This window comes from Enhydra lutris, unplaced genomic scaffold (genome assembly GCF_002288905.1).
Source record: "Enhydra lutris kenyoni isolate GAN:26980312 unplaced genomic scaffold, ASM228890v2 scaffoldscaffold16, whole genome shotgun sequence".
In the NCBI taxonomy this organism is placed as follows: Eukaryota; Metazoa; Chordata; class Mammalia; order Carnivora; family Mustelidae; genus Enhydra; species Enhydra lutris.
The window spans coordinates 14,634,337-14,706,425 of NW_019154100.1; positions in this window are offsets into that span (position 1 = coordinate 14,634,337).

The following is a 72,089-nucleotide window of genomic DNA, read 5'->3' on the forward strand; positions in this document are numbered from 1 at the left end:
TAAACAAAAAAGTTGACAGGCATTATCTATCACTGGTAAGATTCAGGGCAATTTTTATTTTTATTCTTTGTGAAAATAAGCAGTCCTTCCTGCACTCACAAGATAAAGATGGAGAGAAAACTTCAGTCATATAGAAACTTTAGATATCTTATATCGACATTTAAAAGAAAAGTGTTACTTCCTCATGTTATGATACCTCATATTTACAGAGTAACAGTTTAGAAGGGCCTCCCATAGTCATCATTTCATTTATTCTTCACAATATATTTGCTAGGAAAATGTAATATTCCTTGGTTTATGGCTGAGCAAAAAGAGTCTGGGTGATACAGTGAAAAATTATTAGTTAATTTCCTTTTTTAAAAATAAGATTTTATTTATTTATTTGAGAGAAAGAGAATGAGACAAAGCATGAGCAAGGGAAAGAGCAGAGGGAGAGGAACAAACAACTTCCCGCTGAGTCGGGAGCCCACTTCTGTGGGGCTCAATCCCAGAACCCTGGGATCTTGACCTGAGTCGAAGGCAGACGCTTTACCGACTGAACCACCCAAGTGCCCCGAATTAATTTCTTTGATAACACATCCACTGTAATAGTGAGAAAAAGCAATTCCATAGTAGGCACTGATTTTTTAAATTGTTAAAATGTCCCCACCAGATGTAAATGAAAAGTAGACCTCACTAGTGCCAAAAGGAATGTAGAAATAAATAACTCATGTGAATTAATTTATATACATAAGGTGTTTGTATATCCTAATCAACACTTGCACTGTAATATTTTTTTCTACAAGCAAAGAACAAAATTCTATCTTTTGTCCAGTGTTGTGGAAGATAGTTTTGACAAGCACAGGATTTAACAATAGTAAATGTAACTCTTTCACCCTTCTCTATCTCCTTAATCATTCCCAGCATGCCTTACCCAAGTTATTCATTTCTCTTTTATATTTAATCTTATTCTCATTCAAGGACTCCACTCATAATTAGACTTCTGTTGTTGTTAGAAGGAAAGAGGCTGACTCCCCTTTGGGTTTGTTCTTTTTGCTAAGAAACCTCTGGGTTTTTCTCTCTTTGACTTTCTATTAAAACATCTTTCTGCACCCTCCTATCCACTGTAACTTCTGGGGATAAGGATGATATAAAACATCTTCTTTAACAGGGAGGAGGTATCTGTCATTCCATTCACTCATCTATTTAATACAACAAAGGTTTACTGAACAATATTGGGTACCAGGCATTGTATTCCCACTAGGGATTGATCTTTAGAAAAGAGATAGAAATATCTACCCTATGGAGCTTCATTAGGGGGGTGGACAATAAGTAAGGAAATTCAGTAAAATGCATAAGAAATTAGATCAGTAAAAAGGAGAAAAATAAAGCAGGGGAGAGTTAAATAAGGTGAGCTTACATTTTACATAGGTTTGTCTTCTCACTTAAAACATGAAATTTCAGCCAAGACCCAAAGAAAATATGGGTATAAGCCACAGGGTAACTGGAAGAAATGATTTGAAAACTTTATTTATTCCTTAAATATTTATTGCATGCTTACTATTATATAAGAGGAATACTTATGGGAAACCAGCTAGATCAGATCTTGTCTCCCTTGAACTTGAAATTTAGGTTTTAATACAGTAGAAATAAGTCTTGTCTTTCGAATCCAATGGCTAATTTGGGCAACCACAATTAATAGTCCTGTTGAGCTTTAGAACTGCCTAAGTAGTATATTTAAAAAGAAAACTAAAATTAGAATTAAATGAATAAGGATTTAACTGGTTTAACTAGAGATTATGTTTCAAAACCAAAGTCACAATATTTTAGTGAGATAGTGAGGTGGGGCGGTGGGGGGCTGGGTGGTTTGTAGAGAAAAAAAACACACACCCAGCAGATGCTGACTGGGGAGTCCATGGCCTTGATTACTGATAACAGCTCTATCTATAGCCAGGTGTGCTATGAAAATGCTGACTGGTCATTTTAGGAGGTGGTGCTAGTTGGCTCTGGTGATCAATTATAAAGAAAAATCTAGAGTGTATGATTTTTAAAGCAAAGGCTATAAAATAGAAAATACATCATCCTTTGCATTTAAAAAAGACTTTTTAGACATTTAAGTACAACTGACATAACATTAGTTTCAGTGTACAATATAATGATTTTGAAATAATCACCACACTATGTCTAGTTAACATCCATCACCACACATAGTTATAAATTTCTTTCTTTTTTTTTTTTTTAAGATTTTATTTATTTGTTTATTTGACAGAGAGAGAGAGATCACAAGTAGGCAGAGAGGCAGAGCAGAGCAGAGAGGGGAAGCAGGCTCTCTGCAGAGCCGAGAGCCGGATGCGGGACTTGATCTCAGGACCCTGAGATCATGACCTGAACCGAAGGCAGAGGCTTAACCCACTGAACCTCCCAGGCAGCCCATAAATTTTTCTTCTTGTGATGAAACTTTTAAGGTCTACTTTCTTGACAACTTCCAAATATGCAATACAGAGTTATTAATTGTAGTCACCATGCTGTACATATATCCCCATGACTTATTTATTTTATGACTGGAAGTTTGTACATTTTGGCCCCCTTTACCCATTTCAGTCCTCTTCCCTCAATAAAAAATTCTTTAATTCTGCATCATTATTAGGAAAACTTGTCGCCATGACACAAGTTCAGTCAGGGTCTCTTAAAATGTACAAATCAGTACCACAACACCTAGAACCATTACCATACTTTACTTTTGTCGATATTTCCCCCTGCCTTAGAAGTATCGTGGGTCCTTCCTATACGGGAAACACTCACTTTTCCTGTTCCCAACCTCCATGAATTTGTTCCATGTGGCTGGGGCGAAGCTGGCCCGGCAGTCACTGAAGACTGAGCAGGAAGCACCTGGCTGCTGTGTATCTCAGCGAAAGTAAGAATCAGGGAGCTTAATGTTAACTCTTGTAATTCTTGTCTGGTTTACAGGAAATCTCTTAAAACCTTTCCTTTGCTCCTCATGAAATGAAATTTTACCTTTCCAAGACTAGTTTTATACACTCTGCGGATGGGAAGTAAAATGTATCATCCTCTTTCCAACTAATGTAAGGGAAATAACCAGCATCAAGGTTAAGTAACTCTAAGGTCACACAGTCAAATGCAAAACTTGTATTTCTACATTTTTGTTTGGGACAAAATTTATTCCAAGCAGGGACTAGAGGAGTAAACAAGACAAAACCCCGCCTGGGTCAGTTGCAGGTCAGGCAGCGATAGCTCTGTGCTCGCAGATGCTTCCATGGCCCCGGGTCTTAGCTGCACTCTGTCTCAGGCCTCTTCCAGCCTTGCCCACTCCACCTGGGTTTCCTCTGCTGGTTCCTCATGTCGCCAATCTTTAATCATGTACTGTTCTCAATCCTCAGATCTTTCTGTTTTCTCCTGTCATAAATTCCCTGACTTGATGCTCTTCCCAGAGTCTTTAAATCCCATTCGTATATTGTCAACGCCAAATCCTGACCCCTCTCCCAAACCTGAGTTACACGTGTCACTCAACACTTCTGTGTCAATGTCCCACAGACAGGGTAATCTTACCAGGATCTAAAGCAGATTCCCGATTTTAACTCCACACTTGATGTTGCCAGTCTTCCCATCCCCATTTCAGGAAATCAAAACTCTGTTTGTATCTGCCCAGGGGGAAAAGCATTGTAATAATCCTTGACTTCATTCTGTATCTCTCACCCACTTCTTTTCAGCAAATACTACTCACTCTAATGTCACAATGTATCTACATTCTAGTGGCTTCTCTTTAACTTCTTTAACTTCATCATCAAGCCACCTTCCTCTCTCCTAGAGGATTATTTCAATAAGGCAAAGTTTTACTTTAATCCAGGTCTCCTGACTTTCAATCCAGGCCTAATTTTAAGCAACAAGAAAAGATAAGTGGAAGGAATATCCGGAATCAATATATTAGATTCTTTTAGGAAGGTGGCACTCACAGGGAAAGTCTTAAAACACATTCTCACCATGTAATACATATTCTTGTCTTTTTAAAAGAAGACTTCAAGATCCCGAAGGAGTTGCAACATAATAAGAGACTTTTTTTTTTTTTTTTAAGTGAAAAATCCCTATTTTAAATCCATGAATGCTTATATAAGTGATGTCAGAAGTCAGGACACAGAATGGATTTTTCAGGACTTTGTGTTCCCATGAATTCATTTAAAATAAACTCTGTTGGGGAGCAAAATAGAGGAAAACAAAGACTAAAGTAGGAATAGAGGAAATCCTCAGCTCTGCCACGCATCCATAAGTCAGAGAAGATTCCAGGCTGCTGAAGCATTTGGAGAATTCAGCTGCCTGGGATTATGGGCATTAAAATCCCCTTCTCTCAATCACCTCCACCCCCACATAAGCACAGAAAATTTAACAGTAAAGATGTTTTTAGCAGCTGTGCAAATGTCTAAGCTTTAGAAGAGAAAGTGGAGGAATAGGAGTCTTTACATTTGTTCTGTTTCTTTGTTTTGTTTTGTTTTTGTTTTTATTTCTTAGTTGCCCTCCAAATTTAATTCTTTTAATGGAAATAAAAAAAAACTCATCTAAATATTCAGATGCATGAGCTCTATAGATATAAGCCACTTTAGGAATTAAAGGTGTTTATATAACTATGACTGTATTCCTATGACAAATATTTCTCCATTTGGAATTTTAAATCCTTTAACAACTTAACTCCATGACTCCCAACTTGTCATTATGCTGGAGTGGATCAACAGGGTGTTTGTGAGGATGTCTAATTCCACTAGGCTTTCACATACCAGCTAAGATGGAGAAATAGTAGGATGGTAAAAATAGAGCCCAGCAGTGGAGTGGAGTGCAGGGGGTGTGACTAGAGATACTCTGTTGATCGCTTTTTGGCTCAGATCAAGTGTGGAGATACTCTGTTGAGCAAATGAAATACTGAAAGACTCCACAACCATTAGTACACTTTGTACTTGGTCAGGTCTCTTTTCCTTTTTGCAAGTCTTTTATTTTTCACAAGTCCCATAAATGCAGTCATTTTTAAAGATGGTAGTTGTAGATGGGGGGAAAAATCTACATCCTGTCTCTGATTCCCTTGTTTTTGCAATTCTAATTAGAGACTGTGTTCCTCTGAAGATACTAAAGTCTTATTGGGATATCCAAAGGGATGATGCAAGAAAATTAGTGTTTGTGGAATTTCTACTAGGTGCCATTCCTGATATTCAACTGTTTCTATCATCCTAACCTAATTTAATTGTCATATAATTGTGTCAGGTAAATCTTAAAACTCTCACTTCAAAATTGAGAAAACTGAGGCTCTACAAATTTAGTCTTAGAGCTTGTAAGTGGTAGGTAGCATGCTTTTCCTCAGTAACATTGCTCGGCAAGGAAGATCGGAGATGTCTGGGGAAGCAGGAAAGTTACAAGATCCCACTTTCCATCTATCTCACTCTTAAAAGAAAATTGCAAGGATTTTTCCTTTGGTAGTTTTCAAAGTCTAGTTTGCAGAATTAAAAAAATAAGTCTAAGATTGGAGAGGATGAAGAATGTCCTGTTATAAATCTACCTATTACATTTACACACACACACACACACACACACACACACACACACACACACATTTGCTAAGATCCATTATATTTTTCTCTTCATATAAGCTGTGTCACTCCTCTCTTTTCTGGTTCAAGACTGCAGTAGAACAATGAATTACTGGATTTAGGTCCATTAACCTTGTAAGACTCTAAGTCAGTTTGTGCTTTACCTCCTTCTCTTTTTCCCCAGGCTCTTCAATCTCTTAAGTGGGGGAATGGCGTATTATCTTTCTCCTGTCTCCCAGTTTTGGATTGATCATTTCTTGTTACAGTTATCCATTCCTGATGAACTGCCAGTTTATTTAGAAGTTGTTAGTGGACCCAGATATAATTTGCGGTCTCTGTATTGATTTAGTCAGTGATAATCTCTGCTAGAGTATTCGTGGGCTGAAAGTATCTAGAAGGTTGATGACAGGAGGTGGGGGGGGTGATATTGTCCTGGTGCCAACAATTCGGGTTTACACCTCTGTAGCTACAATGCTACCCTCTACTGGCACAGGGAGGTATGCCCCAAGGTATAGCAAAAAAATCTTGGCAATTCTAGTGAGGAAATGTCTGAAAACAAAACGAGAAAAAACACTCCTTTGATGTCTGTGCCATTATTTCATAAGAAAAAGAATATATCTGTGTATGTCTCCAGAATAAATATAATATGTATCTGTCATTAGTCTGCTACATAATTTCCCAGCATCACTTGGGATTATGTTGGCCAGTGTAGAGAATCATCATTAAAAACAAAACAAACAAAATTTGGATTATTAAGTTTCCTAAATCTTGGCTAGATATCATGTTTTTGTAATTGAAGAACTTATTCTTTTCAGTGCCTTTATATTTAATTGAATATGGAAATGTGAAAAGTATGAACTGTTAGCTGTTTTAAATAGCAACCTATATTTGAAACATTTCTCAATGTGAGTGACAGGCAATTAAATCTACTTTGCATAAACTTGAATGTGAAGTGGAAGCCAACTGATTCTTTGAAGATGGAGAAGAAAGAGAAAGGAGTTATTTAATCTTTGTGCTGTGTGCTATGGTTCTTCAGAGCAGTGAAGACAATGGATGGGAAATCAGAACATAAATGTTCATTTTTGCAATGCTATTACTGTTACGAAAGCGTTAATCTAAAAAAAGAAAGACTGTTAGAAAAGGACACAAGCTACCTTCTTCCTAGTGGTGTGGCTTACATTTGCCATTACAGATCAACAACAGTGAGCCTCCTAAGTATTCAAATAGGTTGTTCTGGTGTGACATGAAGTATATTTATATAAATGCTATATCTCCATGGAATGTAATATCTTAGTACTCTGAACCTTATATTTGTTATAGCTTGACAGAGAGAAATAACCCGTGGAATCAGTTTTTCCTTTCTATAGATATTAAGATGTCATAGGCTTAACACAGATTTGTTTTATTAGTTTCACATCTCTAGGCCCCTTCCTTAATAATGATGATGTGATTGACCAAAAGTTCATTCAAAAGTCTGTTTCTCGTATCTTCTGTTCCAGTGTAAAACTTTCACCTTTGAGTCCATGACCCTTTCAACTCATTTTCTGCCAAATACGTTCCCTTGATAAGGCAGAAAAAGTTGGGTGTGAAGAAGTGTTAAGGTTACTGTGATGTACTAAAAAGACTTTAAGTTTAAAAATCTTTGTAGTTTTGAAATTCTTGTAGTTCATTGACTTTAAGGAACTTGTAATATTAGACCAAATTATATACTTTTTCTCCTGGGAAGTATGTCTTTTAAAATTGTATATTTTTAACATGAGTTTCTGATATAGTTCTATATTAACATACCAGGTTTTATCTAGAACTTATAGGCACAGGTGGTATAGATTTCTGCCTTAAAAAAGTTGGGAGTAAAGTTGAGATTGGAGTTGAGTTAAACAAGTAAAATAACTATGATACAATCTGATTAGTAAGTACTATTTTAGAAGTAAATATCAGGTGCCATGTTAGTTTTAAGTAGGACTTTTAGTGATGGTTCTCAGGTTTCCCACCCATATAAATTCCTGGGGAATAAACTAAGGGAATAAAAAGGAAATATAATTTAGAGACAGAGTTAAAGATTTTGGTTTTAGATGTGTTGAATTTTCCGAGTCTATAAGATATCCAAGTAGAAATGTTGGGTGGCTAGTTAGATATGTGACTATAAAGCAAAAAAGAAATAAACTATGACTCTACAAGGTATATGTGGTAGTCGAAGTCATAGCCAAGAATGAGATTTTATAGGAGAAAGTATGTGGATCAAGAAGATGAAAATAAATGCAAAACAAACAAAAAGATCCCATAAAAGGAGCAGCCAACAGGCAATTAAAAAAAAAAAAAAAACCAAGAGGGTTAATATTATTGAAGTCAAGAAAAGAGGGAGTTTCAAGAGTGAAGGAGACAGGAGTTAAAATGTATATCATCAAGTAACTTATACCTGGAAAATAGCAGTCTTTGTGAATTTATAAAAAGCAGTCTTTGGGCTTTAAATTCTGCTCTTTGGGAGCAGAAGTGATATTAGAGGGAGCTGAAGAGTGTTGAGCAGTGAAGAAGTTGGCAAGTTTCTCTAAATGTATAACTTCGATGGTGTGTTTGTGTGTGTGTGTGTGTGTGTGTGTGTGTGTGTGTGTGTCTGTATGTGTGTTAGTAAATGTGTGTCAGGCCAGCCTTGACATATTTGGCATTTTGGTCAATTCAGTTGTGCTTTTAAAGAGAGCAGCTATATGCTAGAAGCCTGCTTTTGGAGAGTTGATAACCTCAGTAGGAATGAATGTCTTCTGATTGGAATTTATTCAAGCCTCCCCGCCCCCCAATTTCAGGTGATTCAATTAACACAGTCAAATCTTACAATATATATAAAATATACTTCAGTGAATTTTTGCATCAGTCCCTAGAAGGTGTTGGACAGGTATCTGTTGATATTATTTGCATTCTTCTGTTACAGAAAACAGAATAAAAGTTAGTGCTGCGGAGTACTGAGTAAAGCAATTTAGAGTGGCATTGATATCTCTGAGAATATACATTTTATTGAAGAGCAGCTACCTCCACAACTACTTCATTATGTCTAGAAATTTATGTTAATCTGTAAAAGAAATTGAACTTGTTCAGGCTACTCTATGATTTTTATTAGAATTTATCTAATAAAGGCAGCCTGCAGAGTGACACTCCATGCGAGGTCAGCCAAAACAATACTTGGTGCAAAGAACATTTTTAGTATTAGGACTTCCAATCTCTGTGTTGTTGTTGTTGTTGTTGTTCCTGTTTGTATTTTGGCCATCAGTTATCTACAACTTGCATCGTGTAGCCGTTTCTAGCCGCTCTTCACAGTTTATCCTAAAGAGTTCTCCTGGAATGACTGAGAAGGGGTGATGATAGATTTAGAGGTTGTTTTATATTATACTAGGCACTTTTTCCACATCTGCTGTCCAGGTACCTCACACATTTCAGACTTTTCATTGTAGTTATAGGTTGCCTAGTTCCCTTATGATTGGTGTCAAGGTCTTGGAAAAGAATTGTGGGTGAGGGTGGTGACAGGTGGAACAGGGGGCAGGAAACCAGCCACGTACATTCGTTTCTGTGGGTCATCCTAACAGAGACCATGGACTAAGCAGAAGCATTTAGCTGCTTAATATCTAGTAAGCAGTATTGATAGGTCTATGAGATTTTTTACTTGATGTATTCATTGGAATAGGTTACTCGTGTATGTTACAAAATATTGTGGAGATGGTCCACTTTCACTAGAGTGAAAAAAAACAATTCATGGAGATGACATTTTATTATAAGAAAAACACTGAGTTTTAAACAAATTTATATGCAAATATGTACTTGCAATATATTTATTTTCATCAATAATTTTTATTTCTAATATATAAGTAATGAAGTTGCTACATCTCTTTTGTCCTCAGCAGAAATCAGTATTAGATCAAGAAGACTCAAGCATTGTATCAATCTGATATATCTTAAAGTGACCTCTCTTTAATTAAGTACTGGGTTTTTTTGTACAACTTTATTTAGAGGTGCTAAACTTGGTCTAACTCAATTCATTTTAGCTATTTGTACACATCTTGGGTGTATGAATGAAAGGTGGAAAAATTGGCCCCAACTATACAGATGTGCAAAAAATTTATTAGATATCTAGTGTTAATTAAGTGAAAGAAACAAGAATGTGGGCACCTAAGAATTAAGAAATTCTGGACATACCATAAACCTTGGCATGATGGATTTACCAGTGTGAGAGGACAAATAACCAGTGACAAAAAGGTAGGTTCCTGAGGCTGGGCTTCTGAATATGAATCCAGAACTTACCTCTAAAGAGCCCAGGAACTCTCAACTTGAGTTTTCTGGTCTGTAAAATGGGATCATAATAATTATATTTCAGGGTTTTATTGGATTAAATTGGATCAAGTATATTAAGTATTTAGAGAAGTCCCTTGTACATGTTTAATATCAAAACAATTTGGGGGCGCCTGGGTGGCTCAGTGGGTTAAATCCTCTGCCTTCGGCTCGGGTCATGATCTCAGGGTCCTGGGATCAAGCCCCGCATCGGGCTCTCTGCTCAGCGGGGAGCCTGCTTCCCTTCCTCTCTCTCTCTCTGCCTGCCTCTCTGCCTACTTGTGATCTCTGTCAAATAAATAAATAAAATCTTTAAAAAAAAACAATTTGGATGTCATTATAATTGCTGTTATTCCTGACAGATAGAAGATGGTATATCTTTCAAATATTCATAAACTATGTGCTGGTCAGTATACTTAATGTATATGCTGCATGCTCGGTAACTATGCTTTTCTGAGACTTGAGGTCAGAGTATTTCTAACATAGTCCTCTTCCCTGGTCTCCAGATCAATACATCCATCTATTTGACAAGCTCTTTCTTGGATGTCATAATTAAAAAGACCCCCTACATTTACCTGGTAGTTTTCCTTAAATTTCTACTCTTATACCACTACTGTAAATATTTTTCACTTAGACCAACACATATGTAGATGATCTTAACCTCCTTAGTTTTCTCCCATTAGTCAACTGCATGACTTAATTTTTCCTTTTTGTTGGCTGCCTCTATCATGACTGACTCTGTGTCATTTCAGTACTGTCCACTGTCTTTCCCTCCCTTTCTTTCTTCCTCCTGATCCATGAAGGGATTAGGGTTGAGGAAGACAAGCTTGGCTGGCTCACAGTATTTCTTGCAAAGTCCTTTATAGTTATTAGTTCCACTGAGAAGCCCAAGCCCTGAAAGTATGTAATTTTTACATATTTTTATATCACACATGAAGGTTTGTCTATCCCCACAGTCATATAAAATATTTCCATTACTCAGTGATTTATCCTATCGATCTCACATAACCACACCACCTCTCCCTCCCTATTACCTCCAGTACCCTTTTCTAACCCCTAATAACCGCTAATATGTTTGCTATTTTGAAAAATCTGTCACTTCAAAATTGTTATGTAAAAAAGTATCTGACCTTTTAGCATAGGCTTTTTTTCACTCAGCATAAATTACCTGCACTGTCCTCCACGTCAGTGTGTGCATCAGTAGTTTCATTTCTATAGTTCCTTTAGTTCCTTTGTAGAACTCAGACCTAGAACTACTTTATTGCTCTGTACTTTTTTCATTATTTGTTTATAGTTGACACACAGTATTACATTAGTTCCAGGTGTACAACTTAGTGACTTCACAAGTTTATACATTATGCTATGTTCTCAAGTGTAACTACCATCTGTCCCCTTACATCCCTATAAATAATACCATTCACTGCATTCCTTATGCTCTGCCTTTTATTTCCGTGACTTATTCATTACATAGTGGAAGCTTGTATTTCCCACCTCTGTTCAGCCATTTTTGTCCAAGCCCGCACTCCTCCCCTATTTCTGTGTCTTTTTAAGATCAATTTTATTGAGGTACAACATAATACAATAAAACACACTAATTTTAACTGTGCTTTTCAGTAAGTCTTGACAACTCTATCTATCCACGTAACTACTACCACAGTGATGGTAGAGAAAATACACATTATCCCCAAGGCACGTGAGCCACTTTTTTTGCTTAACATGATTTTGGAATTATAAGCACTAGAATACTAAATTATATTTTTGAAAACCTTGAATTTTAATATCATTGCAATTGAGACAAATTACAAGATTTAGAGATTTTTGGAGGATTTAATAAATGAAGATTATGTATCTCTTCAAAGAACACCTCATTTGTTATTTATGAAGAGGAATAAAATAATGTTTTTAAAGAAGTTGTTTTATGATTCCCAGATATTGCTATTTGAGGGATTCTTTTTTTTTTCTTTTCAGATTTTATTTATTTATTTGACAGAGAGAGAGAGATCACAAGTAGGCAGAAAAGCAGGCGGTGGGCGCGGGGGGAAGCAGGCTCCCCACCGAGCAGAGAGCCCGATGCGGGTCTCTATCCCAGGACCTTGAGATCATGACCTGAGCCAAAGGCAGAGGCTTAACCCACTGAACCACCCAGGTGCTCCTTGAAGGATTCTTATTTGCTTATTATCTTGGCTTTGTGATAGGAAGATACATATGTAGAAGAGCTAAAATACATATTTAGAAGATACATATTTAGAAGAACTTATTTTAATTATACCTTTTTTTAATAGGAAATAGAAGGTAAGCCATATTTTCTATAAATTGTTGACTGTGTAGCATAGTAGTTTTGATTGTTCTATTTTCCAGTTTGAGTTTTGTAAATATTTAACATATTTTTCACATCTCATAATCTTTTTTACTCTTTTTTAACTTTTTTATTATAAAGGCAGTGTATCATAATAGTAAGTTTTAGAAATCCAGAGGAGGAAAATAAAATGCCACCACCATCCTACTGTTAACAATACATATAATTTTATATTCTTTCCCAGTCTTTTTTTAATCACTAAAATATAATATTCAAAAGAAAATTATGAATTTAATTGCCTTTCTTTTATTGCTTGCTAATTACAAAAACAACAAAAAAGCTGAATTAACTAGCATTCTCTTCCCAGACATATTTGCTTATTACAGTCTCAAAGATGAAGTTCACACGTGCATATACACAGTAACGTATGCCTATATACACACAACACCTGGCTGTCTGGATTTGGCTACCTGTGTCCAAATTCTGGCATTGTTGTTTCCCTTTGACACTGAGTTGGTTAACTAAATACTCAATGATTTAGTCTTAGAGTCTTCAAATTCAGTATTTTCTCTCAATATGTGATACAAGTACACAAGAAGGTGGGATATTTGGATAATACTATCAACCAACTTGATTGATGGGTTTAAAGAACACATCACTCATGGCAGAATACACATTGCTTTCAAAATCTCATGGAGTATGTACTAAGATAGAAGACATTCTTGGCCATTACATACATAAGTCTCAATACAAATAAAAGGATTCCAGTCAGTTAAAGTATTTTCTCTGACTATAGTAAAATTAAACAAAAATCAATAACAACAAAGTATCAAGGAAAATCTTGAAAAAATTTTAAACTTTTGAACTTTAAGATAATTCATGAGTCAACAAGGGAAACAAAAGAGAAAATAGAAAGTATGCTGAGCTGAATGAAAATGAAAAAAACAGCACATCAAAGTTATTAAGAAGCCACTAAAGCTGTACTAAAGAGGTCATTTATAGTATTAAATGCCTATCTTAGGAAGGAAGATCTCAAATGAACGACCTCACTTTATACCATAAACAATTATGAAAAAATTAAACCCCAAGTAATAAGAAAAAAGGAAATAATGTGAAACAAATCAAAGATCAGTATAATAAGAAAATAAGTAAAATAAAAAATCAGTAAAATAAGAAAAACAATAAGGATATTCAATAAAATTGATAAATCTTTAGCCATATAAAAAGAGAGAAAGAAGTCACAAATTACCAATATCAGGTAGGAGAAAAGTGGCATCTGTATGGATTCCAGAAATTGATGCATATATAATATGGGGATATCAGAAACAATCGTATAGCAGTGAAATCACAACTTAAGTAAAACAATAAAATTCCTTGGGGACACAAACTATTAAAGCTTAATCAAGAAGAAACAGATAACCTAAATAATCCTATATCCAGCAAAGAAACTGAGTTTGAAGCTTAAGCTTCCACACATATAAACTTCAGGGCCACATGCTAGGGTAATAAATTCTACTGAACATATATGGTAAAACAGGAAAATTTTTCATTAACTTTTACAAAAAATCGAAGAATAGGGAATAATTCTGAGCTCATTTTATGAGACCAGCATTACCCTAATACCAAAACCATACAGACATTAAAAGAGAGGAAAACTACAGACTAAGAAATGTAAATGCAGAAGTTTGTAACAAAGTTTCGGCAAACCAAATCCAACAATATGTGAAAGTATACTACATTATGAACAGGTGAAGTTTATCTGATAATGCAAGGTTGGTGTAATAGTTGCAAATTAATCAATGTAATCAGCCATATTATAGCACTAAAAAGGTAAAATGATTAATATAATATACACATAAAAAGCATTTGAAAAAATCAAATATTTATGGTAATAAAAACTCTAAATATAAAGTATGATTAGAAATTAAATTCCTCAACCTGATACAAAGTGTCTCTGACAAACCTCTAGCTAACATACTAATACAAAAGGTAGGATGTTCTCCCTATGAAATCAGAAACAAGAAAACAATGTCTATTCTCACCATAACTATTTAGTATTATACTGGAGGTTCTTGCTGATGTATTCAAATCAGAAAGGCAGAAGTAAAAATTTTTACTTATAGGCAGTAAGTCTCACATGTAGAAAACTGGACAAAATCTATAAAAAAGTATTAAAATGCATATAAAAGTTTAGTAACTTTGCAGATTACAAGATCAATGTACAAAAAGTAAATTTCTATTACTAGCAGTAAACTAGAACTTGAGATTTTAAAAAACATCTTCCCATCAAAATGTGAAAAACTTAGAGATAAATTTGTCAAAAATTATAAAATACTCATATACTGATAACTATAAAACATTTCTGGCAGAGATTGAAGACATAAACAAATAGAGATACATCACCCACATGGACTGAAGGACTCAATATAGTTGAGATGTCACTTCACTCCAAACTGAACTATAAGTTCAACACAATGTTAATAAAAATCCAAGATTTTTATCTTCTTGTAGAAATTGACAAGCAGACTTCATGTAGAAGTACAAAGCACATCAAGCAAACAAAACAGCTTTGAAAAAGAGTTAAAAAGTTAAACTGTACAAGAATTCAAGGCTTATTATTAAGTTACAGAAATCAAGACTCTAGACTGGAGTAAAGTTGGCCAAATGGATCAGTGGAATGTAATAGAGACTCCAGAAATAATCCACACTTACCTAAACAACTGATTTTGACAGAAATGCAAAGGCAGTCCAGTGAAAAAAGGACCATTGTATTAACAAATGGTGCTGAGGCATTAGATATCCACATGCCAATGAATTAACTGGAATCTGTACCTCATGTCATCTGTAAAAATTAATTCAAAGTACATCATAAACCTAAATGCAAAACTAAAAGCTATAAAATTTGTAGAAGATAACATTTGAACAAAATCTTCACAATCTTTGCTTAGAGAACTTTTTTTGCTTAGAGAACTTTTAGATACGACTTTGATAGGATAATTCACAAAGAGCAAACTTCTGAATTGTTGTTTTCTTTTTCTTTCTTTTTTTTTTTCAAACTCTAACTTTATTTTTTTATTTTGTTATGTTAGTCACCATGCAGTACATTGTTAGTTTTTGATATAATATTCCATGATTCATTGTTTGCATATAACACCCAGTACTCCATGCAATCTGTGCCCTCCCTAGTTTTCAAAATTAAAAACTTCTACTCATCTAAAGATACTCTCAAAAGACAGAAAAGACAAACTATGAGAAAATATTTGCTGTGTATATATAGAATTAAGGTATGCAGAATATGTGAAGACCTCACAAAACTTAATGGTAAGGAAACAGATGATCCAAATGATTGAAAAAGAGCAAAATTTTTGAATATTTTGTTAAAAAATATATACAGATGGCAATTGACCACATTGAAAGATGCTCAACATCATTAATCATTTGAGAGGTGGAAATTAAGCCCACACTGAGATAGTAGTAAGCATTTATTAGGAAAGATAAAATTAAAAAGATTGATCATAACAAGTGTTGGCAAGGATATGGAGGAACTGAAACTTTCACATGCTCCTGGTAGAAATGTAGAATTGACCACTTTGGAAAAAAATATGGCTGCTTCTTAAAACTTTATTTATACATGTGCACACATACCATATGATTCATCTATTCCTTAGGTGTATATATATAAGAGAAACAAAAGCGTATGTTGATAAGAAATTTGCACATGGATGCTTGTAGCATTTTTATTTATAATAGCCAAGAACATAAAACAGTCCAAATGTCCATCGTGGGATACATAGACAGACAAATTGGAACATCCATCAATGGAATACTTCTCAGCAGTTAAAAGGAATGTTTCAGGTTACAACATGGAGAGATGTCAAAATAATTGAGAGAAAGGAGCCAGACAGAAATGACTAATATGGTATTTATGTGGATTTCCGTAAAATACTTGAAAACACGAACTAATTTTTAATGATAGAAAGAAGATGAGTCAGGTTTGGGTGTCGATGGACTAAAGGACTTAAAAAAGGGCATGAGGCAACTATTAAGGTATGAATATATTCACTATCTGAATTGTGATAATGGTTTTATGAATTGTATATATGTGTTAAATATGATCAGATGTATGGTTCTAATGTATATTTTATGTCAGTTATACTTACATAAACCTGTTAAAAATAACCCAAAAAAGTACACTGAGAACCACTTCAGATTTCTTGATTCTCTGAAATAAACTGAACAGTTTTTGAAAAAAAAATACTGAATAAATGATTTTAATCTCCATCCTGGGCCAAAAGAGAATACCAGAAAATGATGTGTGTTCATCATTTTGAATTTGTCTAGGGTGTATTTTACACTTAGAGGTATATGGGAACATCTCTGAAGAAATGTTCTGTGCTGAGAATAATAAAATGCATATCCTAATTCTTCCAATAAAATATCATTACAATTTCACATCAGGTGATAGAAGATATATCCAAACAGCTGAGACATTAAGACCCCCCAGTTCCCTGTTTTTTAAAAAATTCATTTCATATTAGCTAAAAGAGTAAAATTAAAGTAAAACAAGAAGGTAAAAGAATTTAATAACAAAGTAAATGCTTCCAGCTGTGCTCTGAATTCTTAAAAATTATCTCATTCTCCTTTACATTCTATATTGTATTCTTCAAAATTAAAATCATTGATTTTGAGAATGATGACAAAGGGTATGATGTAATGGAGAAACCCCAGATTAAGGGTTTGTCAACACAAACTATGCTGGAGAAGTTATTTGAGGGCATTTCTGGGTTTCATTACTTCATCTACAAAATAAAACAGTTAATAATGACTGAAAGACTATGAATTTTCAAATACAAATATCCAGATTATAAGATGTGTTTTCAAATCCTAAAATGACCCTAAACTGTGTGTGCGGTGTGTGTTGGAGGTGTGGGGGGTGTGTCTGCATGTACACTTATTTTAGTTTGACCATAAATATGAGGACTAAAGTAGACCCACAGTCCGATCATGGGTAGTAAGCTTGGAGCTGCCATACTTACTGGAAACATTTTCTGCCTTTATTTAGTGCTGAAAACATTCATATTTTATAGATCCATTCTCTATGGAAAAACTAATATTCTATATTGTTTTTTATTCAGTATTAAAGCTGAATAATTTTTTATGAGAACAGCAGTTACTCCTGTGTCTTTAATAGTTCATAATCATTAGTACACTGTAAAAACACTAAAGGAGATTACAGTCAGAGCATATTACTTGCATTTTCAAAATAATATTTCCTATATATTTTCCTTTCTGAAAAGATCATATTTTTAAAAAAGTAAATTCTTTTCAGTAGCTGAAGGAAAATCTGTAGGTTTGTTCATCTTTAAAAAGCTGAACCCATCAGAAAGCACTCAACTCAGCATGGGATAGCATCAACGTGCTGTGACCTGGATTAGGAATAATAGCATTTGAATAACTACCTCTGATTTGTTCAAAGTGATTTCTCAAACAAAGAGAATTTTGGAAATGACATGAAGCAGTTTTCTTTGTGTTGAACTCCAGCCTGAGGGATGATAGTCCTTGGGCTTAGAGAGGATGTAGTTTATGGTCTTTTATTTCCATTTTACATTCTTTAATTTCTGATTTGATGATTAATATAATAATATACTCTTCCAAACAATCTTTGATTAATACACAATTGTTTTGATGTTTTAGAAATATGAAACTGCTCACACTGTGTTTTGTGATGATAGGGCTCCTTTATTTGGGAAATATGATTAAAAATATCTTAAATGGCACTCAAGCCAGCATAAACACATTTTCAAGCCTCTTAACGAAAGTAGTCAGACATTCTGAATTATATGCTCTCTGTTCTTTGTATTTACAAAACACTAATATCGGGCAGAATATTTTGAAGTCTCAGAGCTTATGTCTCAGTAGCTAGCCAATGGCCAGGGAAGAAGACAAGCCTTTAACGTGCAGAGTTTGAGCAACATAGGTCTACTGAGAATTCCCTTCTGCACACATGTAGTGTCTACTTTCTGCAGGTGGGGTTTCTTTCAGTTCAACATTATGTTCATGAGATTTATTCATATTGTTATCTGTGGTTATAAATCTTTTGTTCTCATTGTTCTAGCATTCTATTGCATGAATATATCATAATTTATTGACCCATTCTCCTATTAATGAGTATTTGGTTAGTTCCCAGGTTTATTATTATTATTATTATTTATCATGCAGCTATGAACCTTCTAGTACAGAGTATTTTTGGTGACAATATACACATATTTCCATTGTAAGCATGCCTCTAGGAGCGAAGTTGCTGGATTATAGCATAATGCGTATGTTAACAAGCCTCCATAAATACTTCCAAAGTATTTCCCAGAGTGTCTCTATTGTTTATATCAGCACAAGCAGTGGATGAGTCTTTATTACTGTACAGCCTTGCCAACACTTAATATCACCAGTCTCTCCCTTTACCCATCCTGCTAGGGGTATAATAGAGTTTCATTGCGGTTTTAACTGTATTGTATAATGAAGTTGGACATCTTTTCATAGCTTACTGACCATTTGGGCATCATTGTTTGGAAAGTGTTCATTTAAGTTTTTTGCCAGATTTTTCTGTTAATCTTTTTCTTGTGGTTTGTACTTTTCTTTTTTTAAGCAGTTATACGTGTGGCAAATACCTTCTCAGGCTGTGGGTTTTTCCTCTGACTCTCTGAATGGTATTGCTTAATTAAAATAAAGATTTTAGAGGTGCCTAGGTGGCTCAGTTGATTAAGCATCTCCCTTGCTCAGGTCATGATCCCATGGGTCCTGTGATTGAACCCTGGAATGTCAGGCTCCCTCCTCAGCGAGGAGTCTGCTTCTCCCTCTTCCTCTGCCCCTCTCCACCATCCATGCCCCTCTCCCTTCTCATGGATATGTGTGCGCTCTCTCTCTCTCAAATAAAATCTTTTAAAAAATAAAAAAAAAAAAAAATTTTAACTTTCAAAATGTTTCTATGATTAGCATTCTTTAGATCTTATTTTAAGAAATTTTTGCTTAGTCTAAGGTCACAAAAATGTCCTCCTATTTGTTTATCTGAAAGCTTTATTTTTTGACCTGCAATGCATTAAGAATTGATTTTTGTGTTTAGTGGGAGGTAGAGATCAAGGTTCATTTTTTTTCCTATGTCATTATCTTTTGAATCAACATTATTTACTGTAGAGATTACCCTTCGTGGAGAGTAGCAATTATTATGAATCAGGTAACTGAATAGTCTGGGAACTTTCCATCTTGTTGGACTGGTGAATTTGTCTATTCTGGGGCTAATGCCATATTGTATTATTTTTATAGCTTTATAATTTGCCTTGATTCTTTTATATTAGCCCTCCAGGTTTATCTTTCTGATTTCCATTGTGTTAATAGTAATTTGAGGTTAATTTGCAAACTTATTATTTTGAGTTTGTACCTTCCTTCTGTGAATAAGATTTATGTCCTTCTTTTTAACTCTTTATTTTCTCCTGAAAAAGGTCTCTTTAAGTATCATTTTTAAAGATTTATTTAAGTAGTGCTTTAAATTTATGTTCCTGTAAGCACTACTTAAATTTTTTGTTGCAGGTTTATATGGAAATTCAGTTAATATTTTTATACATATTGACTGATCATGCCAAATTTACTTATTAATTCTAATAGTTGGTAAATTCTTCAGAATGGCTATGAATACAGTTATGGCATGTGCAAATACTGACAGCTTGATTTTACCTTGCCAATCTTTATGTCATTATTTCTTTACCTTAGCACACTTGCTGGGACCTCCAGCATAATATGGAATAGAATTGGCATTATCAGGCATCCTTGTTTTGTTGCTAATCTCTGAGAAAATTTTTCAAAATTTTATCATTGTATATATATTTGTTGCAGGGATTTTTCTAGATTATGAGATTAAGAAATCTCTCTCTGTTTCTAGTTTATTAAGTTTTTTTTACCCTAAATATTAAATTTTGTCAAGAGCTTTTTCTTTTTCCAAAACATATTCATTAGTCTACTTTTCCATTAATGTGGTTTGTTATATTGATGTAATTTCAAATAATAAATCATTCTTGATTACCCAAGTAAAACATTGTGGTAGATTATCATTTTACATATTACTGTGTTTGATTTGCTACTATTCCCTTAAGTATTTTTGCATCTCTATTTTGAGAGGTACTAATTTATATCTTGAGGCCTTCCCAAGTGTTAGAATGAAGGTTACACTAAGCTCATAAAAGGAGTTAAATTGTTGTTGTTTTTAATAGTCTGTGTATGAGTTTGCACAAGACTGTCTTTTTTTTTTTTTCAAATGTTTGGAAGAAATTCATATGTGAATTCATTTAGAACTGACATTCTTTTTTTTTTCTTTTTTCTTCCCCAGTAGGTTTAATTTCTCTACTAGATTTTGCACTATTGAGATTTTATATTCTTTCTTCCATCAGCTTTGGTAAATTTTGTTCTTCAAAGAATTTGTCTATTTTATGCAACCAGTTAATATTATTTTCAGAAAAGGCCAACAGGTTAATGATAAAAATAATTAAGCTTTGGAATACATTAAAGGGGAGAACACATTCTTGAACTTAGGTGACTCTTCAAATATTTTTTTTTAATATCAAGTTTACAAATAGATTTGTTCTCCAGATCTAACATCAGTGGACAATGTGATCAGATTCAGAATGCCTCCGTCCTGAAATCAAGTGTATTTACTCACTTTTACATAACTTTGTTCCTTACTTTTTTGAAAATTGTATTTTCTGCTCTAATTACAATTGAATTATCTGTCTCTTGTCACATTAGCAACCTAACATGAAGCAAATGAAAGTCAAATAATCAGAATTGTAATTTTGTATAATATTAGAAAAATAATAAAAAAAAAGAAAAATACATGGAATGGATATTTTAAAGATTTATTTATTTTAGAGAGAGAGAGAGAGAGAACATGTGAGCAGGGAGAGGGGTGGAGGGAGAGGAGAATCCTCAAGCAGACCCCCACTGAGCATGGAGCCCAGCATGGGGCTCTATCCCAAGACTCTGAGATTATAACTTGAGACCAAATCAAGAGTCAGTCACCTAACTGACCAAGCCACACAGGCACCCCTGAAAGGATAGTTTAGGCAGGAGAGAAAATTGTACAATAATTTTAAGATATTAAAAAATTCATGAAGAATGTTTTCAGGTTCAAATGGTAACTTTTCAGAAGTAAAATTCAATGTACTAAAACCTATGTTTTCTTTGTTTCAATATCTTATTGATGAGGATGGCAGAAGGAGTGATGTTTCTGACCTTTTATGACCTTTCTATGTTTTAATGGAAATATGAAGACTTCTAATATTTTCTATGAAATAGGAATTTAATGATTTTGGGGGGACTTTAATGATTTTTAATAAAATACATATAAAAAACTATTACTATACAAAGTAATTGATCATACACTTGTTAGAAGGGAGGAGCCATGGGTTAAAAAAATCAGAATTGGGATAAATTATCTTTTATGTTTAGATCACCTATTTCTATCTTCTCTAATGATTTTGTGGTAATATGTGTTTAGGTGAAATTTGTTGACTATGAGTGACATGGTCAGGCATCAGAAAAATGGAAAAAGAAAAGAATGCCAAGGCATCCCTATAAAAGGAATTAAAAAAAAAAAGATTTTATTTATTCATTTGTCAGAAAGAGGGAGGCAGAGCACAAGCAGTGGGAGGGGCAGGTGAGGGAGAAGCAGGCTTCCAGCTGAGCAGGGAGCCCAATGTGGGGCTCGATCCCAGGACCCTGGGATCATGACCTGAGTTGAAGGCAGAGGCTTAACCAACTGAGCCACCCAGGCATCCCTATTAAAACAATTGTTTAAAATAAATAATTCTCTTTCAAAGAAATAAAATATTTTTATTTTTTTGTATGGAACAAGTTTGTAGAAAAATACTCTGAACATTGAAATGTCTGCTTTCTTTCTTTTTTTTTTTTAAAGATTTTATTTATTATTTATTTGACAGAGATCGCAGGTAGGCAGAGAGGCAGGCAGAGAGAGAGAGAGGAGGAATCAGGCTCCCTGCTGAGCAGAGAGCCCCATGTGGGGCTCAATCCCAGGACCCTGAGATCATGACCTGAGCCGAAGGCAGAGGTTTTAACCCACTGAGCCACCCAGGCGCCCCGAAACATCTGCTATCTAAAACGTGGCCTCGGGGTGCCTGGGTGGCTCCGTGGGTTAAGCCTCTGCCTTTGGCTCAGGTCGTGATCCCAGGGTCCTGGGATGGAGCCCCGTATCGGGGCTCTCTGCTCCGCAGGGAGCCTGCTTCCTCCTCTCTCTCTCTCTGTCTGCCTCTCTGCCTACTTGTGATCTCTATCTGTCAAATAAATAAAATCTTAAAAAAAATTAAAATAAAACATGGCCTCATAATTGTAACCTGCCAAAAAGACTAGGTTTAAGAAATCAAAATCCTAAAGGTCAAACTGCTAAGACGTAACACTTTACAGTGCTGGAAGTAGTATTCTGTTGGCCCAAGAGTTCATTATAAAAATATGGTGAAAAATAAAGCCATTTACTAATGATACTAATGATTAGTTAATCACCAGTTATTAATGTGTTAACTAATCATTAGTATATAATAAATTTTTGTGAATGTAAAAGAAAAACTGAGAATAGAAAACTGGGCAAGGCACACAAATGGCACTTGACTAAGGAATACAAGGAGGGTTAGGGCATGTCTACCTAATAAAGTACTGTGCAGACATTTATGATGTAAAATTATTACAAATATAGGTAAAGTCTCAAGATTTTCAATGAAAATGATTATTCATCTGTGTGTATACAGATGTATATTACAAGGATACATACAAGAATTTGTATGTGAATGCATATACAGAAACCTACATACGTGTGTGCACACACATCGTCTTTCTGCGGCTTTTGATTATTTCTTAAAGGTAAACTTCTGGAGGTATAATTTTTGTATCAAATCTTAAGTATATTTTAAATAATATTGATGTTTATTGCAAAATTACCCTTCAGAAGATTTTATCTATTGGCATGTCAATTTATAGACATAATTTTGAAAAAAACCACTAAACTATTAACACTGGTAGTCATCTATGAATGGATTATAGATAATCTCAATTTTCTTTTTTATATTATAAGTCTGTTCTGCCAAGGGCTTGGGATGCAGAGGAGTTCCTTTGGCTCAGGAGGACTGAGGCGTACTGGGTGTGGACGGATGATGTCCCAGGTGTAGACCCCAGAGCTCCTGTCCGTACAGGTCCTTCAACTCTTTGGCTGTGGCCGTAGGGACCTGCCATTCACAGTTTGCCTCTATAGTAAGCAATAACAATGCGGAGCTGCCTTTCAAACGCAGATTGAGAATATGAATAACCCCATCCATACACACTGCTCTCATCCTACCAAGTATTGCAGCTTTAAAAAAGAAACTTAACAGAGACCCCCATCCTAGCGCCTGCATATTTAGAAACAGTTCATTGAATCTTCTGAATAGTTCGGTCAGCCGAATGAGGTGCGTGTCTGGGATTTTCCCTGTCTGAGGTAACTATTCTGTTAGTCTAAAAGCTCATGATAAAAATATGGCAAACAGTAGTAGCATTTAATGTTTCTGACTCACCTGGTTGGCTAAATGGAACAGAAATCAGTATCCATCATAAAGAGTGATACTTGGAGTTCTGGAACTTAGATACATATACTCTTGATCAATAGAGGTAGCAAATATATTTTTTAAAAGCATCAGATGCTTGCATATTTCCATAACATTGAATAATTGAGATGTTGTGACATTATTAGTACCACTGAATTGCCCATTACCTACGTAAATGCTTAATATATACTTCATAAGGAAAGTGTGTCTCCACTTGCTTCCATTTGATCTTTTTGAAGAAGCTGAGTGTTTTGCTGTGACCTATCACTAAATTAGAATAGAAGAACCTAGGAATGAGAAATCTGAGTTTGAGGTAATTTCAGGGGTTTTAAAATTTGAGGGGAACATGACAATCATGATTGATAAGGAAAAAAGACACTTTTTGAGAACAGTTTTGTTGAGTGATTTTAGGGCAAAAATGTACCCTGTAAATAGCCTCAAAGTGCTAACAGCATGGAAAAAATTGGAGAAGTTGGAAGTTTGCAATGAAGATAAATAGCAATAATAAAGTCAGAATATGAAATCATGTTTTAAATTAATGACAAGATCTTGTTTGTTTTTCACAGTGTAACAGAGAGGAACACAGAGGACCAAAGGGACCCTGATTTAAATTCTGAATGCATAACTTGTACTGGGACAGGACACGCACGAGGTCCCCAGAGAACCTCTGGTGTTCAGGGCGTCCGAGCCCAAAGGGAATAGAGAAGGGGCGGGGCCGATAGCTCAGCATTCATGGCTGTATTTCCCTCCACCCGAATTACATTGCCAACGTCAAAAAAAAGCTGAGGTCTCAGAGAAGCAGCAGCTGTGCTTTTTGTGGCCAGATTTCAACAGCTAAATCAAAGCAAGAGGCTGGGACAAGTAATAAAATACAAGAATTTGACTGTGGTCACCTGAGGAGTAAACATGCCTATCAGGAACCTGGGAAGCAAAGACATAAAATCTGGTCTTGAATATGAGTTCCTACATTAAAATCCTTATGATCTTGAGCAAACTTTTGACCTCTCTGAAACTCAGTTTCTTAATTTCTTCTGTGTATCTCTGCAGGCTGCGTGAGCAAGGAATGAACTAATGCATGGACAGCTTTTCTGAAGAACATAAAATTCTATGCAGTCCTGGCCGGCATTTGAACTTAGTGGCTGTTAGTCTTGGTTCTAGTTAGAGAATGAAAGGAGTTCAAAGCTAAGATCTGTCAACAACTAGCCATGTGAACCTGTGCCTTCTGCTCTTTGGGTCATAGTGTCCTTAACCTTCGAACAGGTGTGTCCGTGGTACCCATTTTCTTAGAAGTTCCCATGATTGAGTCAAACAGCACAACTGAAGCATTCAGTTCAGGGCCTGGAACATGTAAGCCTTCAAAAACTACTGGCTGCAGTTATAAAATGTGAAGCTTTTCTTAGTTAGTCATTGGCATGTCCAGAACGCCCAGTAATTATAATAATAAGCATCAGAAATGGTAACAGTGATTCTAGTCATTCAGTAAAATTGAATTATTTTCAGGAAATGTCCTCTTTTTTAAAAAATCTAATTGAATTTATTTTGGTATTAATCATCATGGCAAAATAAAAGAGAACCGGGGGCGCCTGGGTGGCTCAGTGGGTTAAGCCGCTGCCTTCAGCTCGGGTCATGATCTCGGGGTCCTGGGATCGAGCCCCACATCGGGCTCTCTGCTTGACAGGGAGCCTGCTTCCCTCTCTCTCTCTCTCTGTCTCTGCCTGCCTCTCTATCTACTTATAAAAAAAAAAAAAAAAAAAGAGAACCATGGTTTCTTAATTATGTGCATGAGAGTTATATAAAAACAAAGGTTAAAGTCCTTTCTTAGTTCATATTATGCTCTCATTTCTTTGCTGTTACCATCACAAGTGGCTTTTTGTATTAGCTGCGGGGGAGTGTCAACAAGAGGAAGAGCGTATTTTTATTGGCATCTGTTAGTCAGCTAGTCCTAGAAACAGCTCAAAGGAGATTCAAGGCAGTTTCTCTGTTCAGATTTACCAGGGAGTTTCCATAAATCCTTGCTCCTCGGGGCGCCTGGGTGGCTCAGTGGGTTAAAGCCTCTGCCTTCTGCTCAGGTCGATCCTGGGATCGAGCCCCGCATCGGGCTCTCTGCTCAGCAGGGAGCCTGGATGCCCCCCCCCCCGCCCACCCCCTGCCTGCCTCTCTGCCTTCTTGTGATCTCTGTCAAATAAACAAATAAAATCTTAAAAAAAAAAAAAAGTCCTTGCTCCTCTGACACATATATGGTGGTGAGAAAGCCTAGGTTGTAAAGTCAGGTTGCCTGGGTGTGAATCCTGGCTCAACCAGTTGCTGGCTTATGACTTATGACTTGTCCCAGGCTTATGACTTTGGGCAAGTTGTTAAACCTTTCTGGGTGCCAGTTTCCACAGTCTTAGAAAGACTGAATAAAAGAATGAGTACAAAATGTTCAGTGTGGTTGTTGCTGTGTTTTAAAAATCCCTGTACAAAAATGTTGGTTTGAAGGGATACACACGCCATATTGTTTAGAGCAGCATTATCAACAATAGCCAAGTTACGGAAAGAGCCCAAATGTCCATCGACTGAGGAATGGGTAATGAAGTTGTGATTTTTATACACAATAGAATATTATTCAGCCATAAAGGAGAATGAAATCTTGCCATTTGCAATGATGTGGATAGGGCTAGACAGTTTATAAGTCAGAGAAGGACAAATACCATATGATTTCACTCCTACTTGGAATTTAAGAAGAAAAACAGATAAACATAGGGGGTAAGAAAGAGAGAGAGGCAAAATAGAAAACAGACTCTTAAATATAGAGAACTAACTCATGGTTACTGGAGGGGAGGAGGGTGGGGGAGATGGGTTTAAATGGATGATGGGTAACAAGGAGGGCACTTGTAGTGAGAGCACCGTGTGTTGTATGGAAGAGATGAATCACTAAGTCCAACACATGAAACTAACATCCCACTGTATGTTAACTAACTGGAATTTAAATACAAACTTGAAGGAAAAAAAAAATCCCTGCATGGCAAGAAGTAACAACTGGTAGTCATTATTATTTATCATCCTGAGTATTCCATTAGAATCTACAAAACTGACCATTGTAGAAGGTATTATAGCACATGCCATCAACAGAACTCACCCATCTGGAACTCAGCTATTAGAAATGCATTCAGGTTTGAATCTCTCCATAAAACCTTCTGTAACTGTGAAATGTGATGATGATTATAAGTGAATTTGTCACTAAATTCTCACAATGAGAATTTATTATCTATTTTATACAATAAAATTAGTTTGGAAGTCCTCTGTGTCACCTTGGAAACAAATTCCACCAGTGAAAAAAAATGCTACTATGTATTTATAACCACTGAATATTTTTCTTTTATCAATTGTATGTCCAAAGGAAAAAAAATAATGTCTAGGAATTGAAAACTAGGAGAGGAAAGCAAGATGACAACAATTGGTCTCTCTCTTATTTTTATATTTCCTTTTTCCTTAGATCTGAAGGAATAAAAATAGAGTTACTTCATTACAGTTTTAATGATAAAGCCATACATCAAACCTGTAGGAGTTAGTCTCTCTTTGTAGAATCCAGAAACCATAGACAATATGGAATAATGGAGTGGACCCTTGAGGTTCACGAAGAAAGTATCTCAAGAACTTCTGGTCACCAATATTTTCAAATACAACTACTGTAAAGCATAAGATGTTCCCAATAATATAGAAGAATATAACTAATTATATATGACCTTTGAAGGCTCATCAGAGTCTTATAGGTAATAATAAATAACATGTATGGGGCACTAACTGCCTGCCATGTACCATTTCAAGGCTTTTTTAATCCTCACAACTATTCTATAAAGTGGCTTTTATTGTTATTTTTCCCATTTTAAAGTTGAAAAAACTGAAGTTTGAAGAGTTAAGTAATTCGCTCTAGGGGGTTACATAGTGGTGGCGGTGACGTGTTCGACCCAGGTGGTCTGGTTCCCGAGTGCACTTAGGCACTCGGCTATTCTCCCTCCAACATAAACACTATGAAAGTCCTTCAGAAAGCTCTTGTCATACATAAGGTCCACATGCTTGTTGATATGCAAGGTCTTGTACAAAGCCTTATTGTATTATAGATATTATGCTGTCAACCACTTACTAAAAACTGCTTCTCCCACATGATTCTAATTCATGCCTCAGCAAAGTTGCACATTATTATAAGTCAGCGAACCATCAGGCACCTTCAAAATATTCACAACTGGCAAGATTATGTTTGTGATTCTGAAGAGTCTGACATATAAATAAGATGAATTTGTTGCTAGTCAGGATAACTATATTTTGGCGAAAGCAAGTTATTTGACCTATTTTTAAAGAAAAAAAAACTTCAAAATGTCAAATAATGAAATTTATCAACATTTCGCAGGTTTCTCTTTTGTGTGTGCATGTGAGCTATAGATAAAGATAAGTCATTGTATGCCATTCTCCCCTCCGCACCCCTTTTTTTTCTTATCATTCTTAAGGACCATGACAAAACTCTAGGACTGTGTGGTCAGAAGGACCACTGTATGGATAGGTGAAACTTTTGATAAGAACAGAGAACAATGTTTTTCTTTCTCTTTCTGTTTACTTTTTTCTCTCAGGTCCTTTTAGATCTATACGGTAGAACTTGAATTTTTTTTCTCTCTGGAACATGCTACCCGTATTATACTTTGATCAAGATTGGAATGTGGCTCCTGGAAAAAAGAAGGTGAAGTGCTACTTAGGATTTTCTCTTTTCTGAGTATCAGAAGAGAAGGATAAGAGTGAGGAACCAAGGTGAACATAAATTTCATCCTAGCATAGTGAGGAAGGAGAGTATATAAAGATGTAAGGTAAAACTCCTTTCCAGAAATAAGTAGGTTGAAGTTGGAATCTTCTGTATCTTATTTTACTAATCCTATTTCAATATAATTCAATAAATATCGAGTGTTTACTGGCTGATAATAGAGTGAAAAGCCTTATGCTTCTTGGTGGTGACTGGAGTTTGCCTTGAATCAGGGTGGATATTTCTTGATTTTACTTCCTAGCCAAAAACCATAGCATATATTTAACTATCTGTGGAAAAATAGAATTCATAATCTTTTTGGATTTTCAGGGGATTCCCCCTCCCTTAATTACAACTATCTTCTTATTTCCTCCTTTTTTAAAAGTTCACATCCTAATCTGTGATTGTTACCTTCTTCTCCAAAGTTTAGGTGATATGGTGGACTTAAAAATGTGTATTATTCACCAGAATTGTTTGTTAATTTATTTAGAAGATATATTTTGAAGTGTACTTGCAATGCGGGAGGGAGAGGAAAACCTCATGCTCAGGAGTAGAAAGGGACAATAAAAATAATCCTAGAGAGACCAGAAATAGATTTTGTTCCTGAAAAGTTGAGCTGAGGGAGTACAGGTGGGCAGGAGGGGAGTGGACAGAGAGGGCCAGGCACAAAGTGGGGAGGTCCTCAATTAAGGCTTGTTAAGTGAATGAGGAAACTTGACTCTTTGCCACAGTTCACTAAATAAGTTAGGTTGAATAAGCCCATAAGATGCTTATTATGAGTATATGTGTATTTATACGTGGGTGTACAAAGCAATGAAGGGACTGAATTTCTATTGCAGTGAATTTCTGTTACATGGGATGAATCAGAGAAAGCAAATTTATAGATATAAGAGCCTCAGAAGATGATGGGTATGTAAGAATTAAGAATGAATCATTTCCAGTTATATTCACATTGAAAAAGATTACTAATTTCCGGTAAAGGAGTGTGAAAAGAGTCCTTTACCATGTTGGAGTTAGCTTAAAGTTCTCTAGTAACAATTTAAAAAAATCTTACCAATACCAAGTACATACATATTCATATTTCTAGAAAATTAAACCACTTTTATAATACTATATCATTATGTTGAAATAGAATTGATTTGAAAAAAATATTTCTCACTTAAGTTTTACATTCAGGAGAGTTTTAATAGCAAGACATTAGCTTTGGAATTTGTGCAGATACTGTTCCTGAAGACAAAGTTTGGTTTTGACTAAGATTCTTGGCAAGTTCTATAAATAAACATAAATAAACTATGTCCAAACAATGCCACAGAACTTCTGATATATTTATGCTTTCCACATAAATGTGGGATGCTTTCCACAGTGCAGTCTTTTCTGCTTTGAGTTTTATTGTATAAATTTTAGTAACTACTCTAGTAGGTAGAGCATAGACAGCAATAAGCAAACGACTTGAACAAATAATTGCAAATCATGTTAGAGTTTATCAGAGCAGAGTGATGTTATTTTAAGAATTGGTAGTAGTGGTGATTAAATATAGTAATGAGGAAAAGACTCTAAGCATTTCAGTCAGAGAAAGCATGAACACAAACACCCTCAGTTTGGTCATCTTGAAAGAGAAGTGGGGTCAAATGGACAGAAAGCAATGAGAAAGTTATTTGACAGACTAGTGGAACAACTAACAGAGCGCAATGTAGACCCTGCTGATTAGTAGGATTGTTTTCCGAAACTTAGGAAATACACTGAGAGTATTAAGCAGAGAGTAGTATGTTAAAATCTATGTGTGTGTGTTCTTTAAATACCACACTGCTCTCTCTAGAAGAATGGAGAATATAAGAATTTTTTAATTAGAAAAAGAAAAACAATGTATTAGTAATTTGTTTTGTTTTATATCTCCTAAACTCTTCCACTGCATTATTTTATATGACCGCACAAGCCTGTCACAAGCTACATGTATGTCAGAGATAAGAGTTCTAGTCCATAGATAAGGAAGCTAGGTCGGAGAAGGAGAGTGAATGATCCACGGTCACTTCTTAGAATGAAGACTAGAATTTATAAATCCTGAATATCTGTCATACCAAACTGTTTTCTGTCATACTTCACTATGTGCCCATTGATCTACTCTACATGGAATATTAAATAAGATTGAATGCTATTGAATACTTCTTTAAAATGGTTCTACTGTACATGGAATATTAAATAAGATTGAATACTATTGAATACTTCTTTAAAATGCTTCAAGAGAACTAAATTCTTCAGTCTCTGCTTGATTAAGGATCAGCATTGCATGGGTTTTGAAATCTCTGCAAATTCAGTGAAATTTGCCATGGTCCTTGTCCTTTAAGCTTATAATCAATTCTAATAGGACAGAAATGTGGATTATCAACTAAATATACAAAAATCATTCATTGAAACATAAATTACTTAAACCTACAAATCTACATTTTTAGATCTGATTATTTAAATAAAAAAATTTGAAATTTATTTTTCTTTTATCATGATATGTTAAATGAATGAGTGAGTAATTTTAAGGATGGGAAAATATTTTGGGGAAAATACACTATAAGAATAAGTGGAGGAGAAAAATGGATATAAACTAAAAGGGACAAAGATGGAAAAGAAAATGACAGAAACATTTTTCTGAAAGAACTCTTGATCCTTTCTTGGTAGGGAGGTAATGTGGCTAGTTGTTGGTGTGACCACTGATTTTTTCTATTGCTTTAATCATGACTTCTAGTCCAATTTTCAAGAAGTTAAATGTAACAATGTCCATTAACCTTGCAGTTGCCTTGCTCTGTAGGCCAGGTTGTAGGATGAGAACATGCAACCATATCAACTGAAACACCAAAAACATCATGTGTGTTTAGGAGTTGGGGGAAAAAGAAGATAGGCTGGTACATCTATGATCTTCTCACTGACCTTCTCTATCTGCTCTGGCCAATGTTTTCAAACACCCTTCCCTCCCTGCCTCTGTCCCCAGTAGCAAAAAGGGACTGGAAATCATTTATAATGACTTCTCAGTCTTCTTTTTCAAATGGTGCTGGTATCATAGGAGTGCATTTTATAAACAACTGACATGATTTTCTGATCATTGGGCTACTTCTAGGACTCTTCTCTGCCATGGTGAGAAAAGAGAAAATTCCTGACTGTGTTGATTACTGGAGAGTTAGAAGATAGAAAAGATATAAACAGTGTCCTAGTTTATTATAACATTTGCTTTCAAACATAAGCCATTCCAAATATGGTTCCCTGGCTGGATGTAGAATGGAATGCGTTTTGAAAACACCTATTTGGCAAGTTTCAACAAAATATGTGCCAAAAAAACCAAAAACCTTGTAAACATCTGTGGTTTCAGAGACATTTTGTACTTTCATGCAGTATAATCACTCAAAAATCACTAAATAGAAGCTTTCTTCTTGGATAAAAAGTTTCCCTTTTTGAAATAAAGAAAATAGTGCCATTTTTTACTTAACAGTGAAATTTTCAAGTTCATTATTAAGGCAAATAAAAATGAACATTTTATTTTTTTTTTACATTTTTCTCATTTTTTCTTTCTTCCCTTTTTTTTTAAAGATTTTATTTCTTTGTCAGGAAAAGAGAGAGAGAGAAAGAGTGCTCACGCACATGCGTATGCACACAGAGCTGGGGGGGCTTGGGGTTTAGGGGGAGCAGCAGGCAGAGGGAGAAGCAGACTTCCTCCTGAGCTGGGAGCCTGATGTAGGGCTCAATCCCAGGACCCCGGGAACATGACCTGAGATGAAGGTGACGCTTAACCAACTGAGTCACCCAGGCATCCCTTTACATTTTTCATTTAATCAGAAACGTCGTTTGTCCAACGAACTCTCTTAGAAATGTTTCTTATGGTAAACATTATTTTGAGAGTTTGTCAGTTCTACACTGAATTGCAATGGCTTATACCTTCTTTTTTATGTTTTTTTTTTGACTGATATTTTGCTTTAAAAAGTAAATATTTCATCCTTTATGGGTAACTTATGGAAAAAATAACAAGGCGTATGTATGAAGAATATGTATTTGCTAATTGATCTTCATATCACTTAGATGATTTGATCAACTGGATAGTAAACATTAGAAAAGAATACTGATGTCTGTAAGACCATACTTTCAATGAAGTACACAGTCATGTACCCACTGTTTTATTGGTATAATCCAGGGATATTGTTCTATGGAGCCGGTATGGGACTACTAAGGATAAAAAATCTTCATTGGATGCCTAAACATATGACAGAGATTTTCTTGCATCCTCAATGTATGCATCTCTAGAGCTTTGGGAGAAACTGTCAAATTGTAATTAGCAGTAAATGTTGGTGGAATGGTCTAAACATTTGGGAGTAATGAAGCCATGAGCTTGGATATCTTAGCTGTTTGTAGATCTAGTTGGCAGGACATAAAAGATTTGAAAGATGGTGTTCTACACTTGTTCTTGTATTCATAATATTAAAGTAGCCAAGGAAGTTTTTTTAAAAAAAGCATTAAATTTATCTCAGTTGAGTAATATATCATTATGCTTATAATTAGGAATAGTAATATAGCCAGTATTATTTAATGAGCATATACTACATTAGACGTTTTACCAACTGATTCACATCATCTAATGGAACCTGTACAAATATTCAGTTTCAAATATGATGAACTTCAAATCTCAGAAGGCTTGGATAACTTATCTAAGGATTACAACTAACAAAGATCTGAATCGGCAACCTGAACCAAGTTTTACTTACTTTCACAGCCTATAGAGCTTCTATCTATGCAGATTCTTCCCCTAGGAAGACAAATAGAATATTATGTATCACTCTAAGTGCCACATAAATCAGCAATGGCCAGCTTACCAAAGACAGGCCATGTATCAATGCACGGCAGGGAAATACTACATAGAATTACCTAATTACGTCTCCATACGTATCCAGAAACTGTCACTAGACTCCTATCCTTGAGTAATATATCGTCCCCTAAACAGAATAGTGATTACAAAAGGATATGTGTCCTTTGAGAAGATAATGGGAGATTAGGCACCAACGTGACCTCAAGCTCCAGAGGAGTGAAAATGAATAATGACCTATTTAGAATTGTGATATTCATCCAACTTTGTCAGCTCCTTGCAAGAACTGGCCTTGGCATTAAGACAGTTATCGCAGGAGTAGCTGTGAGTCATCCCATCCCTTTGGCACCATTCACCCTTACTCATACCCTGCTCAGAATTCCATGGAGTGCTAACGGATAATCTCAAGGTAACACCTCAGATAGAAAGGGGAGTATTTCCTGGCACCAAAAACCATTGGTTATCTTTGAATTTTAAATATGGTGGCATTGATTCATTCGTTTTAGAAAAATTATTTGAAAATGAATAAAAAAGATCATGCATATTTGTTTCTACTCATTAATGGCCAATTTAAATATACATAATTTGTATTTATAGAAAAGGCCATTTAACTTGATCTGGAAAAGAAATTGAATGTTGATCCTCAAAACAAAGATTTTTCACCTGTGAAATCAAAGAATAACTTTCTAATACATAAGTATGTAAACTAGTGAGAACTTGAACATAGATACTCAGTAAATATAGCTAAGATGTTCCTATTGTTGGCATTTTATTACTATTGACTGATGTAACCAAATGAATTGTGGTTAATTAACCGTCGATTCCATTATTAATTAAATTCATTATTTCAACACAATATACTTATTTTTGCTCTTATACAATATAGTATATTAATGAACATTATAATTTTAAATAACCAGGCAAGCTTTATGAGTATTTCATATTAAACTATTGGTTAGTCATTATAAATTCTTCAATAGAATAACTTTGGAATTAATAGAAGCAAAATATTTTAAACTTGATTTTTATTCTAAAGCTGTTCAATAATTTACATATACAAAGTGAAAATAACATACTTTTGAGAACCTTTTTCATAGAAGTGTCTTAATGGGGTGATAGTATAAAGAGAATTTCTACCAGACTAGGGATATAGCTAGACAAAAATAAACTGCAATGAGAGAGAATCTTTTTTTTTTAATCTTTGCAAGTTGTGTATATGACTTTAACTCAATATTTTTAATATATAAAGGTTTTAAATCCCTTCCAGCTCAAATGATTCTTGTTTTCTACGAAGCTTTCCCTGAAGTGATGTTGAAAGAACTTGCAGTCAATGGCCTGTTAGTGACACCAGTACTCACAGCAAACCGGAGAGAGGGCATGCTGAGGGCTGCGTGGGATGAGGCTTGCTGGTTGGTGTGGGATTCCTTCACCCCATCTTCTTTTTGAGAATAGTGAGATAGAAAGTTCTAGCTTTAATGCCAGATTTAGCAACCTCTAGGATCACCTCATGAGTAGAGGGAGTTTTTAATTCATGCACAGGCTTGGGTGTTGGAGATGGACCCTTGAAGAGTACGAATTTGCTTAGATTCAGATTTAGGATCTAGAGAAACTTCCTTTGTTCCTGGGGAAAGGCTTTTTTTTTTTTTTTTTTTAAACTTTCTATTAGACCCATGGAACTTCGACTTTTGGTGGTTATAAAGTTATCATTAAAGAGGAGTTCATTAAGTATTCTGCATCGTGTGTGACTGTTTGGGATAAAAGAATGTGGTAGAAGTTAAAAATTAAAGTGTTTTGAGGGAGGGTAAACTGGCTTCATTCACTCCAAGAGCTGTTGGCCACATATGGCTCCTTTAGAAGAACAGGGGTACCCCCCCATGGGTTTGTATTCTCCCTCATTTATAAAAATGTTCGCTGTAATTATTAAAACACCTACTTTCTCACCCCCTTTAGATTTCAGGCAGCCAGTGGTAGTATTATTATAATTGTTTTTTATTATCATTAGCATTGTACGTTCTTTTTGCTTGCTGGTGCTAGCTTGAAAGTCTCCATATGGTGTGTCTCCTCTGGGTTTACCTTTATAGAGGTGATGCTTTCCCCATCACAGCATCCGTATCACATCTCCTTCTGGAGAAAAGCCCAATGGTTTGGTACTATTTTCATTTGAAGAGATAGAGGTTAGCTTTTATTTTTCTGAACTTTTTAGAAGTTGTCTCATACAATTTGAATGTGGCATTTTGATCTCACTTTCCCAAGTGCCTCGTTCGTTGTTGTTTTTCCTGCTTTTCGACATTCTCTAAGTTGACAAAGACATAAATATACAAATTCTGTAACTATGAGGTTCAAATTTTAAAAATCAGGCATCATTCTCTTATTTCTAGTAGAGGGGAATACATATAAGGAATGTGTTATGAAGGTTTTGGGAGAACTAGAGCAGAAAAAGAAGAACAGGTGTTGTCCTAAAATTAGGAAGCTGGTAATGCCATTGTTCTGGAGACTACCAGCCCATTGTCCGCCCTCACTGCCACTGGCATATCTAGCTGCTGTCCGTGCCTGACCCGAGAGCTTCTCCTTTTGTCCTGCCTTTGTATCTGCCTTTAGGGTCTCCTATTGGGAAAAAGCAAGAGAAAAATGACTGGAAAAGGAGTCAGACAAATCTGATTTTCAGGATAAGACAAAAAAAACCCTCAAAACACAGCAATAGATAACAGAATACAAAAGGGCAGATGTGAGCCTAAAAAAAATAATTCTTTCCCCTTTGCTAATTAAAAATAGACTTTCAGGGACTCCTGGGAGGCTCAGTCCCTTAGGCGTCTGGTTCCACTCAGGTCATGATCCGAGGGTTCTGGGATGGAGTCCCGCATCGGGCTCTCTGCTCAGTGGGGAGCCTGCTTCTCCCTCTGCCTGCTGCTCTTCCTGCTTGTGCTGTCTCTCTCTCTCTCTCTCTCTCTCAAATAAATAAGTAAAATCTTTAAAAAAGTAGACCTTCGGGGCGCCTGGGTGGCTCAGTGGGTTAAAGCCTCTGCCTTCAGCTCAGGTCGTGATCCCGGGGTCCTGGGATCGAGCCCCGCATCGGGCTCTCTGCTTAGCGGAGAGCCTGCTTCCCTTCCTCCCTCTCTGCCTGCTTCTCTGCCTACTTGTGATCCCTGTCTGTCAAATAAATAAATAAAATCTTTAAAAAAAAAAAAAAGTAGACCTTCAATAGCACTTCTAATCATTGTGATTCTCCACCTTCTGATAATTATCTTCTCCATTTGGATTCGTTTGTGCCACTTTATTGTCTGTACCACCCATAATATAATCGCTGTTCATGTTATTTGCAGGGTCCTTTTGGGTATGTCAGTGCATTGTGCATTAGGTGAGAGCTTTTTATATGTATAAAACCTAGATTAGATAATACTGACATTTAGTGCAAATAACGTATTTAACTATATGGGTTAATATGCATGATCCTCTTCTAAGAAACATAGAACATTGCATTTTCTTTTACTGCTTGTCGTCGTGATGTTGGTTAGCCCTCTCCTGGCGGTTGATGGCATATGCTGGCAACTGCCGTAGAAGAATGTTTCTCGGAATGGCTCACCACATTGTAGACAAAACGTTAGCAGGTGAAGTCTCTCCTACCAAATAAGCTCATCGATTGGTGTGATGCATTGAGAATCTACATGATGACAGTTTTGGTAGTGCCATCGCTGGAGCTGCATTGACCTCTAAAGTTGCAAAGTTGTTATCATTTGATGTTTCTAATGTTTCGTCACCACTTTACTCGCAAACGATCCCTGCCACATATTGAATGCTTGTCATCGGTCTAGCCTGTACAGCCTCTTTACATGCGATGTATTGTTAAGTTACACGCAGTGTGACATGTAATCATCACAGAAAACTTGCAGGTTGAGTGTTACTCTGTTTCACGGAAGTAACATTTCTCTGGTGATGTAGGTAGTGGAGTAGATACTCAGACCTGAGTTTGCCTAACTTCAAGTGCATCATCTTGATACCATACCAGATGAGAGACCAGCTACTGATTCTTAATGGATTCATTCTCACTAATTGTTACCTTTGTCACGTTACCTTTTCTCTCTTATACTATGAATTAATAGAAGACCAGTCCTGTCTTAGACTTCTTCATGTTTCCTTAGTGTTGATCAGTGTCCTTTACCGTACAGTGGTTCATAGCTGGAATGAATGAATGATTTCAGCAGTTCTTCAGAAAAACAGGTTTCTTTGATTTTTTTAGAGAGATGTATTTTTTCTTTTTTCTATCTTTTTTTTTTTTTTTTTTTTTTTAAGAGAGAGAGTGTGTGAGTGGGAAGAGGATGGGACAGAGGGAGAGGAGGAGAGAGAATCCCAAGCAAATGGGGCCCTGAGTGTGCTGAGACTGATGTTGGGCTTGATCTCACAACCCTGAGATCATGACCTGAATAGAAATCTAACCACCTGAGCTGCCCAGATGACTCCCATAAAACAGGTTTCAAAAGTGACTTGTTGGGGCACCTGGGTGGCTCAGTGGGTTGAAGCCTCTGCCTTCAGCTCCAGTCGTGGTCCCGAGGTCCTGGGATCGAGCCCCGCATCAGGCTCTCTGCTTGGCGGGGTGGGGGGGGTGCTGCTTCCTCCTCTCTCTGCCTGCTTCTCTGCCTGCTTGTGATCTCTGTCTGTCAAATAAATAAATAAAATCTTAAAAAAAAAGTGACTTGTTTATTTATATCAGTTTAGTTCTATGATTAGCAAGATTTGGTATCTCAGAGGCCAAGATAAGCCTTACTTTACAAAATTTCAAAGCTGAGAAAAATAGAAGAATCTAGTTTTGTTTTAAGCTACCCGACCAGAATTGTGTTTCTTTGTTCCTTTTCTGCGCCCCTCCCCCCAACACGTGGACTGTGTGCTGCTATCAACAGTCAGTAGTGTGGCTGCAAGTCTTTGTGTGAATGTCCCAGAATGGAGGAGACTGTCCCATCCTAGCTACAGGGAAGAAGGCACCCAGGATCTCTTAGAGGCAGGATGACGAGAGCCATGGTGTATTTATCGTGTTGTGTTTTGTTTTGCTTTGTGTTGGATGCTTTGAGCACATTCTCAAAACCAGGTTCCTTCCACGATGCGTGGAAGGAAATCAACATCACTTCAAGATCACTGGACTTCTATATAACATCTTGCAGCTTGTAACTAGTGTTTTTTTTTTTTTTTTCTTCCAAGATGGCTTGGTGTTTTGGAAGGTGGCTTTCAATTTATGAGTATCCTTGAATGAAACAAGGATGGTGTTTGTGCAGCTGCTGACAGTTTGGGCAACTCTGGGAGAAAAACTCTAACAGAAAAGTCAGAAGAAGAGACTTTCTTTAGCTTAGCACAGTTATATGGTGACTGTATTTTATATGGATGTTTTTCTTTTCCCAAGTCGTGGATTTCATGTGACAATTAAATTTTGCTCCCTTCACTCAGCAGGAAAACATTCCTTTGATCTGGAAGATGTTAAGTGTAAAACTGCTAATATTTTCCGGAATGATTTTCAAGCTATCTAAATATGGGCTTGTGCATCTAAATCACTCCTCCGCACACACATAAATAAAGGCTCTTTGCTATATTTATTTCTTGATACTGGCTATTGCAAGTTGTAAACGAGACTTTAAACCATGTTGATTCATCTGCAGATTTCTCATCAGTACTCAGTTGTTTTCCTGTTTTATTTCCTTATTTATTGATGATGTCACTGAAGTGGAAATTGCACATCTACCATAATGGTGAGGAGCTGGAGAGAGAAACAGTTGGGGAGGAGGAGGAAGGAGAGAAGGATGAGCAGGAAAATGTATGAGGAAGGGAGATGGAGAAAAGGAAGAGGGGAAGATGAGGTAGAGAAGTTGTGGGAGGAGGAAGGTGAGGAAGAGCGTAAGAATCACCAAAGTGTGTCCCCTGTACTTCAAAGACATTATTAGCTCATTAGATGAGGTTGGGAAGAAACCAAAGAAGAACCCCCCCCCCCCCGCAAAAAATGTCACTGAAAAGGAGAAGGTGGATGGTACTGAAATTCAACACACAAAAATGTACTTGAGCCCAAACTGAGATTAAATTAAAATAGCAGATAAATAAGCTTTCTATAATAATCTGGAGAATGAACAAATTTTTTAAAAGATTTTATTTAATTTTTGAGAGAGAAAGAGTCAGGGGAGGGACAGAGGGAGAGGGAGAGAATCTCAAGCAGACTTTTGCACAGAGCACAGAACCTGGGCATATTTTTTTAAATGGTAGCTGGCATTTGAGAAATAATTCATATATAGAGGGCTGGCTTTGTTGGTTTTGTTTATAAAATGATTTTGATTTCACCTTTAGTTTTTGATAGTGATATTTCTAAATGTTATACTTTAAGCTGCAGAAGGACTAAGTAGATATGTCGTAAGACTAGAGATAAGTCACATCTTTCAGGAGGCCCATCATGATTTAACACATTAGCTTAGAGAGAATGTAAATTGTAAGCTTGTGTCACTTGTTAGGAAAAGACCACTCACCTAATACTATTTTTTTTTAAAAAGGGACTTTTTTCTCTAACAGAGAAAAAAAAAATAGAAAAACATGCTGAATAATCCCAAATCTTGGTAAATTAGACAATAGAGCTTTGATTTTTTCCTTTTCCTTCCTTCCTTTTTAATTTTAATTTTAGTTTCTAAGTTTATACATATAACATGTAACTCCTCTCTCAAACATCTGTGCACATAAATAGCTAGGCCTACTTTTTAACTGCGTGAATATATGAGTCCTTGAATGTTCCAATTCAGCTCTTCATCTGTACTCTCTTCGTCAGCAACTACTTAAGAAACTCAAAGAAAAATCTCGAGTGCTACCTTGAAAGGAGAAAATTTGACTTGCGCTCAACTTCATTTTAATTTTGACAACCTAATTGAACTATGTGAAAGTGAGAACAAAATGAGCAGCATTTCTGTGTGCTTTTATTAGATTGAAGCTTTTATAGAACTTGTTTGCGCTCGTAAACCTTTTCACATCTGAACTTTTCTTTACATGTACACCTTCCAAAATCAAATTGGTCAGTGGATGCTGTTCAGATTCAGCTAATGTTCAGCCTGATAGAACTGTGTTGTTTTAACTCTTTATTCTGGTGCTCACATGGATCACATACTTCTTCATTTCACATTTCACCTCTTTCCTAGAAAAGACTGTAAACCAGTAACATGTGAATTTGTAGTTAAATATGGCAGGTGGATAGACTTTGATAGGGCGGATTTTTAATTTTATTAATATGAGAATATTGATGACTTCATGATCACAAGTCTATTTCATCAAAACTCTGTGTGGCAGGTGGTTAGAAGGGCAGTAGTTAGAAGGCGGTGAGCTCCAGGGCCCATGGCTAGGTGCTGACACTTTGCTCCGACAAGATCACATGGTTCTGAGTCTGACCTTGAGGTCTGTAGGCCTTGAACGTAGATGTTTCCCTTGTATCAGACAGTTATCAGTATCAGTCTTTCAGGGACTGACTGGCATGTTATCTCTTAGGTAGATGGCTTGTAATTGACACTGAGAAAGATGAGTCATGAGGAAATAGGCACCCAGGTCTGCTTAATAGTCCATTATCTGCAAGTTTGCATACCTTTCCACTCAGCAATTTTTATCTCCTTGGAGTTAAGTTAGTTTTTTATTTCATTTATTTTTTCCAGTATAGTTTACATACAGTGTTATTTTAGTTTCAGGTGTACAATGTAGTGATTCAACCACTCCATGTATCACCCAGTTCTCACTATGAAATTAAATTTAAATAGCTAGTGTCATCAAATCATGAGAAAGGTTTTGTGCAAAGCCATTGTAGTATTAAACCCTGGAGTCTTAAGACTTGAGAATATTATTCTGTGGTCAGAGCTAAACACCTCTTGCAAATATATGCTCTTCTATCTTTGTCTTTTCTACTTCTTTCTCATTTGCACACTTAATATAGGTCAGCAGGGAAACTTCCTTTCCAAAATAATTTCATCAAGGGTAAAGGATTGCTACCCTGGCAAATAAATGCCTTTGCCCAGAAGTGAAACATGCCTTCTAGCTCTATTTCATTAGTCTGATAAAGACATACAATCTCACCTAATTTTAACAAGGTAGCAAAGTGTGGTCATATCAAAGATGTGACAGGAGAATCAGAATATTTATAAACATCCCTAATTACCAACACAGAAATCCAAGCAGATCTTTAGAATGTAAGATGATTACATGCATCTTTAACCTCAAAAAAAAAAAAAAGAGGATTTATGGGTCTGATAAGGTAATTAATTGTACAATGGGGACTTCGCTTCTGAACATCAATTGACCAGAGAGAATGTCATTTTATGTAGGTCAGATTGCAAAGGTAAAGTAGATTAAAAATGAACACTGACATACTTAGAAATTTTATTTTTGACTAATAATACGTTCATATGGTTAAAATATAAAAATGAGATGAAAAAGACATGCATTAGTAAGTTTCTTTTTTACTTGGTCCCTGTCTACCTTATTCCTAACCCTGTCTCCACGGGTAGCCGCTCTTATTAGTTTTTTGTTACCCTTCCACTATGTGTTTTTGCAAATATTTGCAAATAACTTTACCTTTTTTATATTATAAATGTCTCTTCTTCTCTTACATAAAATATAGCATACAGTATTCATTCTACCTTGTTCTTTTCACTGTATAACATATTCTATAGATTTTTCCGTATCACAACATAGAATCTTCATTCTCTTTTAAAGATGTATAGTATTTCAATTTCATAGAGTGAATATTCCATAGAGGGCACTTTGTCCACCATCATATTCTTATAAACCTCTTTTTGGATGTGTGGGATACAAGTACCTGAGGGATAAATGCCTTGAAGGGAAATTGCTGTGTAAAAGGGCAAATGGATTTTTACATATAATAGTATTTCCAAGTTGCTCTCCACAGGTGAGAAATTCTCCACAAACTTTCTTTTTGTATTTTCAAGGTTTTATTTAAATTCCAGTTAGTTAACATATAGTATACTATCAGTTTCACAAGAAGAATTTAGTGATTTTTCACTTACATATAATACCCAGTGCTCACCCCAAGTGCTCTCCTTAATACCCATCACCCAATTAACCCATTCCCTGGCACAACCCCCCGGCAACCCTCAGTTTGTTCTCAACAGCAAAGAGTCTCTCTCCTTTCTCCTTTCCCCTATGTTCATCTGTTTTTGTCTCTTAAATTCCACATGTGAGTGAAATATTATGGTATTTGCCTTTCTTTAATTGACTTATTTTGCTGAACATAATGCATTCTAGCTCCATCCATATCGTTGTAAATGGCAAGATTTCTTTCTTTTTAATGGCTGAGTAATATTCTCTATGTATGTATTTATAGCACACACATACCACTTCTTTATCCATTCATCAGTTGATGGACATTTGAGCTGTTTCCATAGTTTGGCTATTGTTGATTATGCTGCTGTAAACATCAGGATGTATTTCTGTATCCTTTGGATAAATACCTAGTAGTATAATTGCTGGATCATACAGTAGCTCTATTTTTAACTTTTTGAGGAACCTCCATATTGTTTTTCAGAGTGGGTGCACCAGTTTTACATTCCCACCAATATTGTTAAAAGAGGGTTTCCCTTTGTTTTTATTTATTTATTTGAGAGAGAGAGAGAGAGAGAGAGAGACAGCATAAGTGGCGGGTGGTGGGGAGACAGAGAAATCCCAAGCCAACTCCCTCTGAGTGCGGAGTTCAAGGCAGGGCTCAATCTCACAACCCTGATCAGGTGCCCTAAAGATTCCCCTTTCTCTGCATCTTTGTGAACATCTATTGTTTCTTGTTTTGTTAATTGTAGCCATTCTGCCAGGTGTGAGGTGATATCTCATTGTAGTTTCGATTTGTATTTGTAATTTCCCTGATAATGAATGATGTTAAGCCATTTTCATGTGTCTGTTGGCCATCTGTATGTCTTCTTTGGAAAAATGTCTATTCGTGTCTTCTGGCCATTTCTTAATGAGATTGTTTATTTTTGGGGTGTTGAGTTTTATAAGTTCTTTATAGATTTTGGATATTAGCTTTTTATCAGATATGTCATTTGCAAATATCTTCTTCTATTCTGAAGGTTGCCTTTTAGTTTTGTTGATTGTTTCCTTGGCTGAGCAGAAGCTTTTTACCTTGATGAAGTCCGAGTAGTTCATTTTTGCTTTTGTTTCCCTTGCTTCCAGAGATGTGTCTAGTAAGAAGTTACTATGGCCAATGACAAAGAGGTTGCTGCCTGTGTTTTCCTGTAGGATTTTAATGGTTTCCTGTCTCATATTAGGTCTTGCATGCATTTTGAATTTATTTTTCTGTATACTATAAAAAAGTGGTCCAGTTTCATTCTTTTCATCAAAGTGCTTTGGAATGATTTTAAATTTTTGTTGGCATGATACATTAGAACTGTCCATTTCATCAGAAACCGGTTGATGGGCAATTTCTTTCCACTCCACTGACAACCTGATACTGAATATAAACTTACCTTCCACCCTCTCTCTAGATTTTACCATCACTCAGGTAAACCATTCTGTTTGAATATGCTGAGATAGTATAACCTATTCTCATAACTCTATTAAGGAATGCCCATAACTCATTTCCTTGAAGTTTTATGTAAATCTTGGTGACCCCAGAAGCAGAGAACAAGTTGCTGATACCAGCCTGGGGTTGGTAGAGGAAATGTAAGCAGAGAAGGCATTCCTCTTCTCTCCTCTCCCTCCCTCACAAATACCACTCTTCCTTTCTCTGTGCTAGGCTTGCAAATAAAATTGATAAAACAGGTTCGTAAGAAGTTTTTGATATGATGTTTTTGAAATGCTGTCATTCATACAAGTTCATATTCTAGTAAATTTTGGTTTTGAATGCCATCAAAATGTAACCTACTGGCCTACCAAACTGCTTGGTTTTGAAATTATGGACAGTTACAGTTCTGACAACATTAAAATCTTGACTTCTCTGTTAAGTGTTGAAGCACCACTTAGAGCCTCAAAAGAAACCACTGTTTTTCTTCTTCCTGATCTCTGTTCTCAGATTTCCGTTTGTCATTTCACCTTCCTCCTGAGGAATGGCAGGCTATCAGCTTCATGGCCATGATGGCAGAATAAATTGAGGCATGCCCAGAGGTCTCTGGCCTGGCACCAAAGACCATTCCACCACAATTGTCTTGTCAACCTTTGATGGACCTGAGAGGACTGTTTCTTATTATATTAGCCAGTGCCAAACGCAAAAGAAGCCCTCATCCTTCTGATACTTCTTCTTTGGGATAAACACACCAAGGGAAACTCTTCTAGGGGGAATTGTTGCCCAAAAGTGGATGGGGAGGCAAAATAAACATTGTTATTGTTCTTTCTTTGTCCTTCACTGAGAACTGATTTTTTATTTCTATTCTCTAGTACTGAAATTAATGTTAAAGAATGATGACTTTGGTCATGTTTTACCTTCTTTCAAAGCATATGTTTAACTACTAATTCTCAAAACTTTCACAAGAGGCCCCCTTTCCTTCCATTAATTATAGAATAAGCACATCTTCGTGCCTAGCCCACTAATAAAAAAAATGCTTGGACATTTTATTCTTGCTTTCTGTGTGTAGTGCTAATGAAATTTTTTGGTCATGCAGTGCTGAATGAGTGGCTGATATTTAAAAATAACACTGCCTAAGTGACTAGTCCATAGTGTTTGAAATTAGTCAAGAAAATTCAAATTAATTTTGTATGAATTCACCCTATTAAATAATTGTCATTCCTTAAGTTTTCACATCACAAAAGTCAAAAATTATCATAAAATGAAAATGAGAGTACTTGGAATTAGTTGTAGTTTTATTTAGCTTCATAGATACAAATTAAAGATTGATTTGATTTTTTTCCAGCTATGATGTTTTCAGGAGTTAAAACATCTGCCCTTGTCGACCCTGTCTCCCTTGCCTTTGTGTTCAGTGGCCCTTTACAGTATCTTTTCCACTGAACTCCTGCTCCTTCCAATTTCCTCTTCCATTTCCTCTACATAGTAAATCAGTAAACGGAAGCATTCATCATGCTGGAGTGGCTGGGGGTGTGGGGTGGGAGCACACAGTGGCTGTGTGAACAGGTCTGCTTAAACCCCTTAAAGCTCAATTCAAAAGCAGATAATACATAAATACAGTGATAGTGATCTCTAGTTCTTTCTAATTAAGTAGTTTGTTTGATGTTTAGTGTGCTTAATCTGTATTATTAACATTTCTTTCTCCTCTGCTTTATGAATGTAAAAGAAATATTTTTTAATTCAGAAGTAGTTTTAATATAGAATAGTTCATTAAGTCCACTCGAGTCATTAAGATGCACATTTTATTGACATAGTTGTGCTGGAGAATAGCAAGAAACATAAAAGTAAAAATAAAATTCTTACTACCTTGAGCTCATTTTGTTGTTGTTGTTGTTTTCATTATCATATGATATGTGTATGCATCACTTACTTGAAATCTTATTTGTGAGAATATTTTCTTGTCATTATAAAAATCACTTGATGCATTTAAAACATTCTAGAGATGAGTTGGAATTTATTGAGTATTTATTTTTATTTATTTATTTATTTTTAAGAGAATGAGTGAGAGAGCACCCACACCAGTGGGGGAGGGAAGGGACAGAGGGAGAGAGATTGAATCCCAAACTGGCACCATGCCCAGCACAGAGCCCAACATGAGGCTTGACCCCACTACCTTAAGATCATGACCTGAGCTGAAATTAAGAATCGGGTGCCCAACCGACTGAGCCATCCAGGCAGCCCCAATTTATAGAGTATTTAAAGCTATAACTTTTAAAATATTAAGTAACAATTCCAAAACAAACAAACAAACAAAAACCTATGGAATACCTAGCTGTTTCCCTAAAACAGTTTATTGTATATGGAATTACTTGGTCAAAGAATAACATATTGAAAGATTTCAATAGATATTATCAAATTATCCCTTTCAATGGGCTTACTAAACTCCAATAGTAGAATATTACTTTCTATTTCACTGTGTCCTTGATATCATTGAGATACATACAGGTTATATTGAAAATAATCATTAGTTGGTGTGACATGGGTGCTTGGCAGTGAGAACTGACCTTAGCCATCAACAATGTATACTTATGTAGCCGATGAATATTTTTCCTGTCTCAATCTTTCCATATACACATCACAAAAATATATTTTAACTTCTTTGGTTTCTGATGGTGTTGAGCACTACCTTACATGTGTTACTTGTTTCTTTTCCTCCATGAAGAAGTGTCATGGGAATACAACTTTGAGGGGGGAAAAAGGGGAACCTTTCAAATAGTTACTATCTTTGGAAAATACAAAGTAAATATCAAAGCATCATATTTTCCTCATTTGACTTAGACTTTTCCTCTCTTCATTTTCTATTTTCTATTGCCAACTTACTTATATTTTAAGAGGCCAGGAGGGATATTGTGACCTCATTATGTGGTGTGGTGCTTGGGGAGCTTTTGAACTAGGTAATCAAGACAGGAAGCATTGAATTCTGGGTTAGTAAGAGGCACAGTAGAAGGTAGCATGAAGGTCAGTAAAAATCCTGTTTTTAATACAATTTTTGTAGTGTTAATTTTGAAAGAACATTGCTTATTTATTTCTGTTCAAGCTGTATCACTATTATAGAAAATCATTGCACAAAACATTTGCAATTTCAAAATCGTAAATTTCATATTTTTATTATCCCTATTAAAGTAAAATATTACTAGGATTGTTACTTGTAAGATTGCTGTCTACATGGTTCTAGGCAAAAAAAGATTGTAAATATGTATATAAATTACATGCATTAGATATTAATATATTCTAAGTCATTTATTTTTGTTCACGGAAAAATTTTTTTAAAGTAATGAATTATATTTTAGACAAGCCACAGCTCCAAGAAAAAAAAATGATATTTTAAATATTTGAGATAGGAAAACATGCAAAATTGTTGAAGACGATGCTGTGGCTTATTGGGAAGTAATAGGATACTTTCCATGGGCTGATTATACATGAAAAATGTGCTAAAATAGGAAGCTTAGGCAGTTTGTTACTTCTCAAGCTTGCCACAGGAATTGATTGTTCCTGAACAAGATTACAAGTTCAATTATGAAAACTGATGCTTGCTATTCATGAAAATAACTGGGAAATAATGAAATTGTCAGAATAATTTCATAGAATGTTTTGAGAGAACAAACTAATGTATTCTTCCATTACTTACTCATTCCGTATAAACTGTGGGTTTATCGTGTTTGGTGGGAAGAGATTTCAAATGAGAGTTGGAATTTTTCCTTATCAGTATTGAGGTCTTAATTATGTTCTATAAATGATCTGTAGGTCCATTTCCTGATCTTTAAAGTCACTTATGTCTTATAGTAGTTTTAGATTATGATGCAGTGGTCATTTTTACCTACTGATCTGTTCTTTTCATCAAGAGCCATTTATATAGATCATAAAAAAGAAAAAAAAGCAATTGAGAAATGGTAATTTCTCAAAGGCAAGACTATCAAAATATTGTGATCCTAAATATATGATTGCTTATAAATAAAGTAAAAAAATGAAAAGTATAAAAAATAACCCAAAGACATGGATGGGCCTTTCACATCATAGAAAACAAAAATAATGAATAAAAAATGAAATAGATTCAGTGTAATTACTAATAATGAGACATAAGCAAGTAAATGAAATTAAAACTACTCTGAGAATAACTTTTTATACCTACTAAATTTAAAGTCTTACAATATCTGGTGTTAGTAAAGATATGACATATTGGAAATGCTTACACATTGCTGATAGAGCTGTAAATTTGTATAATACTTTGGAAAATATTTTGGTATTATCTATTAAGTTTAAACATGCAAATATCTTATGACCCAGAAATTTGTCTAAAGCATTCCCTGCAAAAGTTAATCAAAATCTAGAAAAAAGTGGGGTGCCTGGCTGGCTCAGTGGGTTAAAGCCTCTGCCTTCGGCTCAGGTCATGATCCCAGGGTCCTGGGATCGAGCCCCACATTGGGCTCTCTGCTCAGTAGGGAGTCTGCTTCCTCCTCTCTCTCTGCCTGCCTCTTTGCCTACTTGTGATCTCTGTCTGTCAAATAAATAAATAAAACCTTTTAAAAAAAATCTAGAAAAAAGTAAATTTCCCACTGACAAATGATTTAGTACATAAACTATATTCATACAGTACTGTATGACATGCCATATATATGGTATATATGTATTATAAATTATATATATTATATTGTATACATATATAATCTCAACATAGATAAATCTCATTGACAACTTTTGGGTAAAAACAATCAAGTTCTAGTTGACTACACTTGAGTTGTTTATGTAAATTTTAAAGGTATGAAAAATAAATATAATAATTAAGGACATGTTCATCTGTAGTAAAATTATAGAGAAAGTAATGATAAATACAAATAATAGGACTTTTTAAAATCTGGATATAAGAGAGAGGATAATATTAGAATCTGTTGGTGTTTAATTTATTGAACTGGGAAGTGTTTTATTCCACTTTCTATTTTATATGTCACAAATACTATTGGGTATGTTTGAAGTTGCATAATGCATTTAAACAAAACAACGTAAGATTCTTTTTTAGAACTCTGTTAATTTCACAGATTAATTTCCACATAAATATTAGTATTATTTAGATGAATTAACAATATTCCTGTTGGGACTTAATTGAAAGCATATTGAACATTATAATACACTAAAAAACAACAACAACAACAACACCTTGTTTTCAAAAGCAGTGGATGCTTTCTAATTTTTCATATTTTTATGTTCGTCAGGGGTGTCTTAAACTTTTCTTCAGATATATTCTACACAGTTTTGTTAAGCTTTTTCCTTAGAAGCTGATATTTTGTTGTTATTGTACTTGGAATCCTCTAACTTGTTTCCAGTGGAAAGGCTTTATTTTTCAATCTCTTCATCTAGTAAGCCATCAGTTTGGAATCTCATAGTTTTTTCTCTATTTTTTTTTCCATTCAGTTCATGACTGATAATCATATTATTTCTAATTAATGGTAATTGTAAGGAGGAAGATTTAGATATTTTGTCAATAGCTACCTAATGAGATGGCAGTGGTTTTGCCACATGGGAAACTGAGGGGATGAGAGCTCCTGAGCATACCATACTTAAAGGAGGGATAAGGGTAGACGACATAGGTTGTAAAATCCGAGATTCAATGGTTATAATCCTACCCAGAAATAAAAGTCTTCAGTTTCTTAAGTAATTCTTCCTTCTCTCCCTCACATAGAAAAATGAGTGTGACACTGAAATATGTATTTGCTTTCAGTATTTTATGTAACTGTCCTATCTCATAAAAAATAGTGAAAATAAAAAGCCCTATTAATGTTCAGCTGCAAAAAAAGTGCACATTTCCTCCATTTGTTAGATGAAAGTGGTCAAGGTTAAGATGATCCTTAGTGCCATGATAAAGGAGACAAGCGCCAAATTATTTCAGAATAATCAGAAGCTATCATTAAAACTAAATGCTGCAAAACCTATTATACATCTTACCAAGACAACTGAATATAAGATGTTAGAAAGTAAATTCTTCAAAGTGGAATTTTTAGGCAAACAGTGGAATTTATGGAACATTTCCATTTTAAATATAAAACAGAGAGGATTGAATTCTTGTATTTTATTCAGTAGTCTCTACATTTTATGTAATAAGCCCATTAAAATGCAATAAAAATAGAGTCCATGCTCTTGTGGAATTTGGTCATTATCTTACTCTTTAACTTTGAAAGAATACTTCATTTCTTTGTACTCGTTGCTTTAGTATATGTAAGGAAATAGTGCTAATTGTAAATAAGGACCTCCGTATTGTGCAATTTCCCTGTTTCACCGAGGGACATTCAATAAATGCTTCTGCTTTTATTGTATAGTGAAATCTGTCTGAACACTTAATTTTTCTTTGAGACAACACTGGATCTTCTTGGATACCTTCACACCTAATTTGCAGTAAATTGCTTCATCATATTATGTCAGTATCACTGCCAAAATATGGTGAGCAGATGGAAAATCAAATTAGAAGAGTAAATGTAAAAAGAAGCCAGGAAATATGGCTTCCCAGGCCCTCTCCTAGCCGTGGTCCCCAAGAGTTGCCCTGGGGACAAGAGAGATGCTGGACAAACTTTCATCTTCAAGTTTGAAGAACCTCTAAATTCTACTCATAAACTCTGATTTTATTAATATAAATGCTGCCATTAGAATTACAAATGCATTTATGGGCCATTGCCATTGCCATAATTCTGATTCTTTTGAATTTGAGGATAATTCATAAACTTTTTTTTTTTTTTTTTTTGACAGACAGAAATCACAAGTAGGCAGAGAGGCAGGCAGAGAGATAAGGGGAAGCAGGTTCCCCGCCGAGCAGAGAGCCCGATGTGGGGCTCGATCCCAGGGTCCCTCATGACCTGAGCCGAAGGCAGAGGCTTTAACCCACTGAGCCACCCAGGCGTCCCTGAATTTGAGGATAATTCAAACACAAAATGCACTTTTAAGAAAACACATGCTTGCTTAAATAGATGGATAACAATTGCTTTAACACCGTTAGTTAAATTGTTGAGAGTAACTATCTTGAATTTGTTTTAATCTGAGCAGACACACCATTATGATTTGGTAAAGCCTCTAGAGCTCTGAACACTAACCTGGGGTAGCTTTTGGGTCCCAGGGAAAAAGTTCCTGTGGCAGTACATCAGGATATCTTTGGCCTAAGCAAGTTTCCAAAAAATAAAGGCCAACTTCTTTGTGTGCTTGGATTTAAAACATTACCTTTTTGCCAATCCTTTGGGAGGCATTGAAATAATAACTTAAATCAATTAAACACATCTTTAAAAATATTCTAAAATTTGATTCATATCTTGTTTCAAATAATTTAACTGTGTGGCATATGTATTCTGTATTCTTAGAAAATTATTAGGAAATCATTTTCATCTCTAAACTTGAAGATGTACAGCTGAGTACAATTCCACACCCTAATGACCTTGAAACTGAAGAATTCTTTGGCTAAAGCTATTTTTCCATTGCTGCTGCTGCTTCTTTCTTTCTTTCTTTCTTTCTTTCTTTCTTTCTTTTCTTTCTTTTTTTTTTTTTTTTAAGATTTTGTTCATTTGTGAGAGAGAGCTTGAGTAGAGGGAAGAGCAGAGGGGGAGGCAGAGGGACAAGCAGACTCTGTGCCTAATTCAGAGCCTTATGTGGGGCTCCATCCCTGGACCCTGAGACCATGACCAGAGCCCAAACGAAGAGTCTTCTAATGCTCAAGGGACTGAGCCACCCAGGCGTTCCTCCATTGCTTTTGATTGCAAAAATCCTTAGGTAATCACTTTCCCCAGTTACAGTTTTGCAGAGCAAGAAACTGTAGAAGGTGAAGGGAACCTGGGTGGCTCAGTCATTTAGCATCTGCCTTTGGCTCAGGTCAGGATCCTTAGTCCTGGGACTGAGCCCCCTGCTGGAAAGGAAGCCTGCCTCTCCCTCTCCTACTCCCTTTGCTTTTTTCCCCTCTCTAGCTGTCTCTCTCTCTCTGTCAAATAAATAAATAAATAAAATCTTAAAACAAAACAAAACAAAAAAACCATAGAAGTTGAAAATATGAGGAAGAAACTTTAACAGTAGCACTATTGCTACACAAGTTTTATAAAATCCCCTAATGAGTTGTTACTCAGCGGGCACACATATACCAGCGGCAACTTGCCAATGGAGGTTAGGGGGTGGGGACAATGGTTTGCTTGGATTCCAATGAAGTTGTTTAAAGTTGTTTAGAGTTGTTTAAAGTTTAAAGTTGTTTATCGGGTTTTAGACTTCTTCCTGCTCAGATAATATTAGTTTCTTAAGTTTTGTTGTTGTTGTTGTTGTTGTTGTTGTTTTTTTTTGGTTTTTGGTTGTCATGTAAACAGTGTACTCAAAGTATTGTTTATTAAGAGTATACCATTGTGTCAAATCCTATCATTTTGCATAGAGGTAATCTGTCTTGTAAAAGATAATTATTTCTAAATTATCTAGGTAATACATTTTGTATTTGGCAAATACTTTTCACTGTTACCTTTTTCCATTCTTAGAACATTTCTATCTCTTATATTTCCAGTAAGCAAATCTAACAAATGTGCATTTGCAGTACCATGATTTAATTATTCAAATATTATAATATTTTTTTCCATTTACTAAGCTACTATTTATTGACTGCCTACTATTTGCTAGGCCAACATGCCAGGCACTGATATTTCATGAACTAAACATACATGATACCTGCTATTATACAATTATCATCCAATGAAACTAATGAAGCCCAGTTAAAAACCAAGGATGAATTGAATGTAAAGGCTTAATTTTCAGTTATTCCACAAATACTGGGCATTAAAATGTGTGTTGCCCTGTGCTCCATCACAAGGGGTTACAGAAATAGGATATTGTAAACAACTTAGAATTCAGAAGTTTATAGTTTATGTTTAAATAAGTTTATAGTTAACTTTGTAGTATATCTTTATATACGTTTATATTATATAAGTTTATGTATATAGGGCAAAAAATGATTAAACTCCAGAAAGGAAATCAAAACAACCTGGAAGACTGACCTACTGATACATTTGTATTAAGGACATGGGGTGTGTCCAATGCTATACTAAGTAGACAGGGATTGAAATAAGTGTTGAAGGATGGGTGTATGAAGTTTGGAAGAAAAAGGTTCGAGTTAAGCTTTCTTTTTTTTCTTTTTTTTTTAAGATTTTATTAATTTATTTGACAGACAGAGATCACAAGTAGGCAGAGAGGCAGACAGAGAGAGAGGAGGAAGCAGACTCCCTGCTGAGCAGAGAGCCCGATGTGGGGCTTGATCCCAAGACCCTGAGACCATGACCTGAGCCGAAGGCAGAGGCTTAACCCACTGAGCCACCAAGGCGCCCCTTGAGTTGAGCTTTCTGCACAAATAGAAGGAAACACATCACAGTACAGAGCTGTGAGAACAATGGCCAGTGTGTTCCAGTGTTATTTTGGTAGACTGAAGAATAAAGCTCAGAGTCAGCAGATGTTGTTCTAGGTACAGTGCAATTAGAAAAGGAGGTTAGGATCATATTGTTAAGAGTTAGACCTAACTCTGTAGGTTGCAGGCTGTTCCAAAATTTTGATTCCATAATCTTAGTTGTACTTCAGTAATATTAATTGACACTGAAGATGATGGTGCAGCTGTGTGAAGGAGAATTGCATGTGGAGACAGCAAGTTCAGGTTGGAACAGGCTTAATTTGAGGTGTCAGGGAGAAGAGTGTTAGAATAGGTCTGGAAGGCTGTTGTATATATGGGCTAATCTCTCTAGAGAATAACACAAATTAGCAATTTGGTTTGGAAGTCGGCCACATCTAGGAAAAGCCAAGGGGGTGACTGTCATCAGCCACAGTAAAGTGAAAAGGATCCTGTAATTGAACAGGTGCTAATTTTTATTTTTAAGTAAACCCCAGATCATGCAGAAAGACTGTTGATCTGACACTGATGATGTTAGGTGTTTGTGTTTTACTTTACTATTACATTTTCTTAGTGACCAAAATGGCCTTAACGTTCTTCTCAGCTTGCCTAAACTTTACATAGATTTTTTTTTTCCCAGTTCTAGGCTCCTGACCTCCCTTTTCTGAGAACATTTATACCAGAAAAATTGCAGTTATACATTCTTTCTCAGCCCCTTTTGGTTGTAAGTCTTCTCCCAGCTTCTTGTCAGCTTTGTAAGCCAAGAAGGTCTTTCTTAGGGACCTGTGAGTCATCCCTTTGAGGTGTAATTATCAATAAAAATAGGGCCCCTATGTCCCAGTTTCTGTGGAAGGGTAGAAGCATCCCTTCTGTAAGAAAGGAATAGCAAACACAGATAGCCTATGGTACAGGTAGTATAAACTAGTCCTTTTGCATCTACCTCCCCTTCCTAGGTTCATAAATATGCAAATATACACATGACTCAGACTTAAGTATTAATTAATGGATGTCATTTCTCTGAACGGTAATCATTTCTAGGTGGGCATGACTTTACCCAGTCAGAAGGAAGTCCCAGTCTTTATTCAGTGATTGAGTGATGTGGTGTGGAATGCATGAGCCCTTGCTTAGGGAGTTAATCAAGGAATAAAAAATGGGATGTCCTATTTTATACTCAGATTTAAACATCATCTCCCAGTAGCACTTGCTACAAACACAGAATTGGGGTAATTAAATTGTATGTGTCCATCTATTAATGAAGATAATTTTTCTAATTTTGCTGTTTCTTTTAGCTTTATACAATATTTGTGAGAGTCATCATAGTGAGTAGGGAAGAGTATTAACTGATGGTTAGTTCTCACCTCACAGATGAGTAAGAATAAATGGAAATATGGGAGGAGGGAACACTTAGCACCGTGATTAGTCCTAGTGTGATAATCACCAAGTGTTTATTCTTGTTCTGTTTTTCTTTTCTGTTCTGAAGATCTTCTACAAGACAAAATGATTTTTGGAAATTTTTGAAACTTCCTGATTTTCTTCTATTATGATTTCTTCCATTTCTATGTAAGATTTTCTTTTCCAATGCAAAATATATAAAAAATTCTGTAAGCGCTCTTCTTTTCCAAATCATAAAGACAGGAATTTACTTTTTTCTACTTAATAATATTTCTTGAAGCTTTTCCATATCAACACAGAGTGCTTCCTGTTTCTTATATATACCTCCAGTATCTTTTATTGTTTTATTATTTTCCATAGTTTTTAGCAGCTCCACTGTCTGTGGACTTTTGAGTTCTATAAATCTTTGGCTCTTATAAATAATACTCTAGTGAATTTGAATAATTTGTAAACATATCTCATAGCTTTCGTTGCAAACCCTATATTTCTTTTTGCCACCATATATTTTATTGCTAAATTACCCTGGTTCAACCTTAAGTTTGGTTAATTAAATGCTTAGGATGCCACATAGGTCAAATTCTTACACTGAACGTGACTGTTTGGGTGTGAGGCATAAACTCATAATGCCTAAAACACAGTTCCTTGTTGGTTTAAAGAAAAAAGAAAAAGTGTTCTCTAAAAGGAAGAGGGTATTTTCCCTGCTTGAATATTTGTTTTGTCTCAAAAAATGTAAGTGTTTTGAGTTCTTATAGTAATTTATATGAGACAGACAGGGCATGAGCAGGGCAGAGGGATGGAACAAGAGGGAGAGGGAGGAACAGATTCCCCACGATCGGGGATCCCGACATGGTGCCCATCTTAGGACCCAGAGATCATGAGCTTGGTAAAGATTTTATTTATTTATTTGACAGAGATCACAAGTAGGCAAAGAGGCAGGCAAAGAGAGAGAAAGGAGGAAGCAGGCTCCCCTCTGAGCAGAGAGCCTGATGTGGGGCTCGATCCCAGGACCCTGGGATCATGACCTGAGCCGAAGGCAGAGGTTTTAACCCACTGAGCCACCCAGGTGCCCTTGAAGGCATATTTTGAACTAATTGACCTACCCAGATACCACAATAATTTAAATAATTCAAAAGGTTTTCTAGAAATAAGTTGGATTTTAATAAAGATTGAGCTTGATCTTGGGCACTTTCTTAATAATATTGTGGATTGCCTCATCAATATTTCTAACTACATTTGCTTAATCATCTCAATAAGGATATAATTGAAGGTGGGAGTAGTATCCTATACTTGAAGAATATACAGATATTCTTCAAAAAGGCCAGAACAGGGGCGCCTGGGTGGCTCAGTTGGTTAAGCAACTGCCTTCGGCTCAGGTCGTGGTCCCAGAGTCCTGGGATCAAGTCCCACATTGGGCTCCCAGCTCCATGGGGAGTCTGCTTCTCCCTCTGACCTCCCTTCTCATGCTCTTTCTAACTCTCTTTCTCTCTCTCTCTCAAAATAAATAAATAAAAATCTTTAAAAAAAAAAAAAAGGCCAGAACAATGCTTTGCAAATAATGTTTCTATGAACTTGTTGACTGCTCCCATGGTTTAGCTTAATTATGTTCTTCAAATTCACAAAAAATTTACTTGATGATTCTACCCTTGAACTGACATTATAGAGGCTTAATATGAATGAGATAGCTGTGACCAGAATTGCCCTCAGACTCCGACATAAACTGATTTTTGTAACTCCCTGTCACTAAATCTTGTAGTCATAAGGTATATTCCTCTTGGTTGATAAACACACATCTTTATGTGAAAGAAACCAGGAGGGGATGTGATTGTGTAGTGAAGCCTGGCCTCTGGTGAGAGCCAGTTTTGCCTCCTTTCCCAACTCCACTTCTCTCAACTCATTGGAGTTTGAAATTGCATGATGGAAACCTATACAAATGAAGGTTCTCTCCCACCCCCGGCATATCAATGGTTAAATATTTAACAGCACACCACTGGCTTGGTGGTAGCCATAATTATTACAACTACATGTATGTGGGTGGCACAAGACAGGATAAGTTGTTGCTTCTGCTTAAGAACTTATGAAGAGCTTACACAAGGAATTAACAACCATCAGATCTACCACAGGGTCTCTGAAGAGATGATGTTGACAGCTCTTTTCTAAGTGCTTTAAATACATGAACTCATCTAATCCTCACAACAACCTACTGAAGTAGATATGTAGAGGAAGATCCTCTTGTTAATTCCACTTAATAGTTGGCCAAACAAAACCTGGACAAGAAAACACAGTGATAAGAATAAGGAGACAGGGATAGTTGCTATGAAGTGACAAAGGGAAGTCATCCATTTGACAGAGTCAGTTACATATAGTTATTATCCTTTTGTCAAATATCATCAGTGACTTTGGGGATGATGATTAACTCAAAATTCTTTCAAAGTTTTTTTTTTTCTATTTCGTATATAGGAAATAATATTTGTGAATATGTCTCAATGTTAGAATTTTTTTTTTCTGCAGTAAGGACTTGGATATGTTGTATTTTGATAAACATAGAACTCAGCCTAACTTTTCCTTATCTCTTTTGGCTTCTTGACAGCACACAGCTGACATCTGTTGCACTACAAGCCATTTGAGAAAACTTTATTGTTTTATATGCTCTGATTTATGTGTAATGGGAACAGTGTCCTTTGAATTCCATGGTGTGATATAAATTTGTGTACTGTTCATTTTTTCCTTTTCTTTTCTACTTGACAATCCATCAACACTATTTATGTGCTACTCACAGTAGGTGGATTGAGTGTTTCATGAAGAATTTGGAGCCATAAATACTTTATTCGTTCTAACACTCATGGAAGCAATTTACCCAAGAATGATTCTATACTTCAATGAAATAACATACAAATACAAACTTGATGTAAAGGCATGCTAAATTGAATTTTACTTGTTAAAATATGAATGCCAGGCTCTCTGCAGAAGTGGCAGGACCAATGAAGAAGGAGATTTAAAAAGATGGCCTTTTCTCAGCCATAGAACAAAAATCTCAGGGTCTAGCTTGTGTTCATTATAAATTGATATTGTCATCAACTGATGAGCTGAAACTCAGATCCCTTTTTCCATTCTTGGCACTGAAGGGGTTCAGCCCTTATTTCAACTTCAAGATTTGAGAACGTCAGGTAGACCTCTAAACCTAAGTTAGAATGGTTAACTCAATCCTATTGAACTTTGTATTCTAAAATTTCACAAATATTTCTCAATATGCTAACTATTATCAACTCAAACTGTTAAAAGCTCAAGAGGCAGTAGAGATCTGTTCATAATTGTTGGGAAATGCTAACTTTACAATGAAAATGAAAACCATCCTCTTTAGTATTGGAATATTAGCTATTTTACCCACATAGCTATTATTTTTATTATGTGGAAAATACAAATTGATATTTTCTGGAGTCATTAATGATTATGAGTGCCATTATACAACTCAATTTATATGAATTCTTTCCTTTCTTTAAAGTCAGGGAGTTGTATGCTCCAATGCCATCCATGTAATGACCTGTTTTATAAGATTTCTAATAAAAATTTTAATGGGCAGAAAGTCACAATCATCTAGGCTTTAAGCAACTCACTGAAGAGTTCTTCTAGTAGATATAAGCCTTACTTTATGTAACTAGGGCCAGACTTGGTAAACTTTTTCAGTAGAAGGCAAGATAATATTTTAGGCTCTGAGGGAAAGAGATGAATTTGAGGGTATTATTTAGGTACTTAAACAACCATTTAAAATGTAACCATTTAAAATATTTAAAGCATTTTTACCTCATAGGTCACAAAAATAAAAACAAAGACAAACAAACAAACAAAACAGATAGCAAGCAAGATTTAGCCCATAGGTCATAGTAGGATGTTAGACTCTGGAAAAGAACATCCTTAAATGTAGAATGAAAATAAGGTTCCTCATTTAGTCCTTAGAGTGCATTGCTGGAGACCATACACTTCGGTTGAAAAAGACATCTAGAAATTCAGTCTATGTCCCTCTATTAATCAGGTTTTCTCCCTTTTAAGTACTTAGGGAACTCAGATATCTTAAAAATACCTTTAATGAACAGAGGCTGGGATGTGTCCAGTCCTGTTGGTACAGACTGTGATCCAGGGTTAGTAGGTTGTGTTTTAATGTGGAGAGTGGGAATAAGCCCCAAGGCCCACCCAAAGTGACGATGTCCTCTTGTCCTGGCAAACCTGAGGGTCAAGTGTCCAGGGCTGTTCTCAGTGAAGAGTTTCCTATTTATACAGCATGGCCTTTGGGTCAATAAGAGAATTGGAGTAATTCTTCATGGCATATCTACTTAAAGAAACTTTTTATTCACTGCCTGAATCCTGTTGGCATCTTGCTTGCTAAAGATGCTTTAAATGCAAATTTAATGTGTAAAAACCATGTGCATTCGTGACAGAGTGTCAGTGAGAACTCAGTATTGAGGAAGTGTAGTGAAAAATTCCTTATTCAAACTTGTTTAGCGGCCCACAATTTATATTTGTAATGATGGATTGATAAAATCTTATTATTTTCTTTGTGGAATCTGTAATGAAACCTTTTTCAAGGTCAGGTAAATCATAAAATTCATGTTACAAAAACTTACTGGTGGAACATGCTGATAGGGTCATAGCACTGTACCTGCTGAAAATCTGCAAGTCAGTTATTGAGCAATCATACCTTGCAAAGCTGGATTTACGATATATTGTGACTAATGTATTTCAACATCAGTACTTCCTGTTTTAGCCTGGTTAATATGTGAAAATACTTGGTTTCTATTCTAGTTATTATCATTTTGGTATGTGATCTTTTGAATGAAAATAAGTACCTTTGCTGTTCTTTCTAGGTCAAATACAGGCAGGACAATTAAATAGAAAATGTTATGTTTGTCATCAAAGTTCATATCTTTTATAATATTCTTTTCTCCAAATTACTTCATTTTGCCAAATGCAGTACTTCTGAACAAAATGAGCTATATAACAAAAGAGAATAATAATGTTGTTTTCTTTGCTTGATAATTTGACTTTTCTTGAGTAGCAACATTATGTGGTTAACCTAAATTCTATTTATCTTTCCTTTCAAAGCATAATGAAATTGTGTTCTTAAGACCGCTGACTAGATAGTAATTCCTTAATCTGCAATTGTATCCTCATTTAATGATAGTCACATCCTGCAAGAGGTAATTTATATTTATCTTTGCTAAACCTCCCCATATGAATATTAACATTGCTCCTTGATTTATCAAGGAAAAATAATAGGCTGAACTATTTCATCCCTTTTGTTTAAATCTTTCTCAATTTGATTACTGTTTTAATCTGTTCTTTAAGTTCCACTTGGCAATTTTCTTTTCTTTTTTTTTTTTTTTTTTTTCTGGTGCTGTATGAGGTGCTTTGATGAAGCTATTTAGCAAATTACAGAAATAACACTTGAAAAGTAAATAGCACCCTGGTGACCTTACATAGTTAACATATTTGCTCAGTGTATTAATGCACCTGTAGGAAATTCACTACCTACTAATAACATTTTCTTAAGATGTCAAATAAAGCCTGTTGAGCACATTTATTTAAAAAAATGAGCCAGGCATTCTTAAATGTTTTCAGAATTCCTTTTTCACCTACTAATTCTTGAGTACTCATAACAACCTAAAAGTAGATGCCATTATTATTATCATCATCTGTTGTTGAGGACATTGGGGGTGAAGAGAATTTACATAATTTGCTTAAAATCAGACAGCTTATAATAAATCACTGAGCCAAGGTTTGAGCCTAGGCCAATCAGGCTCCAGAGTCAGTACTTTTAATACCCTGAGTCCCTAAAGACTGGAAATGGTATATCAAAAGTCTGTCATCCTTTAAGTCTATAATACCCTGAACTATGAAGTGAATTATCTTATAAAATTGTCTTATTTCTCATTATCTATACATATTCTTTGGATACCTTATCTAAATAGATATCCTTCTAGATCTTGAGTAAGTTTTTCCAGTCATTTGTAATAGGAAAATCCAGTGTAAAACCCAGTATCTTTTACTAAATATCCCTTGGGATTTACGTCAATAATGACTCTTCTTAGTGTATTATTTGGACAACCTCTTTTTGCTACTCCCTATCACTTGTTTGCTAAACACAAAGTAGCAGGTACACGTACCTACTATGCATCCCTTCTGCCCCTTCACTAGAATTCATGGCAAAAGAGTGCTGACTTACAGAAGCATATTTTGAGATTGCCACCTGGTCTAAGACCTAGGTTGCTTTGAATAGATCTTGCCCTGCAAAAAGATTCAGATGAGGCAGATAAGTGCAGGTGATCATTCCACACATTAGGGGCTTTGGTTCATGCTTCTGAGCAATTTATTCTTTGCTGCATTAATCATTCCATGTATCACGCTGACATTTTCACCACCACAGATGCAATCATAACAGCTGACAGTTGCAATATCCAATGACACCTGCTTGAGACATTTATCAACTGTTAAGGTGAGATGTTGTGGAAGTCTGAGCCAATAAACAGATTTAGCAGTCTTGACTAATTAACATTTAGAGATAAATTGTTCTCTAGAGACTGACTGGAAGAGAGGCATAACTTGGGTAAAACTACATTTACTGAGTATTTACTGGGGTTCAGGCACTGTGCTAAATTCACTGTGTTCATGAGTGAACATTTAACCCCATGAGATGGGTCCTATATTTATCTCCATTTTACAGATGATCAAACAGAAAAGAAAGGTTCATTAACTGAAATAGGAGTAAGCAGTCGCTGTCGCCTGTGCACATGTTTGCTTAAAGCCCAGACTCCACAATAACTGTTTTGCATTCAAACCAGGCTCTTCATTTCCTACCTGTGGGAGAGGTACATTCCCCATGCCTGTTTATTCACCATTCCACTGGAGAATAATAACTCTGTCAACAGCTCCTGTGTTGCATTAATACATGAAGCAGCCTTGGAACAATGCATGTTTGCTCACACCTAGTTAGCGAGTGGCCAGATTGAAACTTGAACCCTCAGGTTTCAGAGCCTGGGTTTTAACTACTGTATCAATTCACCTGGTGCGGATTCTACCTTCTGTTGGTCTGCCATACCCATATATATAATAACTCCCTTCTAGAAGCACAATTAATTTTTACTATACCTTTACCTTATAAAGATGCTCTGCTTTGAGCAACATTTTCAACATTCAGAGCATGCTCCCATCGCCCATACAGCAGCACTGGGGGTGACGCCTACAGCAGACGAGAGAAGGATAAGAATCTGACCTGGGTCACAGTTCCGCACTTTCCTCAAAAACCCTTCACTGCAGAATTTATTTGTTTGAGCAGCTGTGGAGCCTCTGAAGAGGGAAGTTCATTGGAGAGGCACAATGTGAAAAGGAATTTAGATAACTAATTCTTCTATGGATTCGATTTTATGAACTTAGGCATAAAAGAGGCAAACTCATTTGGTTTTGTCTTGTTATCTGCCCTCCTAAATACCAGCTCTGTTCTGTTCTTTACCCTAGAAGCTCTTTCCAGTTCTCAACAGAGATAGGGTTGTGCATTTCCTATTGTGAGTAATGGCTCTCTTTGATTAAATAAATAACATTTCACACTAATGTAGTTCACAAAAGGATTTAGAAACCATTAAGGATGTATTTAAAAATCCCACAATGGACCCCTATCACTTAGTTCTCTGGCACAAATTACAGTTTCTGACACATTAAAATTATACTTTAAGAGAGGATTTTCTGAACATTTTCCCAAAGTGAGCATTTAATATCTCATTGAAAAAATAATAGAAAAGAGGGTAGAACATTTTCTGTCAAGGTCTCAGAGGGGAAAAAAATGCCAAATTTTCTCTCTAGTGAATTATTTGGTTACTTCATTACCAAAATAACACTATATTCAAGTAGCCTTAGTTATTTCACTTTTTTCTATATTGAATTATTTAATCAATTCCTTTTTAAAAATACCAGAATCTACCTTACCATAATTTAGTCTGTAGGGTAGCACAAATACTCCAAATGAATAAGTAAACCAAATATTTTCTTTTTTTTTTTTTTTTTAAGGTTTTATTTCTTTGTCAGAGAGAGACATAAGCAAGGGGAGGGCAGAGGGAGAAACAGGTTCCCTATGGAGCAAGGAGCCCAATGAGGGGCTGGATCCCAGGGCGCTGAGATCACAACCTGACCCGAAGGCAGACTCTGAACCAACTAAACCACTCAGGCATTCCACAAATCACATATTTTCAGAACCTCCCCAACTTAAGATCTACTAAAAAGACATAGCCCAAGACATAATTATAAAAATTATAATTATAAAATAGTGCTATTCTTTCACATATTTCTTTTTTTGTTTTTTGAAGATTTTATTTATTCATTTGACAGACAGAGATCACAAGCAGGCAGAGAGGCAGGCAGAGAGAGAGGGGAAAGCAGGCTCCCTGCTGAACAGAGAGCCCAATGCCGGGCTCGATCCCAGGACTCTGGGATCATGACCTGAGCCGAAGGCAGAGGCTTTAACCCACTGAGCCACCCAGGCGCCCCTCACATATTTCTTTTTTGATCGTTCTCTGTTGTGTGCCCACATCTTTCCCAGGTCACTAGTGCTCCAGACTCTCCGGGTCTGTCACTTACATCATCGCACTATCCCACAAGAGCCTGCGGGCTCCATCATTTCCTCCCTCAATCTAAAATGAACGGTTCTCTATCACTCAGTGTCTGGATTATGCTGAACACCAGTGAGTTGAATATGTGACACCATATTTGCCTTTTCAGCAAAGTGTGGCTCTAGAAGAGAATGCCAGTGCAGTGAATACTGGGAGACAGTTTTTCAAAACAGAGAAAACCAGTTAGGAACTAATGAGAGCTTTTTGGATTTCTCAAAATCACACAGTGAGCAGCTGTTGGCTTAGTCTATGCACCAGATCAGTCTGAATCTGCCGCTGGGGAAAAATGACGTTGCTCAGGTTGTTTGGATGGGGATTCTGACGGGCTGTGGACTTTGAAGAGGCAACTTAACCAATAATCAGTTCTACAAAGACTTTCCTCTAGGGAATGGCAGGCAGTTACCCTCCAGGATTGCTAAGAAAATGAAATTTGGGTTTACTGAGAACAAATCTTGTTTTTGGGTCAACTGAAAAAACTGTATGTGGAAAGATCAGGGGTTGAATGTTAATTTATCAAACCGATCTAATTAGAAAGCACCTTAGTACAAAATATAAAATAATGGAGACTGGTATCCAAGTACCAAGATTCAGGCTGACAATAGGAAGCATTTATTAGATGGCAATTTACTTGTACTGATGATTACATATAATTAAATTTGTCCTAGACTTAGCTTAGTTGGGTGAATACAGAAGATATTTAAAAAGCTCCCAATATGAGGTGCCTGGGTAGCTCAGTTGGTTAAGTGTCTGCCTTTAGGTTAGTTTATTATCCCAGGGTCCTGGGATGGAACCCTGTATCAGGCTCCCTGCTCAGCAGGGAGACTGCTTCTCCCTCTCTCTCTCTGCTACTCCCCTTGCTTGTACTTTCTCTCTCTCTCTCTCTCTCTGTCAAATAAATAAATAAAATCTTCAAAGAAGAAAACTCTCAATCTCACAGCCTAAGTGGTAAATTTACTTTCCTAAGGATCAAACAAAATCTGTGAGAAATCATACTTCCATACATAATTCCAAAATTAATTCTTTTAAACAGACTTTCGTAACTCCTTAGCACTAGCTATGCTGTCTAGTATGATAGCCTAGTATGTCTAGTATGATAGCCTAGTATGTGGTGCCTGAGTACTTGAAATATGTCTCGTCTGAATTGAGATGCACTAAAAGTATCAAAAACACACTGGATTTTGAAGACTCAGTGCAAAAATTAGAAAATACATTAATTTTTATATTGATGATGCGTGACTAAGATGGGAACATGTACCTCATATCTTTAGAAATTATAACAAAAACACTGAATCTATATTATCTACCTGTAAAGATTTCATTCTCCTTATAAAACAAGGGAGATACTCAGGATTAGATGTCTCATCTAGAAAGTTTATCAAGATTATCAGCATTAAAGTCATATTTAAGATCTTTTCCCATTAAGTTCGGAACAGTATAAATAAAGAGCCCTTAAAATTACAGGAAGGAATAAAGCCTATTACATTGCCCTAAAAAAATATGGTTGTATCACTCCTTGAAGAATAACTTCTGGGTCCCCCGTTAAATGCCAAGAACACAACTCTTCAGTGAAAGTCAGGAAGGCATACAGTGGTATTGGGAAACCAGCATAGGGACTGAGGTCACATGACTTTACGTGTCTGGTCGCCACGCCACCCTTTCTGCCTTCTCAGTAGTCTCTGGGGCAGCATTTATATCCATGAGAAATTACTTTTTTATAATTATTCTATATCTTAATTTATAGGCCTAATAAAGATGTGTGGGAGGAAAGGCGTGCCATCATCATCCCACCCTTTCTTCTATAAAAAGCACAAATGCATGCCTTTGAAGATTTGTGGAAGTACATTTTTCCCTATTTTTATTTTCACAGGGAAGTAGGTTAAAAGGATTTCTCAAAAGTAATCAGCAGTTAAATAAGTGGCCTCTTTCATTAAATATAAGCTGTCATTTGTAGGATGGAATAATTTAGGGATGGGTAAGTAATCAGCTTGCAGTAAAACAGATTCATTTCAAGAATCTCTCGAGTTAATATCGCCACGAACCAAGTAAAAACAGGCAAAGTGCTTGGTTAACAGCTCTGTCTAACTTTCCCAGTGTGTTCCACTGACATTTTCTGCACAATTGCTGTCTCTTATTTCTGTCAGTCTACCTGATTCTGAGAAACGAAAATGAAAAGAAATTATAATAAGGCACTCAGAGATATTTAAGTATTCATGATAGGTATTTTCTCATCTCTGATAAGTACGTTCGGAATAAATCCCCGCCTGGCTTTCAATTTCTTCAGTCTCTGAGAGCACACCTGTGGCAAGTCTGTGGGGAATTGAAAGTCCTACCTGGGACATGTTAAACGAAGTCTCCTCACTCTCAGGCTTTCAAGCTAGTGGAAGAAAAAGAATCAAGAGCACTGATGAAAACAGACAGTGGGAACGTGCTGTAATAGTGAGGCACGGGACAGCAAATAAGGGCAGCTAGAGACGGACGATGGAGAGGGCCAATTTATGGCGGAGTTAAGGTTTGATTTGGTCCATTGGGGCTCTGCCTCTTTCTTCCATCCTCTTCCTAGCTCTCGCCTCTTAATCCTATTGGTAAGAATCCAAGATTGAAACTGAATCTCATTCGCAAGTATTTTTTTCTCTTCCCCTCATTTTCTGCCTTCATGCAGTAATTGGATGCAGGCCTCAGAAGACCTTGTTCTCCTCTGTTCTGTTTCCAGCAGTCAAATTGGTAGCCTAAAGCTAGGGCCTCCTCTTAGGGTACAGCCTACTAGACTTCCTTGGCACATATGCTTGGATATCTTGGTGACTACTTCAAGTTGCTATGGCGTGCAAGCCACCAAAGAAAACTAAAAGACAGGAGCTCTAACCCAACTTCCTCCAGAGTTTTGCTTAGCAGTACTGACCGCTGATGCCGCTTAGGATAAAAGGTTAGAAAGACGTTGTGTTGCACTGGGCGGGGAGCAGTGCTAAAGTGGGTTTGCAAGGATCAACTCCTTTAGAGTCAAAATATGCCTGAAAACCTCTTAAATCACCAGAATCTTCACTTCTAGGAATACAAAAGCCAAACACTTTCTCTTTGTTTTTTATTGATGCCCTCCATTTCTTGAGCCATGGTCTAATTTGAATCAGAAATGAGAACAAGGAAATTAAAGGGGTGATCCTTCTTTTAAATTCTTTGAATGGTTAAATAAAGTGCATATAAAACAAATGCATGCTTCATCTTGTAAATTTTTTTTTGACTTGTTAATTTTGAAGATCAAATGAATGATGAGTTTGACAGAGAAGATTTGGGCATTACTTGGATGCCATAAAAGCTCATCTAAATTCCCAGAGTGATATATAATATAAGAGGTGTTTGCCAGCTGGTAAAGAGTTATAGTTCTTTTGCTAATAGATTAAAAATTAGCTTTTCCACCTAGAGGGTAGAGATCAATCCATTATATCCTCAGCACCATTTTTGTCCCCTAAAGAAACTCTTTCTCACCTCCCCTCAAGTTTGTCCTTCTCCTCAATAGAAGTTGCCAGTGTTTTTATAGGATGCTGTCTACCCATCACACTGAATATTTCCTAGCAAGTAACTTAGGGAACATTAATATGTTCCTGTTTGTAGAGTTGTGAGACTAAGGATGAAAGAATGCTAGTCTTGACTTTCTTAACTAAAATCAGAAGACAGAAAATTGTAGAGTTGTCAGTGTTCATGGGTCCTGTATAAGAAAGAATAAAGTCAATATGCAAAGAGTAGAGGAGACAAGATATAACTTCCGGGTGTGAATTACTAACTCAAGTTATTCATGAGGCTTGACTACATTATTCTCTTCTTATGGATTTGTCCTTAAAACCTTCTTTGAGTTCCATAAACCAGTGAATTCTCTTTTAGGCTTTAGATTCCTAAAAATACACGACAAAAAGCTTAACAAATGGATATTTATAATAAAGCAGAAAATGATTTTTCAGGATGAGAGAGAACCTGTGATAAGGGTAGCAATCACACCATTTTTCCTATCGTATGAATGTCTTTTTCTATATTTATAGAAGAACTGAATTGATCCTTATTTTTTTTTAAAGATTTTATTTATTTGTTAGAAAGAGAGAGAGACAGAGCGCGAGCACAGGCAGACAGAGTGGCAGACTAGAGGCAGAGGGAGAAGCAGGCTCCCTGCCTAGCAAGGAGCTTCATGTGGGACTCGATCCCGGGATGCTGGGATCATGACCTGAGCCAAAGGCAGCCGCTTAACCAACTGAGCCACCCATGCGTCCCTGAATTGATCCTTATTAATGCTGATAATATATTATCAAGAGAAGACATGTTTATTTTTCAATATGATATGCAGAGGATGGCAGAGAGGGATATAAATATAGTTGGGAAAATATACATGAATAATTAATAAAATGTTTAGGTTAGAACACTTAATTAATTGTAAATATTCCCCAATGTTTATTATTTTTTCCAGAAAATAATATAATCACTTAGCTCAGAAAAACTTCTGGAATTCTTTATACTTGTTATCATTATTAATTCTAAAACTCTTTTGATATACTCTCAATTAATAGAATGTTGAGAATCAAATAAATTAACTTCAAGGCATTTTATTGATAGCCACTTTTCCAAGCTAGCTCCATTTCTTTCTTTAAAGTACTCTAATTTTATTTATGTATGCTGAGTAATTTTTTAAAAATCACATATTTAGGTTTTTAAAATATTAGTTGGTACTGTCATTTCTTCCTTCCAAGTTCTGTTCAGTGGGAAGAAGACACATAGGAGATGTGGCTTACGATATCCACAGGGTTAAAGCTCTGATTCATAAATTATGTCCTAAATGTGAGAGTTCTTAATCTTACATGACTGTCTTATCAGTGACTAGTTCAATAAGAATAGGGTAGGCAGTTGTCCAGTTGAATGAAATTACTATGTTCTTGCAATATAATTTCTTCTAATTAACTGGAGAATTAACCTACACTCTAGACATTGATTTTTCTCATAGTACATAAAATAAGCTCAGTATAATGGTAGTTTGATTTTGTCCTCATAAGTTTAAAGACTTCTCATAGGTGATTTAATATAGGTGAATAATTATATGGATTTTGAGTAAATTATAAAGTATGAAGGAGTTATGTAAGAAAAATGGCATACAAAGAATGACAAGCACACGGAGTAAGTGAAGATTGATAGGTAAGTGGGAGAGGAAGCATAGGAGCAAATAACAGCTTGGTGGAAAGACAAAAGAACAGCTCAGAGACCAAGGAATAGATGTGCTTTAGTAAATTACATATTTTCTATCAGAAATGTATTACCAGAGTTATTACCAAAGTGAAGAGAACTCAACAATAAATTACATTTCTTCTATAATTTGTCATTGCATTACTGCCTGTTTTGATTGGGTTTGATTTTAATTTATAGAGATGACTGAACAATGACACAATGAGGTCAATGCCATTGAAAGTTTTACTACTTGCAGGTACTAATAAGGGAAGGGTGGCTGCCAGGCCATGCAGAGCCACGTGGGGAAGCTCCGTGTTGATCAAGGAACAGAGAAGTGAGGGAAAAGTATGGCCCAGAGCCTTTACGGTGGTTTCTATGGAAAGGAATGGCCAAGGCAGGGTAGACAAATTTGAGCAAGCTTTGGATTAAATAGCTTGGATACTTCCAGTGGGCTCTGGGTTATGAGTGGCCAAATACTTTGTTCTGAGATGACTTAGGCTGGGAAACATTGGCTTGGTGTGCAAGAATTAGATAAAGTTGGTTGGGATATGGGCTTTGGCTTCGTTAGTTTGTATGTGAAAGTCATGCTTATAGGGGAGTTGTTTATAATCTCTAGGAACTAACTAGCCCTAGGGGGGACAGGCTTGACCTGACAACACCAGTTGTCAAAGCACCACCAAATACAGAAAACAGCAAAACATGATTAATACACTACCCCAGTTGAGGTAGTTTTATAAGGTCTTTACTTAGGTACTTCTTAAGTTTCTTAATATATTATAAATGTTAAATATTACCAAATAACTTTAAAACTTTAAGAATCATCATTTTTGTGATTCTTTATTTGTAGTTAGATGTTAAAAATATTCACTTAATTGTACAGCATTTTAAAAATGTTTCTTCTTAGCTTTTAAATAATTCCATCTCTCTCTCCAGTAGTGCAACCCCACTCCTTTGCATACTCAGTCATCACTACTAGAGCTCCATTTTATTTTAATGAACATGACAATGAAAATGGTAAATGATGTTGATGGGGAGAGAGAAACACTTGCTACATGTAGCATGTTCACTAATATGCTGAATCATCTGTGCTAATGTCAGTCTCGTTAATTGACCACACACTCTGGTTTATTTAAAAACTGTCCAAACGAAATCAATATAAAGGAGAGAATAAATAGCATCAGGTGCTCTGGTCCATTTTTTTTTTTTCTTAATCCTAGAGGTAAATAGGTCAAGACATAATTATGTGCATATCCTTTTTACAAACCTACTTGTACATGAGTACACACATACAGGAACATACCTATGTATTCTACAGTGTTAACAGTATCTATTTTTTAAAAAGATTTATTTATTTATGAGAGAGAAAGAATGTGTGGGAAGAAGCAGAAGGAGAAGGACAAGCAGACTCCATGCTGAGCATGGAGCGCAATGTGGGGGTCAATCCCAGGACCTGGAGATCCTGACCAGAACCAAAACCCAGAGTCAGACTCCTAACAGACTGTGCCCACCCAGATGCCCCTCAACTGTATCTATTTCAAATATACTGTTTTTAAAAATAGACACAGCAGAACATATTTCAAGACTCATGTTGGTAGTGAATAAAACGAAAAACACATTTGAAAGCTATCGTGATTTTTAAGTTTTAAAGAAATTTTACACGGTATGTTTATTTCATTTATGTTTTAATTACTATCTATTCTCTGTTTAGTTATAATTGTATAGTATAGCTACTATAGTTGGTTAATGCTTTGGTATACAAAATAATGTACTTTTAGAAAAATTATATACTTCTCATGAATACAAAATTTTGTTTGGATTTAATACAGTGAGATGCAATAAAGAATTCCATTCCAGAAGTTTTGTTAGAAATCTCCATCCAGTGGACTTCCTCATGAAATATTTATCCATTACTGTAAGGTGTGAATCCCTTTTCATGTGACTAAAAACAAAATATATGTGTATTGGTTTAATTCGAAGGTTAATTAATTAAACCTACACTATTACAGATAGTGTAATATTCACTATCTGAATATTACAGTACATTGGTCTGGCTCTTGTACCACCTTCTACTATACATGTGAGAACTTACTTAAATGTATTAGAAATATGTTTCATGTCTAATGCTTTTTAAAAGTTAAACAGTTTAAAACTAGTACTAAGTGTGCTAATAGAAGAGACAATGAACAAACTCCCCCCCCTTTTTTAAGAGGGGGAATGTTTTTAATCAAGTGCAAGCTCTGTCCGTGAATTTTACTATTAACAATGGTTCTGTCTCTGAAATGTCTTTGGGAGAACTGTCAAGTTTAACTACATGTCTTCAAATTCAAGAATTTTGTCCACAAATAATTGAGCTAAATTAGATTCTCTCATCTGACCATCTGTTATCATGATTAAGCTACATTATGACTATCTAAATAGGAAAATAGATCAGAATTGAAAAAAACAGATACTTTGTTTTCTATCTTACCATTTTATTTGGGGGAAATGTAGTGGGATGTGCAAGATTAAAACAAGTTTTGGACATCTTAGCAAATAAGTCATCAGTTATAGTGTTATCTGTTAGTATTAAAAATTTTTGAGCACTATTTTTAACCACACCTGGGTCCAGCCCAGTCCACCAGAGATAATGTTTCTTGTAGAGGTTTGGTGCCTAAGTGTCAACTAATGGTGAAGAACTAGTATTTGTTTATTCTGTGTTTATAACTTCCTGTGGGCCACAAGGAAATAGCAATGATGAGATAGTCCTTGGCCATTGTGCCAAATACTCTCTTCATTTATATAGAAATAATGGGCAATTTGCAACAACATTGGAACTAGAGGGTATTATGCTGAGTGAAATAAGTCAATCAGAGAGAGACAATTATCATATGATCTCACCGATATGCAGAATTTAAGAAACAAAGCAGAGGATCATAGGGGAAGGGAGGAAAAAAATGAAACAAAATGAAACTAGAGAGTGAGACAAACCATAAGAGACTCTTAATCTTAAGAAACAAACTGAGGTTTGCTGAAGGGGAAGGGGTTGGAAGGGATGTGGTGGTTGGGCGATGGACCGTGGGGAAGGTATGTGTTGTGGTGAGTGTGAGGGTATTGTGGAAAACTGATGAATCACAGAACTGTACCCCCCAAACAAATAATACATTATATGTTAATTAAAAAAAATAATAACCATACCTGGCAACTCAGTCTTTCTTCAACTTGAAGACAGGACTCAAGTCTGCCACCAACTTGCATATTGAAATGAATGTGAATGCAGGTGGGTATGTTTAGGTAGTGAAATCTGGGATGAAAAAAATATGCTTTCTTATTGTAAGGGCTCTTTTGCAAGTGAGAAGCTTATTGGCTAGTATTCTCTATAGAATATGCATAAAGGACCTTTAGAAGTTACACGCAGTTGCAATGTAGTCATCAAAACCCCATGTGAGAAATTTCTTTTACCTTCAGAATTGCTTCTGGCTGATATGGATCTAGTTCTCAAAATATTTAGTTTTGGGTTAGCCTTAGCAGAAAACATGAAAAACT